This window comes from Coffea arabica, chromosome 1c, assembly GCF_036785885.1.
Source record: "Coffea arabica cultivar ET-39 chromosome 1c, Coffea Arabica ET-39 HiFi, whole genome shotgun sequence".
In the NCBI taxonomy this organism is placed as follows: Eukaryota; Viridiplantae; Streptophyta; class Magnoliopsida; order Gentianales; family Rubiaceae; genus Coffea; species Coffea arabica.
In genome coordinates, this window is record NC_092310.1 from 22,151,936 (window position 1) to 22,224,024 (window position 72,089).

Sequence of the window (72,089 nt, forward strand, 5' to 3'; positions counted from 1 at the left end):
TAAAGCGTGTTTCATACTCAGCTACGCTTAAAGTTCCTTGACGAAGCTTTATAAAATCATCTTCTCTCTTTTCTTGGACAAGTGGAGGAAGAAATTTCTCATTAAATTCACGCACGAAGTTTATCCAAATGCTCGGAGTTTGATCTCTTTCCCACTTGTTTCTTATAACATTCCACCATACTCGGGCTGCTCCTTCAAGTTGAAATACAGCAAATGTGACTTGTCTCTCCTCTGTGTAATCCAAGGCATCGAATATATTTCTTATATTTTCTAACCAATTCTCAGCCACCTCTGGATCAGGCCCTCCAGCAAACTTGGGCGGAGAGAATTTCTGAAACCGCTCTAAAGCTCGATCCTCCCCTATCTCTTGGTTTCCACGTTGGTTTCCTTGTCCAACACCTTGACCTTGTTGAGCTACCAAGAGCTCTAGGATATCCGTCATGCGAGTTAAAACTTGTCCTATCTGGTCATTTCCTCTCCCAGCACTTAGCTCAACGTTTTGATCAATATCGGACCCATTAGCTACTCTTTCATTTCGGGGTTGTCTAGGTTGACGTCCCTTTCGTTGTCCTCTAGTTTCCATGTCCACAACTAATCTATACGCACATGCATAACCCTCACACTTAGTTAAAATTGAACTACACTCATATACCAGTAGCAACATTTAAAGAGGATGAAGACACTTTCACAAATAACATTATCACTATGCAAGTAAACACAAACTAGAGTTCATTAAATCATAACACAAATTATGGCCAAGTAAAGTTCATGCCAAGTCAAAGTCAATAACAAAAATAAACCAGTGATTATCATAAGTACATTCATCTCCAAGGCACAAACTCTTAAGTTCTACTCCCATCGTCTCACTATGAAAGATCACCAGTAGAGATTCACTAGATTAATTGGAACTAGACGATTCTCGTTCCCTAACATGCTCGATTTCAATCCCAACACAAGGATCTTTTGGGTTACGATATTTTCCATCTTCCACTCTTAATTATTGTACCATCTTAACCAAACAATTATTGGTTTCCTGTAACCATTCACATGAAATATCGATTCATTCTTATTCCCCACAAATGGAGATATAAAGTCCCTATGGTTGCTTTCCACTCCCAAGTACTCGGGTTCAAGAATCCAAAATAGGATAATTCACATCTCGAGCCGGCCGGTCCCAAGAGTAAATCACCACATTCGAGATTCCTACCCAACATACATATCAAATTCCCTCCAATTATCAAGATAAAGGTTTTACAACCTATAACATTCATGATTCACAACTTACATTTCTAGAAGGGCACTTAAGTCTTTACTTAATCACATAGTAAGGACCAAACACCACTTGGCCCTATCTTGCTCCTTTGTAGAGACCACGTGAAGTGGCTCTAAATTTCATCACTACAAGCAATCATTTAACTTTCAGAATAGTCCCACAGTCCGGCATCCTAAACATTTAAGCCTAGGATACACTACAAAATCTGAAGCCTAAGCTCTGATACCAATTGTAACGCCCCCACTTCTCCCTAAGGCGAACCAAAGGGTATCCGCGGGACGCCTGCCCAGCTCTCGCCAGGACTCACTACAATCCATCATTCAAAAGCTCGAAATACTTTAAGTAACCTCAATACATAATTAAAGTACTTCAAATATCTCACACTTACAATTAATCAGCTCTCAAACTTAATACAACCCAACGGAAAAGGGTACAATAGCCATCCATTATAATATAACTTAAAATCTTCAAAAGAAAGCAATCTAGTACTACTCACGAGCACCCTTGGTCTCGAACCCTGTAAAAGAAAACCACAACGTGGGATGAGCTACACAGCCCAGTGAGGTTCCAAGACACTCTAACAGTTCAAATAAATCAAGTAAGTTGGGCATATCATATGCATGGTTCAATGTTACACAATGGCGTATTATCATGAGGTGATAATCATTGTACGAGTAATTTGAGACATTTATCATGGTATGAGACATTTATCATGAGACAGGTATCATGATATAAGTACATTGGTCAGGTAACAGGTATGGAGCATATCACAGGCATAGTTCAGGATTTCATGTTGACATTTTAGCATGAAACAATTATCATGATACAAGGTAAACATATACGGTAGGATACGGTGTTCCAGTGGAACTCTGTCGGTCATCTGCACCTTATGACTTCTGATCCCCACGGTACGGTCTGGCCATCGCCTTATCCCTCCAGTGGTAATACTCGAGTATACCGAAACGGTGGCCCAGGGTTCCAACCTACCCGACCGAGCCCAGTCCTGGCTCGAGTAGGTCAGTAACCAAGGGTAGGGCCCAAGTTCAGCTTAGAGCTTACAACATGCACAGGTAACCAAGTAATTCGACAAAAGGTAAAATTCATCATTTGAGTAGGTCGAGTGAGGTAAAGTACACACTCGCCTAATAATGATGGACAGCTTCATATAACATGTGATTCATGATAATCAAGTAATCAGGTGGTCAAGTAACCAAGTAAGTTGGTGATCACGTAAGCAGATAACCAAGTAAGCAAGTAACCAAATAGATTAGAAAACAGTAAGTAAACACGGTTAACGGTAAACGGTAAACGGTTAATGGTAGTAATTACAGTTAATTGGTAGACATATGTCATTTCAATAGGCCGCCATTGGCCGTTTTTCACTTTCACCACGTAAGAGTCGAGGAGATTCACCCCAACCGACTTATGCTTCCATAGCATAATTAATCATTTAAACACATCATGTAAATATGCTCTCCAAACATTTCATATCTAGTATTTCAAGTAATCACATAAGTATGCTCTTTAAGCATTTCATATCGAATAGTTCAAGTAGTCACGTAAATATGCTCTTCAAGGGTTTCATATCGAATAGTTCAAATATACATACTTCAGGTGTTTCATGTCGAGTAATTCAAGTATACACTATTCAAATATGCATGAGTGTGGTAAATACTTAACATATAGCACTTAACACCTAATAATCATGACATAAGCGTGTCCTAGACTTATTCGACTACGTATTCCTATATGGAACACTCACCTAGTCAAAACAAGCGAGTAGTTCTCAAACAAGCATTTTAGATGTCCGCTCCGAGATCCTCTTGAATGTCCCCTCGAGTGCCTGAGCAAACAATAATCAACTACCACTCAATATCATTCTAATTATCGAGGAAAATTGTACACTAGTACAATCTAAGAAATTAACGCGGAGACGAGTCTAAGAGTTCGTGTAACTCGAGGTTCAAAAGTGGGTTTTAAAACACAAGACAAATATGATTTCTATCTCTGGAATCAAATATAAAATGATCAAATGATATTGAAGGAAAAGGGAGAGTTCGAAACCCTTAGTTTCCTCTAAGTTAGAAAAATTCCCGATTTAACAAGCAATCTTTGAAAAATCATATCTCACTCTCTACAAGTCCAAAATTAGAAAAATTGATACTGTTGGAAACCCCTTTGTAAGTACTAAAAGTTCTTAGAAGACACTTTTCCACGAATGTAAGTGAAAGGCACTCAAATTTTGGCTCAAAGTTGGTAACTTGAATTACCAAGACAGATTTAAGTTGGTTTTTGGTGAACTTTAGAAATTCGGCAAAATTCACTTGTTTTGAACTAACCTTTGAAATTTGGAAATCAATTAGTGTTGCAATCCAAGAGTATAACAAAACAAGCGGAACGAGAAACGGAGTTTCGAGCACCAAGATATAGTACCTCCAAGTTGCTGAAAAAGTTAAGACTGTTGGGCTATTTTCCAGGTTTAAAAACTAGATTCGAAGTATCATTTGGTCATCAAGTTGGCATTAGAAATGCATCAAACTTGGTACACTAAATCTTCCATATGTAAACAACGTTTCTACCAAGTTTCATACGAAAACTCACACGGTAAGGTAGTCATTAAAACAACCAAAGTTTATGAAGAGTTTCAAGGTTAAACTACCTTCTCACTTTTCTTTTGTTTACAAACTTTTTGTACCATGAAATCAGTTTCAAATCTCTCCATTATTGAAACCAAGAGTTCATAAACATCCACTGAGCAATTTAAAGACCATTGACATCCAAATTTTCGAAATAAAACTCTCCAAATCAGATTTGGCCATTCGGCTAAGAGAAAACAAAAGTTTTCCAGATTCAATGAGCGAATTTTGTGACATCATTTGCATATCAAAATGGTCTTAGAATATTACCAAATTTTGTACAATTAAACCTCCATATGAGGATTACTCTTCTATCAAATTTCATTTGAAAATTCACACGGGAAGGTAGTTAACTAAACCATCAAAGTTCAGGAAATTTCCCAAGGTAAAACTGTCTTCTAGCTCTTCTTTCCTTTTTAAACATTTTGTCCAAAGCAACCAACCCAAATCTGGTTTATTTGTGAAACAAAGTCCAAGGAACATCTAATCTAAAGTTTGGTAGATGTCGGACATCAAAGTTTCCAAAACAACAAGTCCCAAATCATTGTTAGTTACAAATCTGCCCAAGTGGAAAATTCTATCACTGTAGCAGTTTCAAACTTTGGCCACAACTCACTCCATTCAACTTGGAATTGGGCGTGGTTGATGGCGTTGGAAATCTCTCTTCTAAAGCTGAATTTTCTCAGAAGAAACCATTCTCAAATTCCATTCACAAATAGCTCGTTTTTGAGCATCAAGAAGCAATTTCTGTCCTGTCTCCTGGAGAGCAACGAAACAGGACAGTGATATTCAATCGAATGGCGTGGCTCACTCAAGTGGAACCAGAATGTGAAATTGGTACCGATAGAAAGCTAGGAATGTCTAGTTTCCAATGCCGCAAACGGCACTTGATTTCGACATCGGAACAAAGAGTTATGGCCGTTACAAAATGACTGCCTGGGCAATACGGGATTCATTTTCCAGTTTTGCTAACTTTGGAAATCAACTCATTTGACCAACCAAATCATGTTATTTTTCAATGAAATTTTGTACACACTTACAATAATAGATAAACAACATAATCAATTCATTAGAATCTCAAAATCTGGCACGAAAATGGTCGGACAAGGCAGGGGTAAAACGGTCACTTTTGCTCCAAGCACCTCCTTTGATTTTCTACCAACAATACAACATTAATCTACTAATATAAGCACTAAACCACCATTAATTTCATCATCCAACATCAAATCAGTCCTTCCATCAAAAGTGGGAGTTCATAGAGCCCACACAACACAAATCCACCATAAACAAGACCACCCACATGCATGCAAGAGTTTATACGTGTAATAGAGCTTCCGTAAGCTAAGATTCAAGGAGTTGATCGTCCATTACCTCTCTTGATGAACTAGGACAGAATTTCGACCCCCTAGATGCTCAAGAAAACCGTGGATAGCAGCCCTCTTTCTTAGCTTGATGTAATCTCCAAGTAATTAGCTAAGAGTGGTTGAAATTTGAAGTGAAATGGAGAAGATTTGGTGAAGAAATTTGGATGGAATTTGAGTTGTTTTTCTCCTTTGTTAGCCGGCCAAATGAGGGAGCAAGAGAGAGAGTGTGGTCTGAAATGAGGCTTCCAAAGGAAGCTTAATGACTAAGGATTGGGTGCACAAAAGTCAACCGCAAAAAGTGCGCGCACGCGCGCGTTTTGTGCTCAATTCCTCTCGCGTTTGTTTCACTAGTGTACTAAACTTCTAATGCATTTATATTCATATAAATATTATTCACTCTTAATTGTCCCAAAATAAGGGTCTAAAGTTCCTCAATTTAAATTGCGCGTGTGAAAACGCGTATCTCCAATTTAAGCGCAATAACGCGAAACTTCCGAGAAATTCTTATAACGATAGTACTAATAACTATCACTTGAGTATTTAAACATTAAAATACCTAATTTAGATCTATTATGCAAATATCCAATATTCCAACTTTATCGTACTCTCAATCGGTCAAGATTTCCAAAGACGTAATCACTATTTTCACTAAACGAGCTTCCGAAAATTAATTTTTGAAACAAGTCATTTTAAAAATATAATGAAACTATATTTCCATGTAATTAGGTCTCAAGAGCTTAGAAAATAATATTCGGAAGATCAAATAAATAATTAAATAAGCTAGAAATAGGAGATTAAATAAGTAAATTTTGCGAGTCCTCACAGTTATCTCATCGAAATCTTGGGAACCCAAACCCCACTGGCTAGTTAATCGAGTCGAGCCGGCAAGGGATTGGTCGATTAGATAACGAACCATGGGTATCTAGTGTTGTCAAGTGGAGTGTTATCTCCTCGACTAATCGGTATACTCGAGTATTACCACCAGTGTTTATTGAGGATTTTGGGCCCAGTAGGGGGTTTGAATGGTGGACGGAGAGTAGTGTAAGTGGTGCGCTACTGGATTGGTTTCTTTACTTGAAAGTTGACGGAGTGTCAACTATTACGTGATCAAGCTCCTGATGATGCAATGGGAATTTGGCTCCTGAGAGCCATTTGTATCCTTATACTTTGATGGTTATTCGAAGTGTTATTGTTCTTTTGGAAAACAAACTCATTTTGACATTTGCTATTTGATATGTTATTGCTCACTTTCATAAACTTGGTATACTCGCTATTTCACTATCATGCTATTTTTATATTATTTAATGACCAAATTGCTATTTGGAACCTCACTGGACTTTTAGCTCATTCCACGCCATTTGTTTTCCTTACAGGGGGTACGAGCGAGGCTTGTGACTTGCACAGACTAGCGTAGTCTAATTGTTTTGAATTTTGTAATTGCACTCACGCTAGTACCCGACTAGGGTTGATTGTACTCGAAATGTAAACACTTTGAAGTTTTTTTTTTGTTGTGTAGAAACTTTGTGTCTGGATTTGAGCATCAATGTATATATTAAGTTGAAGTGGATGTGTTATTCATTTTCTATGGATGTACGTTATTTTGCTTGAGCTATGAGTGAGTGAGTGAGTGATTCCTGGCAAGAGTTGAGCAGGTGGTCCGCCGAACCCTTTGATTCGCCTTAGGGGAAGGTGGGGCTGTCACAACATATTAAATCAAGGTTTAAAAATAAAATTTTATATTATTGTTTAACGGTATTTTAATCAAGCCAAGTACTTGTACGTGTGTAAATTGCCTTCCCGTTATCTATATTCTTGAATGTATGACATTAATCTCCCAATCAATATATTTTGGGTTCTAACATTCTCACTATTGACAAGTCTTCCAACAATTTATGAGGAAAAGGAAATGAATTTCCTTAGAAGTAGTTTCAAAGAAATTCCAACCATCTTTTTACTCACATATATCATATTACAAAAAGTATTACTGTGTTATTTTAAATATTTTTTTCCAAATAATCTTCTATCCAAACATATCAAGTCCTCACCTATTTCTTTGTCTCTCTTGAATTGCAGAGATGTGAGTTCGGGGAAATTCTGTTTAGCCTCTTACAGTTTTAGCTGAAGTGCTCATATATGTTGACTCCAGAGGCCATTTTGACCATTCATCATTGTTCATCATAAGTCTTCCTTCAGATTATGATTTTTTTTTTTTGGATTGCATGCCAAGAAAAAAAAAAGGAGAAATAGCGCGTAAGATGCTATCGCAGCATGTAACTCTGCCATTTTCAAGAAGTGACATCTTATATGGACTATAGAGCAATACTGGCGAAGGATTTAATACTACAATTGAGGCCCTGTTTGATTCTTAGGATTCATTGAGAAAGATGAAAATGAATTCCCATAGAGAAATAGTTGAAAGAAACCCATTTCCTGGAATCAAACACGGGATGTGAGCAGTCTTCTTTTATTATTTCTGTCTCTTTTGGTCTATTTTGAGGGAATTGCAGGGTCGGGGAGCTCGGGTGCAATTCATTACTCTGGTTGTGCCTCATCTAGTTTCACTTCTCTTGTAACAAAAAACAAAAAAAAAATAAATAAATAAAGAAAAATGAATTCCTGGAGTGGTTAATGGGTTATGTGAATATTTAAACAAACAATACATATTGTGTTAGTCTAATTACCGAAAGCTATTACATTTTGAAATGACAAGATTAATCCCAAATAGAGGACTATAGAAGAGAATCTGTCAGGATATACTGAGATTATTGTTTTGGTCAAAATACACATTACGCCTTAGGTCCTGAGTGACCATATAGAGATTTCTGAAAGCTGCTCAATTCCACCAACACCACAAATTTTTTAAAATTTAGACTCATTCTCAAATTGGGAATATCATATACTTGTCAGAGGCCGCTATATGAAATTATAAACAAAAACTGAAGTTTGATCTTCTTTCATGCTAACTAAACATCTCTTATATTGCTTCTCAACAAAATAAAAAGGTTGAATGAAATGCAATCCAACTTCTCAACTGAATGAAAATGTTCGTTACTGGTACAGATCAAATTAGTATCCTTAGTTAATCAGCTTTTTAAGCTCTAATTCTCACCATACATTTTGTTGTTGGGATTTGTCCTTGTATATATTTCGGTCATCATAATTTTGAAACTATAGACATCAATTTTGTTGATAATAATTGATTACGGGGAGGGGACAGGCTCAATTGGGCCATCAGAAACCCGAAGGAAAATAATCACACACAAAATAATCTCATTTCAATAGCCGTTCAATAGGTTCAAAGTGGTACAAGTATAAATTCAAGCTAGGACAATGTCCGGAAATGAAGTTTATGCCCTAAAACCAAAAGACAGTTTTGACGTCATTTAGCGAAACGGACACAACTGGGGCTACACTTATCGGATTGAGGTGTAATTTATACTGTTGCGAAGATAAGATAGAGAGCTACAACTTTGATGAAGGCTACTCAGTCCAGTTTACAATGTATCTAGGTCAAATTCACCAAAACAACCCCAGATTTGCCAATTCGAAGTTTACTGTAGCAGTCCTGATTCATTCAGTCATATCTCAGCATATACAACTCCAATTCAAGTGATTCTAAAGCCATTTGAAATCTAAGATACAAGGCTATAAGTCTTAAGAAGACATCGACAACCAAATCAGTAGTATTCCTGGTCAAAACAACCAATTACCGAAGCTGACTAGCATGTTCGGATAGAAATAGGGCAGTACGTTGCTCCGATTGTGCTGAAATTTTGTAAGCTACTATAAAACATCATTATCTACAACTTTCATGTATTGTGATAAGGCCAATTTGGCCTCTAACTAGGTGAAACAGTACCGGGTAGAATTGGGGAAAAATGAAACCCTAATCTGGAATTTTCCACACGAAGTGGAAATTTTCCGCAATTAGCTACAATTTACGCACAATAGCTTCATTCTAAACTATCCCAAGTAATCATCCATGGCCACACAATATTAAACATATGAAATTTCTCCACTTCAACACTCAATCAATCACACACTTCACCTCCCTCAACCGAGCACCATCTTCTCTCCATTACCTCACTTCAACTTCGCACCACCATTTCACCACCCCACCTCACCTTGTGAGTATAGAGGAAAGAAAAGAAAGGAAGCTGCGTGAGAGCTGCAACATTTCAGCTCTGTCTGAGAAGGAGAAGCGAGAGGGAGAAAGAAAGAGAGGACTGTGCGTGAGTTTCATTCTGCACCCTTCACCTTCACCTCCACAAGTTGTGACCAGTCTAAACCGCCATCAGCTGCGATCATCCATCCACTTCAACACCCCCCAGCTGTAACATCAACCAGAACCAAACCTGTGCCCGAGCCGAGAGAAAATTTTGTAGCTTTCTTGTGCGTGAGCTAAGCTACAAGCCGAGGTACATCTTGGACTTAGACTGCTTAATTACAAGTAGGTGAATATGTTAAGGAGCTTGCATGTTGATCTTAACCGTTCGGATGATGATTTAGGAAAGAAAATCTGATGTGCGATAAAAAAAAAAAAAAAAAGGTTCGACCGAGAGCTGATTAAGAAATGCAGGATTTAATTTGCTTTATTGTGATAATCTGAACCTGCAATTGTGATTGGCTAACTAAAACTTGGATGATTAAGCTGGTTATGGCCGTGCATGTTGAGCTTATGCATTCGGATGATGAAATTGAAACAAGAGAAAATCTGATTTTGGGAAGAAATGGAATGTGCCGTGAGATGATCCAGAAACGTAGCTTCTAACTTGTTTAATTTCGATAATCTGAGCTTATAGTTGTGATTAACTAGTTAATAACTATGTGTTTAAGCTTTGCATGCAGCTAATCACCTCGGCTAAAGAAGAAAAAAAAATAAAACAGAAAACTGCTACATGCATGATCAACCGAGGCCAGCTGAAACCATTTCTGGAAATTGGATGACTTTTGTTGTTGATCGAACTTAATTTCTGAACTAGATATGTTAATTAACGAGTTAAGCACTTGCATGTTGGATTTGACCACTTAAAAACTCTGTTTTAGCCGAGGAAAAGTTGGATTAAGAACATCTAAGTGCTGGAAAATTTTTGATAGCCGAGAGGTGAGCAGGAATTGTTCAGTATTGTTTCTGGAATCTTGGAGATGACTATAACTGTTGTTTGAACTTAATTCTGAACTGGAAATTTCAATTGGTTTTTGGAAATTTTCCCTTGGAATATAATGGTTTAGAAATGCATGTAAAAGGTGTATCTTAAGTTGAGTAAGCTACACAGATGTGAGACTTTTGATACAACCAATAATGCAGTTGGAAATGGTAAAACGAAGTGCTGGGAAATTTTCAGTTTAATCAAGGGAGGAAGAAAGGAATTTTTTTTCCAAATTTCTTTTGGCGAATTTTAGTTCTAAAAAAAAAAAGGCTGTTCTGAGCTGTAAAATAATTCATGCTTATTGACCTCACTCTAGAGCATATTAAGAGGGCCGTGCATGTGAAGTTTGGGGTGACAATTTGATTTTATCATGGCTACAAGGATGAGATGAATTTATTCGCATTGGAAGGAATAATTTTGGAATATAATTATTGAGAAATGTCTAAATCTGCATTTGGTTAAGTGTAATGAGATTCTGGTTGAGATCGTGGACAAAATATGGTTGCAAATCTTGCCTTACGTTCATATACCTGTTAGTGATTCTAAAAGTTCGAAATTTTGGCTTTATTGCAATAATAAATAATTATTGGATGCTAAGGGCTAATGATTGATGAAGCCCTTGGCCATTTGAGTGATTTCCACAGGTGTTAAAGCTTTGATAACTAACTGCTGGTTATTACATCTATTTTGATTAAATCGTGGTTTGATGTGAGCGTGCCAAAACCAAGAGCTAATGAGTGACGAAACCTTGGTTATTTGTTTTACTTTCAATCAAAAATGAATCTGTTGAAACCTAGGGCTAAGGATTGACGAAGCCCTAGTGATTTGCTGTTCGAAATGTGATTTTGGCCATGACGGCAAAACCGAGTTATAATGCGCTTGTGATTTGGAATCGAGAAATGCGTTTCGACTCTGTGAACTTGAGTAACTTTTGATCAAGCTAAATAAAGATATTTTGGCCCTAGTATCGAACGATAAAATTTAGTATTGAGTATCTTCGCCTTAAACACTGCCAACTCGACATTTCTTCCTTTAGCTTAAACTAGCCTTAATATTTATAGAAAATGATTTCTCTAGTTTTTAAAACCCTAAATCTTGTCTTATTTCCTTTTCTTTCTTTAAGACTTGTTCTTGGCTAGTTGTCTATAGGAAAAGTTCCAAAATGCGAGTTTTTACTAACTTTAACTAAAAGCGTAGAAAACTTGTTCGGCAAGAAACCTTATTTCACGTAAAATAATTCTAGTAACATTTTTACAAGAAAAAGTAACTTTAAGGAAACTTTACAAAGTATTTTTCTAGTTCTAATATTAAATGGTTTGTCGACTTATTTCAAGAAAATAAATTAGTTATACATACGAGTAATTTTCCTACGTAACCCTAGAAATGGTATAGCCAACTTATAGTTTCAAAATTTGGAATTTTAGGGTTTAGCGGGGACGCGGATTTCGATTCCCAACTTGATCTGTAACTTCACTCTTGGTGAGTGTCCCTGCTTGTTCTGTGCTTACTTGATTAAAGCGCTTTCGTGATATGATATGTGATAATGGCAAAATGATTTCTGATCCATCGAAGTGAGCGGTGTGTACTTTATCGCATTAGCCTTTCGAGTGGTGACTTGTGTGAAATGTTTTCGTGATTATCTCAAGTGTTGTGACGTCGTTGGGTGAATCCCTCGACTAGTGAATCAGTGAGGTATACTCGAGTATTACCGAACTACAATTGTGGTGTGCGGGCCTTGTAGGGGGTTGATTGGTGGACAGAGATCGGCGAAAACGGTGTGCGGGCCCGGGACAGGGGTATGATTGGAGGGCAAGATTAAGAGGAAGAATGAAAAGATCTACATAGACTGTAGGTAGTGAGAGTTGACGGAGGGTCAATGTGAGAGCCCGTAAATTTTCTTATTTTCTAGGCGTTACTCTATTTAATTGCACGCCTTTTATGCATTTTCTTTATTAGAAAAATTTTCTAGATAATTTTTATGAGTAAATAGAGTTTTCAAGTTATTTTTCTAGTATAAATGAGTTCATGAGAATTTTGGAGCGTATACCGGACGTGGGACCCACTAGGGCGAAAAGTTCGGAAAAATTCGGCCAACTAGGTTAAGTTTTGGATACTGGATTTAATTTACCGGGTGTTAAGAGATAAGTAGAGGATGCTATTTGGATTGGTTTGAGAGGAAACAAAAAGGATAGAGATGCATTAATTAGGTGACAAGTGTCACTTGGCTATTGGATTGAACTTTTGACTACTATTCCATGTCTTACCATTTGACTTAATAAACTAAAACTTTACCAAAAATTACTCCATTTGCAAGCTCAAAGGGCCGGCTCTCTCAAGCAAGGAAAGAAAGAAAACCTCTTCAATTTCTTGATTCCCTCTTTCTCAAATCCAATCACTCAACCATCTACTCTTGTTTTTGTTCCATAGAAACCCTTAAGGGAGTGTTTGTGAGTTGTTTTGCGGAGTTATTTGGAAAGCTAAAGTGGTTAATTGCTCTCTCTCTTGTTTTACCAAGGTGAGTGGTGAAGGACTCCTTTCCTCCCTCTAATAATGTTTAATTCATGCTTGGTGATAGTATGAGATGCAAGTTTATGGATTAATCTTGATTTTTGGTTGAATTGGTAAAGTTTTATAATTATTGGTGATTTTTCTGATTTAATATGAATATGATTATGTGGGCATGTATGATAATTGGAATTGGTATGTAATGAAGCTAGGAGGTGGAAAAAGTGGTTAATTGCAAGAAATTTCTGTTTTGGAAGAAAATTGAAAAACTAGGGTTTCAAAGTTATACATTCTGCCCGGTTTTGTAGCTCATGGTTAGAGGCCGAATTGGCTTTGGATTAAAACATGAAAGTTGTAGGGAATGACATTTTATATGTGCCTACAAAATTTCAGGTCAATCAGAGTAGCGTATCTTGAGAAAAGTCGAAATTACCCTTGATGTCCTGGTTTTACCCGAAATTGGGAATTGCTTCTGTAATGGGTTATTTTGGTTGAGAATGCTTCTGAATTGGTTGTTGAGATCTTTTGATGAAATATATCCCTGTTTCTAAGATTTTGGATGGCTTTGGAATTACTGGATTTGGACTTAAGTAGGCTGATTTATGCTATTTACAGCAAAATGTGGTTTGTGAATCTGTTTTTACGGTTCTGGTGTAGTATATTGCAATTTTGACCTGATTGCACTGGAAACTGGTCTGAGTAGCCTTCTTCAACATTGTAGCCATATCTTTTAGCTTTGAAACGGTGGGTCTTGTACCTTCATCCAATAATCGTAGTGCCTTTGGTGCCATTACCGTAAAATGATGTCAAAAACTGTTTTTCTGGCTTTGAGCTTAACTTTCATTTCCGGACTTTTTCCTAGCTTGAATTGTACTTGTACTACTTGGAGTTTACTGAATGGCTATTTAATGAACTTATTTTGTGTGTGCCTTTGGGAGTGATTGAGGAAAACAAAAGAAGCCTTGATGGCTGGAAAAGTAAAGAGAGACAAGGGGAAGTGCTGTCCAAATGTTTGTAGGAGCTTCGGTGCAGTCTCGGGAGATTTGCTATATCTTGATGTAGAAATGTCGGAATTGAGTTCCGTTTGTTGTGTTTTAAACTAGATTCATAGGGCTATAAACTGTGTGAATTTCAGATCCTGTTTCTATTTTTCCAATTTATGGTGATTTTTCAAAGTTGACTGAAATCTTGTACCTGTTCTGTCCTCCACTGGATAAAGCAGCAACTTGCGACTTGAATTCGACTGACTTACGTTCTGAATCTTACAATAGTGTTTTCTGGAAAGTTATAGTCCTTTGAATGTATTTTCCAACGGTATAATTTTTATTAATTTTGGACTTACAAAACTTGAGATATGATTTTTCATATAAGGTCGCGCGGAACTGGAAAAATTCTGTTTTCCTAGTATTGCTCTTACTTTCTTTATCTACTTCAAATTTGGAGTTGGTCAGTCATTATAGGAAGGGCTTTGAGGTTGTTCATGCTTTTAAGAATAATTGTTACCTTTTCACTCCGAGGTCACCTCTTTGCTTTGCATTAATGGTTCTTTTGACTAGGCATACGGCTCGTAACCGAGTCTCACTTGCGAATTCCATACTCGGTCTTGGAGTCGAGTCTTAAGTGTTTGCCTTGATTGTTCTAGGAGGTAACGACGAGTAAAGCCACGCTTGGGAAGGAAACTTTTGAAATTATCCTTGTTTGATCAGGTGAGTGTACCACTCCCCTGAGTTATTGTTAAACTGGTTTTCTGTACTTGCAACTTGCTACTTGAATATCTTTCCTGACCGTTTATCTTGTATGAGACGAGGGTGTACATTATCACACTCGTTCTCTTGCCTGTACTGAACAAACTGGAATCTATTACTTGTACTTGTTATGTACTTGAACTTGTTACTTGCACTTGTATTCGATCGTTTGGAAGTGTGTCCACGATCGTCCTGTTAAACTTGATCGTCCTGTTAAACCTGAGCTCAACCTCATGGGGAGTTAATTAAATCGAGCCATGCAAGGGCTTGGTCGAGAAAATTGACAATCTGTGGGTGCCTGTTTTATGGAATCTTTAAATATTGAGACTCTTGATTCCGGTATACTCGAGTATTACCATTCCTGTTTCTATTTGGCGTTCGGGCCCGGTAAGGGGGTATGAATGGTGAACGGGATTCGGTGATAAAGCGGTGTTCTACTGGACTGATTTTCTTTAGTTGGAAGTTGACGGAGGGTCAACGTAGTTGGATCAAGTACTGCAACGGGAAACTGGCTCCTGAGAGCCATCTATATCCTTTCTATCTAAGTTGTTTACATATTTCCTTATTTGGTACACCTATGTGATTAATTAAGCATGAAGTTCCTTGGTCCTTGACTGTTATTATTTTTGGTACCTCATTGAGCTTATATTTCACCCCGTTTTGTTATCCTTGTTTTCCTTACAGGAAAATCTTTTGGGAACAATGATGTTTGGAAGCATGAGTTGAGCTAGATATATATTCTTTTGTATAGCTCCTCAATAGATAGAAACCTTGAATGTATTTCGATCCAACAACTCCCTTTTCATGTGTAAATTTGCAATCATGTATTTATATATATATATATATAAAAGTGTTAAATCAGGTACCTGTGTTACCCCGCTCGAACGTGTTCATTCTTTATGGCTACCTGGAGTTTAATGAAATTACTGAGGTTTCGGACGAGTGTAGTATCCAAGTGTGAAAAGGAAAAAAAATAAAAATAAAAATCTGGCAGGGATTTTTACAATATTATGGGTTGGTAAGTTACATTTAACTTGGAGGTTTCCCAATCGTTCGTTTTCTTTGGTTTCTTTCACGCGTGCTATAGAAGTGGGAGTGATTCGACCCCGTAGTCCAGGCGAGAGTTGGGCAGGCGGTCCGCCGAACCCTTTGGTTCGCTTTAGGGGGAGGTGGGGCTGTCACAGTCAACTACGATGAATTTTGGCCAAGCACGGAAAATGGCTCCTGAGAGCCCCTGTATCCTACCTTGTGCTGTTATCCGCTTTCCTAATTGTTGAATTTTAATACTCGTTACTTGTCTTATGTGATTGCATGTTTTGGGGCACCACTGAGCTTTAGCTCACCCCACATTTATTTGTTTTCCTTGACAGGTCGTGACGATTAAGAAATCTGAGCTACTTATATTTTCTTATGAATGTATTTGAACCTCGTGATTTCCGCTTTGCGGGTTGTAATGTGTTTTAGTCTTAAATAATGTACTTTTTGTTTTGGATTGCCACTTGAAGCTGGAAAAGTGTAAGCTCTGGAATTGTGATTTTTCGGGTATGAATTTATATATAGTTGGGTTTGTGCGACTTTAATACTTGGTTGTAAAGCGTGAGGGGTTTAAGAGCCGTCTATTGGCTATGTTAATTTTACTGTTATCTCTGAAGTTAATGTGGTTTAGTTATTGACCATTTTGGAGGGAAGCGATATTGTAATAGTTTAGGATATTCTTCGAAAGGAGTTGGGTTAGATTGCTTGCGTGAGTCCTGACGAGAGCTAGGCAGACGGCCCGCCAACCCTCTGGTTCGCCTTAGGGGGAAGTGAGGTCACCACAAATACAACTAAATAACTTTTAATTAACTCTTATCACCTAGTACATTAATTCCGGTATACGAAACTTAACCCAATTGGCCGAATTTTATCCAACTTACCGCACTAGTGGGTCCCACATCCGGTATATACTCTTAAAACCTCATGAACTAACTTATACTAGAAAAATACTTTTAAAATCCTATTTACTCATAAAATTATTTAGAAAATTTTTTCTAATAAAGAAAATGCATAAAAGGCATATAATTAAATAAAACAAAGCCTAGAAAATAAGGAAATTCACGGGTTCTAACACTGGAGAGTAAGGGGGGGAGACCGAGGGTACCAGGAAAGACTGAGGAAAAAAATAGCGGGAGAGTGAGAAAAAGAGAGAAGGATCTGGGGAAGGAAAAGAGAGAGGCTACGGATGAAAAATAGACACCAAAAGAGAGAAAGGGAGCAACAACCGAAGGAAAAGGAGGTGGAACTGCTGGAAATTTTCTTCATCGGCTGACTTTTTTTTCACAGACCGCATTAGCTTCTATCGCTCTTTTAAGGTATACTTGCAAGTTCCCCATCAAAGCTGTATTTTAGACCTTTACTTGAAGCTTATGGATGAAGTCTGGTTTGTTTTTCTTTTTCACAAATCTGTTGGGAGAGGGATGAACTGTGAATCTTGTGCCCTGTTCTGTTTTCTTTCTTTTTCTTGCTTTCGTTGTCAAGGATTTTGTGGGAAAGCTAGATCTTTTTCTGTTGATTAAAACTTTGTCAAGCTTTTCAATGAATCTGAAAAGTTCCAAGCTAATCCCACGTTGCAGATTTTCCATGCTTTAGTGTGCTCAATTTGGTGTCTTGTTGATTAAACGTAAGGAGTTTGGATAAAAATTTATGGCTGTTTTCTTATATGAGATTATGGTTAGCACTTGCCGTGTAAAGCTACTGAGTTTTGAAACATCAAAAGTTTCACTTTAACCCCTGTAATGGGCGAGTCTTTCAGGGTTTTAGAGGGAAAATGGTGCCTGCAAGAAACTTGAATCATTCGGCTTGTTGCAGCAGTTTTTTTTTCTCTCTTTTTGGTCTCTGAAGTTGGTAGTTTGTTTGGCATTCTCGTTGTTTGCTGTTTATTTGTGATTCCATGAACAATGTCTGTTACTAAAGCTTGTATTTAGAAAAGCCATTAGCTTTGAACTAAGGGCACACTGTTCTTTTTTCCCTGTCACTTGCTGTTATGCGAGCAAATTTCAGTAGCAATGGTTGTTTCAAGCTGTCTCTTGTGTGTTAACTTTACACCTTGATGATGAGTTCAGGGTTTGGTTTAGGATTGGGATGTTTTCTTGAATGTTGTAGCTTAACGTTTCAAGCAAAAATAATAAGGTTTCTTTGCTGCATCTTTTGTTGTTGTTCTTGCTTTCTTGGGCCTGGATCATCTCGGTTGGGATAGTTACGGGTAGGCAACCGTGCTTGAGCATTGACTAATTGATAAGTGAAGATGTGTGTGAGTTAGGTCGATAAAACAATGAGTTTTTGTACAATGTTTTGGCATTTCATCTACGTGAGTTTGAAGCTGCAAAATTTGCAACAGAGCAAAAAGCTGCTGCATTTTCTTTGCTGTTTTCCTCTCCACGACTGCTCACTGAGTTTTTGCACCTAAGTTGCTGTTTAATCTTGTGTGGGAAAGGGGAAGTGGATGCGCGTGGTGAGTTGTTTGAGTCTAAAAAACACTTAAATCATGTTCGAATACTTGCTGGAAAATGAACATCAGCTTGCCGAAAGTCTTTGTTTGGATGCATGCTGTGTTCAATAGTCTTGTTCTATCTTTCTTTTTTTCTTTTTGGTTCTAAGCTCTGGTACTTTCTGAATCAATCAGTTTTTTCTTCTTTGTTTGTTCGCATGAATGCATCTAAGTTGGATAACGAAATTGCATGAGAATAGTTGTGGAAGGAAAGAAATTTTCTGAAGTTGCGAAAGTTGTTATTGCAGAAGCTTTCTTCGTACTAGTTTGCATGGAATTTGCATGAAAAAGGTGTAGACACCAAAATTTTGGTTTTTGAATTTTATTTATTTAATTAGTTTAATTTGAGATTTATTTGTTTCAATTTTAGGTTTATTTTAGTTGATTCCTGTTTCGTGTTTCTTATTTTAATTAGTTTACGAACATTTATTTTATCTACTAATTCAAAAGAAAAAAAAAGAAAAGAAAAAAAAGAGGGAAAAGAGAAAAATCATGAAAAAAAAAGAAGCCAGGCATGTTAACAGAACGCAGAAACATAATTTGCAGCGGGCCATTTTCTTCCATTTTTTCCGTTGCATTTTCTTTTTCTCCAAGTACTCTCAGTACAAGGCCAATGCATCTGGGGTTAAATTCCAGAATCAATGCCCATCTAAGGGCCCAAAATTCTTACAAAAATGCGGCTCCAATCTCCTCCCTTTGTTCTAGGTTTTGGAGGTATCGGCAGCTATAAAAAGCTGAGAAAAGAAGAAACAGGAGTGGGGGCTTCATCTGAGAGTTTGACGGCTAAGGTTGGTAAGAAAACTAGAAACCAAGAGAGTGAAAAGAAGGGCCGAGAAATTGGGGAAGATAAAAAAAAAGAAAAATACAGCGAAGAAAAGAAACCGAGAGGGAGGATCTAGTGGGCGGCGAAAAGAAAGAAACCAAGCCAGAGAAAGAGAGCAAGAGGGGGCGGCTGCATCAGAGGGGGGAGACTGACGGCAAAGGAAAACAAAAGAGCGGCGGCTAAGATTGAAAAACAGAGAGAAACCAGATGAGAGTGAGGGATGAACTGAAAATTCTGAGAGAGAACATCTGGAAAGTGAGGGCTGCTACCAAGAGAGCAAAAGAGGTTTTGGAGGGCAAAAAGAATGAAACAAAACAGGACGGAAGGTTGACGGCTACGGAGGCAAGGAAGGAAAAGAACCAGCCGAAAATTAAGGGAAAGGCAGAGGGCTTCACAAGCAAAGGAGGCGGCGAAGGAAGGAAAGCTGCGGTGGCCATTGAAGTTGAGATTCACTACTGCCCCATTTCAGCCCTCCATCGCCACCAGCAGATCTTCACCGAAGGTGAGTCCATGAGAATAGCGAAAGAGAGATGGTTTATTTCTGCTATTCCCTTACGTTGCCGTGCATTTCATAGGATAAAGGTGTTCCCTTTTTGTAGTTTACTGGGTTACTTGTTGTATGACTTTGTTTGATGATCTTGTATCCTGGAATCAGATTATCTTAGGTTGAAGTTTGTGTATAGGAATCCGCTGCTGCAACAAGCTTGAGGTTCTCGGTTTATTGCAGCAGCATGGACAGTCTTGTCTTTCTTTGGTTGCTGGAATTCGTTAGTCGTTTGAAGTGTTGGGATTGCTGGTTATTTGACAGAGTACCATGTGCATGCTTGCCGTGAAGCCCTTGCTTTACATCTGTGTTGCATTTTCATATCTAGTAGCATGATTGAACCTATTAGGAATAGGTAGGTGCATCCTGTGTCTTGCCAACAATGCTGTGATGAAGTTTTAGCAAGTTTTGGTTAATAAGCTTGGGGTCAAAAGAAAAAAATGAATGAAAATCTGTTCTATGTTGGGTGTTTGTTGCTGTGAGAATGCAGGCTGAATGTTTGCATGGGTTTTGGTTTCAAAAGAAAATGTTTCAGTTGTTCTTTGTTTCATGGCATGATGATGGCAGTTCATGTATTCAGTTCCTCCCTGTTTTGTGCTAAGATAGTACTAGTCCAAACAGAAATTCTCTTGTGATAATCTTCTTTATGCACGAACAAAACTATCAGCTCACTTTCATTCATGAAACCAGAGCGAGGTGAGCGAAGTTGTTGCAAATCCTCACGTTGCTTTTCTGCATTTTATGCTCGGTGGTTTCGATTGTGTTTGGGGTGAGATTAACAACATGGGCTTGGGGTCATTGCATGGGAGTTTGTTTTGGGTTGAGTTGTTCCATGTCAATGCGTCTTGATTGGAATGAAAATTTGCAGCAAGCATTCCTTTCTGTTGCTTTCTTCGTAACATTTGCATGAAAGACTCCTCAGAATCGTCTTGTTTAAAGGATTGTGTTTCGGTAACTTCATTTTGCTATTTACTTGGATGTCAAAATGGTACATTTCGTTGCTTGGATTCTTGATGTATGAGCTGAGAAAATTGTACTGTGAGCTCATGAAGTTGCAGCAGTTTTTATTCTTCAAATGTTTGCATAGTTTTTCCAGAATCTTTGCATGAGATTTTCTAAGTTTTCTACCTGTTTGGATGATGACAATGATGTGGTTGCTGCCTAGTTTAAAGCTATGCATTTGGATTTGGAATCTGATTTTTTAAACAAAGCTGTGTGCTTGAATTCGATTTCGGTTGCTGAAGTTAGATGGGAAGTGTTGCAGAAAGCCTCCTACATGATTGTCTTGTTTTGCATGTAAAACAACTTTTGATAATTTCACTTTGACCCCTTGGCTTCTAACTAATGCTACTTTGACCCAACCAATTGAATAATGTCTTCAATTTGGTCCTTGGCAGCTTTAGTTTTTGCGATTTCATTGCTTGCTTTGCTTCAATTAACTACCATGCTTTGTTTGAATTGCACTTAGTTCATGATTTTAAGAGCTTTACGACCCAGTGAGTCTGTATTTGCATATTTTCTTTAATTTTCCCCAATAAATTGGTACCTTGACCATTTCTTTATTTTGGAGGGTAAATTAGCCATTTTCTTTCATTTGGACACCATTCCAAGGGAGGTATAACTTCTTTTATCCTTTTTGTCTCTCCTATGTGATCCAACGTGCTAGGTGAGAATTGAATGTCTAATTTGCTTTCCTTGCCTTTCTTTAGTTCCTTTATTTCATTTACTCTTGCTTTTTGTTAAGTTATTCTTTTTATGGGGTATGTGTACACCTCTTGGCTTGTAATAGATAGGGCTTGGCGAGCATTCTTGTCCATTCTTCCCCTTCCCCCTTTTGTTTTAGTTAGCAAATGTAATAGGTTCATTAGCTTGGTTGTTTGCCTTTGTTGCTATGTGTTAATATGCTTTATTAGGTTCTTGCATCTAGTCGAGCATGCTAAGTGTTATGTGCTATGTGTTTATAGGTGATTGACATGTCTATTCGCTTTCTATAGTCGTAGATGAATGTGATGGATGAATGTACGTCACCACACTAGTCCAATGCTAGTTGTGGCTCATTATTCCGTTAAGAATTCATAGGAAGGGCTAGTCCAATGCTAGACCCAATAGGCCGTCCCCCTTTTGTTAGTGCATACTTGCATGTTCACTACATTTCATGCATTTTTTTTAGTTTTTATCATTTGGCATGCTCCTCCAACCCTTTTCCCCTCATTTTAGGCTTTTTGCATCCTCATGCTAGTTATAGGGTACATCTGCTTGAGAGTCCCCTTTCGATAAGGGAAACGAGCGAGTTTGGCTACAAAATAGCCTTAGCACGCTAGTTCTTCCTTCTAATCCAAGGGAAAATCAAAGTCGTAAAGTTAGGAGTCCTTCCCGTACCCGACCTGATGCATTCCCTTAGGGTCATACACTTGCATTCTTTTTATATCACATCCACACTTTTTTAGCCACATTTTCTCACTACTTAGACTTTTTTCTCAATCTACACTTTCTCACCTTTTTTCCTATCACTCACTTATTTTCTATCTCACAAATGGCACCCAATCGCACTTATATGTATCTACTATCCTATTTTCATTCATTTGCACACACAAACACCTTTATTTTCTCACACTTGAGTCCTCACTTGCATTAATCACGACTTCCATGAGAGCTTTTCTTATTGGCCACCACAATTCATGTGGTTGGGACCTAAAAGCCTCATGAGAAACATTTTAGGTTTAGGATTGCATTTTTCTTTCCTTTTCGCATGCATTAGTCATATCCAACATGCGATACACACCTTGGGTAGAATAATTAGGAAAAGTGGGGCTAAGTCACGCAACTAGCTTTGGCTAGGGTAAGGGAGTGCCTTAGGCTTTGCCTTTGCCTTCTCCCTTATCAAATGTGACCCCCGATCCCTTTCTTTGGTTACGTAGACCTAAAAAGGTTCTTTAAAAAGGGTTTAATTTTCAAAAATCACTTTTTTGGGTGACTTGGTACACCCTAACTCTATACCAAGTGGCGACTCCATTTTTCATTCAAAAAACCCTTTTTGAACTTTATTTGGCCAAACCGTCGCATTTCACAATCCCACGGCCTTTACTTTCACTTTCACACACCATTTCAAAAAGTGGGGCGTGACAATTTGGCGACTCCACTGGGGACTTCCTAAGTGGGTCCAAGCATTTGATTTAGTCATTTTTTTCCTTTTTCTACCCCTTTTATGCATTGCATTTTGGATATTATGGTTGCATTTTCCTTTATAGGACCCTTTGCCTCCCTCGCTCACGAATGTATGATTGGTTAATTGGATGTATGTTTACTTGTTTATCTCGCGCTTGCATTGCATTTGGGTGGGGGACATCACCTTAGCGCCTCGCGTTGGTTCTCGATCCCTCCCCTCCAAACGAGCACTAGCATACGTGCATTCGCTTTATTATTTATCCCTCCTTTATTTTTCTTTTAGTGGCTATCACGCCACTCCACCCTATTAGGATTAGGCGACCCACTTGGACGTGTGATCACGACATGATGTGTGTGTAGCATGATCCGATGGGTCACTCAATCTTCCGCTTTAAGCTTTGGGTTGATAGCCTTTAGCTTTTAGTCGAAGGTTGAGGATTTTTGATAGATTCACTCAAACACGTAGCCGTGACACGATGTGTGCGTAGCGGTATTTGGGGAATCGCTCGAGCCACCGACAAAGAATCTTGGGATTGATGACCCTTGGTTTCCAAGTCTGAAGGCTCGGGGACCTATGACCTATCGAGTCTAAATGCATTAGCGAACCCCAGCCTCATGCATCCATATTAGAATTGCCTAGGGTAGAGTCGACCTTACCCTATTAGGGACGCCATTCACGAGGGGAGGGATCCCACCCCCTTTCCTTGTATATCATTGTTGCTTTTATCTAAATTGTCCAACGTGTTATGTGATTATGTGTTGAACTAACTTTCCTTGTCTCTTGTCTTTTGCATTCACAAACGTTAGGAAATAAGAGGTCTGGCACGATCCTCTTTTAGGACCTACCCTTATAGATAGGTTATTGCACGTTCAGAAATTTTGATATATTTCATTCATAAAATAATAATGCCATGCCATTTCCGGCTTACCCTGGCAAATAAAGGGTCCCTTAGGTCATGTTTCATTTCAAATTGCATATTTTACTGCTTTAATAAATGGCATCATGCATAACCCTAGAAAGGGAATGCCATTTAGGGGATCCCGTGTCAGGAATAAACCACCTTGTGTCTCGGATACTTAATCCAAAGAACCTTGCACGTTTACATTTTGTACCATCCAAAGGGGTAGTGCACAAGGTAAGGTAGGATCCGATCGTCTTCATAAGAGCGATTTTTGGAATATGAGCGTCTAATAATCACTTTTTGGCCATTTTATCAAAATTGGTAAAATTCCCTTGCGTAAAAGGACATTAATTTGAAGAAAATTCACAAATAATTCCTCCTATTGAGACGATAAATAAATTGGGGCCAAAATTTGATTTTTAGAAGGCTCATAGGCTAAATGCATTGTAATAAAATTTTTGAAACTACCAGTGGATAGCTTGATTTTTTAATAAGCCCCCAATTCCATTCAATCCATTGGACCATTTCATTTATCAATTTCATCCAGTCCATTTTATCAATTTGTTCATTTTTAGGGCAATTTTGTCGATTTTCGATAAATCATCAATTTCGTCCGATTCATTTGACCAATTTACCCTTTTAGGGCGATCTGGTCAATTTTGAATAAATTCTTGATTTCATTCAATTCATTTGATCAATTTCAATTTTTTAGGATGATCCGGTCCATTTTGAATAAAATTTTCAATTTCATTTGACCAATTTCTTTTTAGGATGATTCGGTCAATTTTGAGTAAATTTTAAATTCCACTCAATTCATTTGACTAGTTTCCCTTTTTTAAGGTAATCTGGTCGATTTTAAATAAATAGCCAATTTCATTCAACCCATTTGACCAATCAGGGTTTCAATGTCAATTTCAAATTGGGAAACTTAGTCGATTTTTGAGAAAACCATCCATTGCATCCAGCCATTTGATCAGTCGGGGTTTTGACCCGTGCTTCACTGAAAAAATTTGGTCAACGAATTCCAATCTCTTCGATAGGAAGTTCGTCAAGGTCAAACCCGTGCATTTTTGCAAATTCTTGTATCGATCAAAAGTGATCAATCCATTCGGACGTTGACCTCATTTTGACAAAGTGTCTCTCGTCACTCCAATTGACCAAATTTTTCAAAATTATTTTTCACTCAATGAGTTGATCAGATCCGTCAGGTATGGTATAGTGCCTACCCTAGAGGATTGCATTTTCATGCTAGACCTACCCTTGGCATAAAAGGGTTCCCCCATAGGACATGCATACCGATTTTATAATCTTGCTTGCTAATTCAGGGTATTTTTCTTTTGTTTTCCCCCTTCCCTGCATTCATAAAAATACTTCAATAAAGGAAAAATATTTTTCTATATCTGATGGCACTTCTGATCTAATAAAGTGTCAAAATTGCAAGCATTGTGTGATTTTTGGGCAGATCCTACAATGAAAACATAAATGATCTATCTGGAAGCTCTACGCTAAAGCCTCTGAAAGATGTTGTAATTGTTTTTCAAAGGAAAATTTTGTATATTTGATTTGTTAATACATTTTGTTCCAAAAGAAAAGGAGACAAAAAGTGTATATGTGGAGCTCTTTACAAGTTTCTCTCTTCTCATTTGTATCGTAATTGAACAGGAATTTTTGTTTCAAACTTTTTCAGCAATAAAATTTTTGGACAATTATTGTCTTGTGTATATGTACATTTCATTCTTTATTCTTACTCATTAGAGATTTCATGATGAATTTTGAGAAATAAGACCAAATTGAGATTTTTTCAACCTATAGCCTGAATTTCGCAAGTGTATACTCTCTAAAATCCTCATGTACACTAGGTTGGTGATCCGAGCTATACAATAAGAGTGCTCAGAAAAGGGTGAACGGTCACTCAAAAGGCCCAATGAGATACCTTTTCTCTTTCACTTAACCCCAGAATAAAATCAGTCACATTGATTGATAAATTGCAAATTGGAGCGAACTTTGCTTAGAAAAATGCCCATTGGTTTAACCAGATTCAATTCACATCTAAGTGAAAGCAAAAATGTGCATTATTCTTGTTTGTTTTGAAAATTTAGAATGATACTTTGAGCATTCGTTTATCTACCTATACACATTTTATCATTTGCTCTCCCATTTGAGCCTTTGAAAGAATAATTTCGTTTCAAATAAGAGTCCTAATGATCACTACCCTATATTGGAAAATTTTCAAATATCAAAAAGGGGAATGATTTTCAATGACCATGTCTCTACTTTGGTTGTCATGAGGTGTAAGAATGATACTTTGGCCGTCGTTTCTACAACCTAAACACTATTCATCCCTTGCATCCTCATTTGAGCTAAAATTGGAGGTTCTTTTCGAGTGCACATATGATCGTACCCCACATTGGGGAAGGAGATTGGGGAATTTGGAAAAAGGAAAAAGAAAAAGGGGAAAGGGAGCCACAAATTGGAAAAATTTGATTCCACTTGGGTTCCAATTTTGAAAAAAAGAAAAGGAAGAGATTTGTCCGCACGGACCGCCTATGTTTCACAAATATGGATGAGCAAGTTGTCCAGAATCTTCCTCAGTCAATTAATTCAGACACATGCAAGAAATTTCGTATTAATGAAAGCTTCCTTTCAGAGTTATTGTAAGGAACATAATAAAAGCCAGGCCCTCTTCTTTTCCGATCAAGCATTCTATCCCTAGTTATCCCTTTTGAGCTTTCAGAATAAAATATTTCATTTGGCAACCCCTGAGAATCGCAAATCCCACACTGGGGCAAGTTTGAGTTGGAAAAGAAAAAGTTTCAAGAAGTGAAAAGTGATAATGCAACAAAATCAAAAGCAAAAGAAGAAAAGAGAACCTCGGTTAAAAATAAACTGGGGCAAATTTTGTGAAAGTTCAAAAAAAAAAAATGGCAGAAGGCCGAAAAATCGAAAGAAAATGAAAGAGAAAAAGCCTCAATTGAGCACCAGCTCTGGCAAATTTTGATTTAACCCTAAAATAGGGTTGGCACAACAATGCGATCTTAGATTACTTAAACCACTCTTGAAATCTGCCTTCAAGCCTTAACTTTTCTAAACACCCCACCAGACCCCATTACAAAAGTCGAAAGTCCTGACTTCTGTTCTTTGCAATGGCCCTGTCAAGAAAATTTCTGATGCCGGAAAATTTTAGCTGTATTTCTGAATTGCTTGAGTATGAGGTTGACGCTACTCACCATGTGAAAACCCATCAGCTCGAGGGAAAAGAAAAGAAGTGAAAGAAAAGCAAGAAAAGAAAATGCAGAAAAATTCGACGCTGAAGTCCCTGGTGAATGATAAGAAAAATGCAATCAAAGTCTGAGATCTTTGAGTTCCAACGTAGGGGCAATTTTGAGAAAAATGCGATCTTCGGTGCAATGTCCTTAAAATCTTATTTCTTTAACTATCGTTGTCAAGCTACATTATAAGCTAACGAAGTCCATCGTTGACTTATTCCTTCATGACAATCCAAAGTGAGGATTATGCTCATAAGAAATCCATCAATCATTTGTGATCATGGGGGTATAACCAGTTTTCACAGGTTTAGCTATCGTTATCCATATTGTTGCAAGTCTATAAAGCTCATATGTGGACTACGTTTTCTTAAGAAATAAGGGTGACAAACTATTTGCTTTCACTAAGATGTGGTATTGAAGGGATTACATACAATTTTGGGCACAAAAAATAAGACAAATTCTGACCTCCCATTTCCTTAGCCATTTCAAAAATAAAGTCACTTGATTGGTTCTGAAAGATGAGCCAACCAGAAGTGGACACCCGTTACCCTAAGCACCAATGCTAAAAGTGAGGAAGAAATCTTCTTGAATTTGGTGTTATTTCGAGGAATTCATCATGAAATTTCTGCATGAGTTCAAACTTGACGTTTAAAGTTTCTTCACATTGTTGTATATGTGCATTCTTTTCTAAATTTTAGAAAGTGCGGTTTTTCTTTGTTCAAATAAATGGAAAATCATCTGAACAAATTTTTGCAATCAAAGGAGCCCACACTGGGGCAAAAATTTTATTTGTGAGATTTCATGAAATAAGCTCATACTGGGGCAAATTTTTTGTAATACATTTGAGATTTTTGTCCAAAAATCAAATAATAACATTTTTCGAATCAATCCCGCTGCTCCTTTCATGGAATTTAAGTGCATGTCATGCTTTGTTAAGCCCCCCTGTGCAGGTATTCATGGTTCAAAATGAAGAAAAGCATCCAGTGAGGCGGAAGGCCGATACTGCAAAGAGAAGCAAGAAGAAGGAGGGAAAAATGGACCCGACATTGGGGTAAATTATTTTGAAAAAATTCTCTCGGAAAAATCAGAAAGGAAGGAAAAAATCAAAAGAAAAAAATCAGAAAAAGAAAGAAAAATCAAAAAATCAAAAAATCATCAAAAAATCATCATCAGAAAGGTCAAAAATAAAAAAACTCAAGTTTAATTTCTTGTTTCTTGACAAATCAAATTCAATTTCTTGTTCACAAGATCACATTGGGATCGGGTTTCATCCCACCAACCACGTCAGGATAGGGTTTTATCCCGCTGACCGCTTACTTCGTTGGGACAGGGTTTCATCCCACCAACCACGGCAGGACCGGGTATAATCCCGCTGACCGCTTTTATCAAATTGGGACCGGATTTCATCCCGCCAATCTCGGCAGGACCGGGTATAATCCCGCTGACCGCTTTTATCAAATTGCGACCGGGTTTCATCCCGCCAATCTCGGCAGGACCGGGTTTTATCCCGCTAACCGTTCATATCATGTTGGGACCGGGTTTCATCCCGCCAATCTCGGTAGGATCGGGTTTTATCCCGCTGACCGTTTACTTCGTTGGGATTGGGTTTCATCCCACCAACCTCGGCAGGACCGGGTTTTATCCCGCTGACCGCTTACTTCGTTGGGATTGGGTTTCATCCCACCAACCTCGGCAGGATCGGGTATTATCCCACTGACCGATTATCATGGCAGGCTTGGGTTTAATCCCACTGACCAATTCATCACACTAGGGCAAGTTTTTGGATAATTTTCCAAACAAGTCTTATACAGCTTTTCATTTTACATTTTATTTTGTATCGCCACTAGCCGTGGGTCAGTCCCACTAGTGCGCATTTTATTTTGCACAGCCACTAGCCGTGGGTCAGTCCCACTAGTGAGCATTTCATTTTCGTTAGCCACTAGCCGTGGGTCAGTCCCACTAGTGAGCATTTCCTTTTGTATCGCCACTGGAGCGTGAGGTTAGTCCCGCCAGTGTGCATTTCATTTTCATAGCCACTAGCCGTGGGTTAGCCCCACTAGTGCGCATTTCGTTTGCTTAGCCACTAGCCGTGGGTCAGTCCCACTAGTGCGCATTTCGTTTGCATCGCCACTAGCCGTGGGTTAGTCCCACTAGTGAGCATTTCCTTTATTCCGCCACTAGCCGTGGGTCAGTCCCACTAGTGAGCATTTCCTTTTATCCCGCCATTAGCCGTGGGTCAGTCCCACTAGTGCGCATTTTATTTTGTATCGCCACTAGCCGTGGGTCAGTCCCGCTAGTGCGCGTTTTATTTTGCACAGCCACTAGCCGTGGGTCAGTCCCACTAGTGAGCATTTCCTTTTTGCACCGCCACTAGCCGTGGGTCAGTCCCTCTAGTGAGCACTCCATGATTTTATATTTATTCGGGTCAGTCCCATGAGTTTAAGTTTTATTCGGGTCAGTCCCATGATTCTAAGTTTTATTCGGGCCAGTCCCATGATTTAAGTTTTATTCGGGTCAGTCCCATGATTTTATGTTTATTCGGGTCAGTCCCATGATTCTAAGTTTTATTCGGGTCAGTCCCATGATTTAAGTTTTATTCGGGTCAGTCCCATGATTTTATGTTTATTCGGGTCAGTCCCATGAGTTTAAGTTTTATTCGGGTCAATCCCATGATTTTAAATTTTGTTCGGGTTAGTCCCATGATTTTAAATTTTGTTCGGGCCAGTCCCATGATTTTAAGTTTTATCCGGGTCAGTCCCATGATTTTAAATTTCCAGTTTCGGGTCAGTCCCGATTTTAAATTTCTCATTTGAGTCAGTCTCATTTTACAATTTTGATTAAAAGGGGTCAGTCCCCATCGTTCGAGTCATTCATAGCCAAATAACACAAGTAAGTATTTGGTGTCTACTTCTTTGTCTCAAGTTTTTTCAAAACTCAGACAAAGAGGGGCAAACTGTAGACACCAAAATTTTGGTTTTTGAATTTTATTTATTTAATTAGTTTAATTTGAGATTTATTTGTTTCAATTTTAGGTTTATTTTAGTTGAATCCTGTTTCGTGTTTCTTATTTTAATTAGTTTACGAACATTTATTTTATCTACTAATTCAAAAGAAAAAAAAAGAAAAGAAAAAAAAGAGGGAAAAGAGAAAAATGATGAAAAAAAAAGAAGCCAGGCATGTTAATAGAACGCAGAAACATAATTTGCAGCGGGCCATTTTCTTCCATTTTTTCCGTTGCATTTTCTTTTTCTTCAAGTACTCTCAGTACAAGGCCAATGCATCTGGGGTTAAATTCCAGAATCAATGCCCATCTAAAGGCCCAAAATTCTTACAAAAATGCGGCTCCAATCTCCTCCCTTTGTTCTAGGTTTTGGAGGTATCAGCAGCTATAAAAAGCTGAGAAAAGAAGAAACAGGAGTGGGGGCTTCATCTGAGAGTTTGACGGCTAAGGTTGGTAAGAAAACTAGAAACCAAGAGAGTGAAAAGAAGGGCCGAGAAATTGGGGAAGATCAAAAAAAAGAAAAATACAGCGAAGAAAAGAAACCGAGAGGGAGGATCTAGTGGGCGGCGAAAAGAAAGAAACCAAGCCAGAGAAAGAGAGCAAGAGGGGGCGGCTGCATCAGAGGGGGGAGACTGACGGCAAAGGAAAACAAAAGAGCGACGGCTAAGATGGAAAAACAGAGAGAAACTAGATGAGAGTGAGGGCTGAACTGAAAATTCTGAGAGAGAACATCTGGAAAGTGAGGGCTGCTACCAAGAGAGCAAAAGAGGTTTTGGAGGGCAAAAAGAAAGAAACAAAACAGGACAGAAGGTTGACGGCTACGGAGGCAAGGAAGGAAAAGAACCAGCCGAAAATTAAGGGAAAGGCAGAGGGCTTCACAAGCAAAGGAGGCGGCGAAGGAAGGAAAGCTGCGGTGGCCATTGAAGTCGAGATTCACTACTGCCCCATTTCAGCCCTCCATCGCCACCAGCAGATCTTCACCGAAGGTGAGTCCATGAGAATAGCCAAAGAGAGATGGTTTATTTCTGCTATTCCCTTACGTTGCCGTGCATTTCATAGGATAAAGGTGTTCCCTTTTTGTAGTTTACTGGGTTACTTGTTGTATGACTTTGTTTGATGATCTTGTATCCTGGAATCAGATTATCTTAGGTTGAAGTTTGTGTATAGGAATCCGCTGCTGCAACAAGCTTGAGGTTCTCGGTTTATTGCAGCAGCATGGACAGTCTTGTCTTTCTTTGGTTGCTGGAATTCGTTAGTCGTTTGAAGTGTTGGGATTGCTGGTTATTTGACAGAGTACCATGTGCATGCTTGCCGTGAAGCCCTTGCTTTACATCTGTGTTGCATTTTCATATCTAGTAGCATGATTGAACCTATTAGGAATAGGTAGGTGCATCCTGTGTTTTGCCAACAATGCTGTGATGAAGTTTTAGCAGGTTTTGGTTAATAAGCTTGGGGTCAAAAGAAAAAAATGAATGAAAATCTGTTCTATGTTGGGTGTTTGTTGCTGTGAGAATGCAGGCTGAATGTTTGCATGGGTTTTGGTTTCAAAAGAAAATGTTTCAGTTGTTCTTTGTTTCATGGCATGATGATGGCAGTTCATGTATTCAGTTCCTCCCTGTTTTGTGCTAAGATAGTACTAGTCCAAACAGAAATTCTCTTGTGATAATCTTCTTTATGCACGAACAAAACTATCAGCTCACTTTCATTCATGAAACCAGAGCGAGGTGAGCGAAGTTGTTGCAAATCCTCACGTTGCTTTTCTGCATTTTATGCTCGGTGGTTTCGATTGTGTTTGGGGTGAGATTAACAACATGGGCTTGGGGTCATTGCATGGGAGTTTGTTTTGGGTTGAGTTGTTCCATGTTAATGCGTCTTGATTGGAATGAAAATTTGCAGCAAGCATTCCTTTCTGTTGCTTTCTTCGTAACATTTGCATGAAAGACTCCTCAGAATTGTCTTGTTTAAAGGATTGTGTTTCGGTAACTTCATTTTGCTATTTACTTGGATGTCAAAATGGTACATTTCGTTGCTTGGATTCTTGATGTATGAGCTGAGAAAATTGTACTGTGAGCTCATGAAGTTGCAGCAGCTTTTATTCTTCAAATGTTTGCATAGTTTTTCCAGAATCTTTGCATGAGATTTTCTAAGTTTTCTACCTGTTTGGATGATGACAATGATGTGGTTGCTGCCTAGTTTAAAGCTATGCATTTGGATTTGGAATCTGATTTTTTAAACAAAGCTGTGTGCTTGAATTCGATTTCGGTTGCTGAAGTTAGATGGGAAGTGTTGCAGAAAGCCTCCTATGTGATTGTCTTGTTTTGCATGTAAAACAACTTTTGATAATTTCACTTTGACCCCTTGGCTTCTAACTAATGCTACTTTGACCCAACCAATTGAATAATGTCTTCAATTTGGTCCTTGGCAGCTTTAGTTTTTGCGATTTCATTGCTTGCTTTGCTTCAATTAACTACCATGCTTTGTTTGAATTGCACTTAGTTCATGATTTTAAGAGCTTTACGACCCAGTGAGTCTGTATTTGCATATTTTCTTTAATTTTTCCCAATAAATTGGTACCTTGACCATTTCTTTATTTTGGAGGGTAAATTAGCCATTTTCTTTCATTTGGACACCATTCTAATGGAGGTATAACTTCTTTTATCCTTTTTGTCTCTCCTATGTGATCCAACGTGCTAAGTGAGAATTGAATGTCTAATTTGCTTTCCTTGCCTTTCTTTAGTTCCTTTATTTCATTTACTCTTGCTTTTTGTTAAGTTATTCTTTTATGGGGTATGTGTACACCTCTTGACTTGTAATAGATAGGGCTTGGCGAGCATTCTTGTCCATTCTTCCCCTTCTCCCTTTTGTTTTAGTTAGCAAATGTAATAGGTTCATTAGCTTGGTTGTTTGCCTTTGTTGCTATGTGTTAATTTGCTTTATTAGGTTCTTGCATCTAGTTGAGCATGCAAGTGTTATGTGCTATGTGTTTATTGGTGATTGACATGTCTATTCGCTTTCTATAGTCGTAGATGAATGTGATGGATGAATGTACGTCACCACGCTAGTCCAATGCTAGTTGTGGCTCATTATTCCATTAGGAATCCATAGAAAGGGCTAGTCCAACGCTAGACCCAATAGGCCGTCCCCTCTTATTGGTACATACTTGCATGTTTCACTACATTTCATGCATTTCTCTTAGTTTTTAGCATTTGGCATGCTCCTCCAACCCCTTTCCCCTTCATTTTAGGTTTTTGCATCTTCATGCTAGTTATAGGGTACATTTTCTTGAGAGTCCCCTTTCGATAAGGGAAACGAGCGAGTGTGGCTACAAAATAGCCTTAGCACGCTAGTTCTTCCTTCTAATCCAAGGGAAAATCAAAGTCGTAAAGTTAGGAGTCCTTCCCGTGCCCGACCTGATGCATTCCCTTAGGGTCATACACTTGCATTCTTTTTATATCACATCCACACTCTTTTAGCCACATTTTCTCACTATTTAGACTTTTTTCTCAATCTACACTTTCTCACCTTTTTTCCTATCACTCACTTATTTTCTATCTCACAAATGGCACCCAATCGCACTTATATGTATCTACTATCCTATTTTCATTCATTTGCACACACAAACACCTTTATTTTCTCACACTTGCACACTTACACTTGAGTCCTCACTTGCATTAATCACGACTTCCATGAGAGCTTTCCTTATTGGCCACCACAATTCATGTGGTTGGGACCTAAAAGCCTCATGAGAAACATTTTAGGTTTAGGATTGCATTTTTCTTTCCTTTTCGCATCCATTAGTCATATCCAACATGCGATACACACCTTGGGTAGAATAATTAGAAAAAGTGGGGCTAAGTCACGCAACTAGCTTTGGCTAGGGTAAGGGAGTGCCTTAGGCTTTGCCTTTGTCTTCTCCCTTATCAAATGTGACCCCCAATCCCTTTCTTTGGTTACGTAGACCTAAAAAGGTTCTTTAAAAAGGGTTTAATTTTCAAAAAATCACTTTTTTGGGTGACTTGGTACACGCTAATTCTATACCAAGTGGCGACTCCATTTTTCATTCAAAAAACCCTTTTTGAACTTTATTTGGCCAAACCGTCGCATTTCACAATCCCACGGCCTTTACTTTCACTTTCACACACCATTTCAAAAAGTGGGGCGCGACAAAAGGTTTCAAGAATTGCATTTCAACCCTTTGTTTTCTGGTTAATGCAACTTTAGCCCATATAATTAAATAATTTGATCGATTGTGTCCCCCTAACATGTCATTCTTCTTTGATATGATTTAATGTGATTTTTGGGTAGAATTTGTAATGAGTTTTAGGATGATTTTGAAGGGTTTTAATAACTTTTCTAGATTTATAGTTTTAATTTGGATTTTAGTAAAATTTTGGGAGTTTTGTGGCTTAATGATAGCAAATAGGTTTTCATTCATTTTTCGTGAATTTTATCATTTTTGTTTTGATTTGGGCTGGGTTTCACTTTAAGTCCTTAATTTATTTCCTTTTAGACCCCTAAACCTTGTAATTATTTCAATTAGGCCCTTGTTCGTCTTAGGGTTGTTTATTTTTATGTAAATATTTTAGTTGATTCAATTTTGTGTTTATTTTATTTCTTGTGATTATTTGTTAATTAAAGTGATGCCTTGACCTTTTCTTTGTTTTTGGAGGGTAAATAAGTAAATTTGTTTCATTAGGGCCCCAACTCTAGGGAAGTACACTCTATCCCTTATTTTTTTATTTATTTGACCCTATGTGTACTTATGTGTGTAATTGCATGATTTTGAATGTTTTATTTCATTTCATTCATTCATTTCTTTAGTTATTTAATTTTACTTTAATTTTATACGTTCATTCTAATGTAATTATTTGAAAGGCATTTAAATGCCAAAGTTGTAATAGTTAGGGGGTTGAAGACCTGTATTTAGATAGGATATGTAATAGTTAGGGATTTAATTATTTTATTTCTTCCCCCCTCTTAGATTGTAGTTAGGGCCCCCTAATGTAATAATTAGGGCTTTATTTGCTTTATATGCCTTGTGTGTCTTTGCATGCCTGTGTGCTATGTGTTACCGCTTTCTTAGGGCCTTGCATCTAGATATCATGCTTATGTGTTATATGTTTATGTGATATTATGTGTTACATACTTTTATTAAGTTTTACATGATAAATTAGTTATAATTAGTGTATGACTGTGATACCCCAACTTTTAGGATACTAATGTTGTTTAGTCTCCAAGAGGATATTACGATTTCTTTATTTAAGACATTATTTTGCTTTAAAAATGAGAAACCCTAAATTCTAAACAAAAACCCTAGTTTACTTGTGACTAACCGTCTTCTTAAATCTCTCATTTTGAATCGAAACCCTAGTTGTAATCATTGGAATTGTAAAATCCCTCATATTTTCTTAAAATTCCTTTTTATTTGGCATTTATTCCCTTATAATAGTTATACTACTCATTTACATCCCCAATGTTTAGAATAAATAATAGAATTAAGAGTTTTCCCTTTTGCATTCATCGTTAGGGTAAACTAAGATTTTTACGACTATCCGTAGTATGACTATCTGGTACGGAGAGTGGATCAAATTTGGTAATTAAGAGTGAGTTTTAGATGGTATTAAGTGTGTGATTAGAAATGATAATAATAAGTTAGTGAATTCTAAGTGAAAACCCTAGTATACGCGATTTAAGGAAAAACGGTTCGGACCAACAGGTGTCGCGCGTTACCGATTGAGTGCACCACTTGACCACCATTTTCTTACCATAAAATAACCTTGATATTAGTGCAAAATATCAGTCCTTAATCCAGCTTAAGATGGCTGAAAATATTGACCAAGAAAAGGGAAAAAAAAAGGAAAAATTGAGGTTGAATCTTGTGGTGACACTTGGTGGTCATCCACCTAACTTTGATCCAAACCAATTACCATCTTATAAACTTTCTTGAAGCTTCATTTTCTCCTCCATTGCAGCCTCTTGGTCGTGAGTTTGAGAGAAAAAAAAGAGAGGAAGACAAGCTAGCAACTTCATCTTGAATCCAACTTAGTTGAGTGAAAATCCAAAATCCAAATCGATTAAACTTTCATGTATGGTAAAAGTTTGAGAAGAAAGTGTTTGGTTTCTCACCTACAATGAGCTTTTGGAAGGTACCATGGCTTTCTATCCCTTTACTCTTCATTAATCTTATTTAAGTTTGAATAGAAACTCATATTCTTGGTTTATGACGGTAAATTTGCTAGTTGGGAATGATATGTGGAATATGGAGCTAGGGTTTACATTTTCAGCCTTGCTTATAGTTATTCATCTAGTAATGGATGTTATAGTGTTAGTAATTGTTGGCTTTGATGCTTGAATGCTTACTAGATATGAAATTCTAGAGGAAAAGCTCAAATTCCTGGTTTAAGTTTTCATATTCCCCTGTTCTGCCCGGTTCTAGTTCACCATGTTAGAGGCCGAATTAGGCTTAGCCTAAAACATGAAAGTTGTATATAATGATGTTTTATAGTTTCCTACAAAATTTCAGCCCAATCCGAGCACTGGATCTCATGAAAGGACAAAAATACCCCTGAGACTGCCCTAGGTAGAGTCCAGCAAACAGTTTTGACATTGCCTCGCGTTGGCTGCATTTTTCCACCTTGATCCATATCAAATCAGTCTTTGGCCAAAACATGAAACTTTTATCCCTATGTCTTAGCTTTCCAACGCCCCTAAGAATGCCTTAATCGGACTTCGGTAGCCTGAGTTAGTGTCATTTACACATAGTACAGTTAACTAGCCTGAATGTGAGATTTTGGTTCTGTAATTTGAAATTTTGACCTAGATACACTAGGAACTGGACTAAGTGGTATTCATCAAAGTTGTAGGTATTTGTCTTAGCTTTGAAACATACCTCGTACACCTTAAACTGATGGTCACAGCTTCTGTTATAATTAAAACCGTAAAAGGTGTCAAAACTGTTAAATGTCCGTTTGCACCTTTGGGTGCGGACGCACGACCATTTTCATTTCCGCGCACGCGTACGTGCATTTCTCAACTATTTTTGCCATTTTGGACCGTTTATGACTGCTTTTATTATTTTGTTACCATTCCGGCCGGTTCGGCCAATTTCAACAATCTTGTGGCCTTAGTGTCGTTTTGACCGTTTTTGATTAATTTTGACCGGTTTCGATTGTTTAAGTTATAAGCTGCTATTGTTTGGCCGTTTCACTTATGTGTGTATATAATCTGTCAATACAGACTGTGAGGCTTTTGACGGTGACGGTCAAACTCAGTGAATTGTATCATTTTTCGTGCCAAGCTTTATCAAGTGAAAGTGAGTAATGGGGTTGTTTATTGATGTGAAATTTTTAAAGTGCTTTGTATATGTTAAATGGATACTTAGGCGAGGGTGTACTTTATCTCACTCGACCTAAGCCCATCCTTTGTTTTAATTTAAAATGTGAGAATATATGCTTTGTGCTGAGTAACACCCTTTTGCTGTGTGCTGTTTGGGGTATGTACTTTGTTGTGTACTTTATTGAGAGATACCATCTATTGAGAGATCGGATATCTCAGGGCTTGGTTACAACCCGGTTCCAAGGGTAGACGAACTATTCGAGCCTGCCGGGGCTTGGTCGAAGTTAGTTCCATGCTAACCTTGGGATTTAGTTATTTGTTAAAGCTTTGATGAAAGCTAAGTTTTGTTTCGCTCGAGCTGCTGTGTGCTGTTGACTGGCCAGCGGGGGTTGATAAGGTGAACAGGAAAAGTTAAGTGGAGTCTACGGACCATGAGTACTTTGGTTGACGGAGTGTCAACAGGCGTTCAAGCTCGGGGAATTGAACTGGCTTTGGAGCCATCCGTATCCTACCATTGTGATGTTACATTTCTGTATTGATGTGAAATATTTGGATTTATATGTTTATTTGAATGTGCTTTTATATTTAACTCCAATTATTCACTAAGCATATAGCTTATCCCATTCCATTTATTTTCCTTAGCAAAGGGCCGACGCGGGGATCGCTTGGGAAGGTGTTGAGACCTTTGGGCTATAGAATAGTTGAATTACACTTGTTATAAGTTGACTAGTAAGATGTATATAGTTGTCGTGGTGGTTATAGTTATCAACTTTTCTAGGATTTACTTTCTGGTACTCATGGTATGTATGACTTGATGTACTAGTTTATGCAACTTTTGAACTTGTAATCGAGTAAATAGAACTTTCTTTTAGCGTGAACATCTATTTTCTCATTTTAAGTATTAAGTCCTGGCGCGAGCTAGGCAGGCGTCCCGCCGATACCCTAGGGTTCGCCCTTGGGAGAAGTGGGGGCGTCACAATGACGTGATATCACACTAGTCCCGTGCTAGTTGTGATTCATTTCCCGATACCACACTAATCCAATGCTAGTTGTGGCCCTTTTCCCAATTTTCCCACTAGTCCAATGCTAGTGAGGATTCATAGATGTGAGTTAGTCCAATGCTAGACCCTTAGGAGCCCTTCGAGCGTTAGATCATGATTGTGTGATAAAAACACTTCATTTCATGCATTTTTTAAGGTCTTTTATCATGTTTGCATGTTCCTCTTATACACACATCCCTTATCCCACATGCCGCCTTATATATATCCCCTATCCCATATTCCCTCTTATATCCATATCACCTATTTTTATTTTTCCTTTATATAATCCTATGCATGAGACATGACATTAGATTTCATGTAGGGAAAATTAGAGATAGGTTACTACATTTGCTTGATTAGATTAGGGAAAACCCCTTGAGTATGGAATATGGACAAGTTTGGCTTTCTAGCCTTAGCACGCTCGTATTCCTTCTATTAAAGGGAAAATTGAGTCACGAACATTAGTCTTCCGTACCCGACATGATGCATTCCTTTAGGTCATGTATATTCGTATTTATATAATTATTTTTATTTTCATTTTCTTTTTCATAGAGTCTCATATTTCTTGCATTATTCGTGACCTCTTCAAAGAGTTCTTATTGGACATTACAATTAATGTGATTGGTGTCAATACAGCTTTGAAAAGAAATTTCGACCCCCCAATATCCTTCTAAGTCTAGGGTTTGTATTCATATAGTACATCCAAAATGTGATAAATCTTTAGGTTAAAATAAAAAAATCTTTGACTAAATCGTGCAACTAGCCTTAGCTAGGTTGAGAAGGTGCCTTGGACTTCGTCCTTGCCTTCCCTCTCATCAAATGTGACTCCCGAACACTATTTTTGATTTTCGTAGACTTAGGAGTCGTTTAAAAAGGGTTTTCCATAATTTTATCTAAAAATTTATTTTTAGGTGACTTGGTACACCTTAACTCAATACCAAGTGGCGATTCCAATTTTTATTCAAAACCCTTCTTAAACTATTATTTTGGGTCAAATCGTTACATTTTCAAGTCCCATTTAGACCCATGTTCTTTATTTTCTAAAAAAAATCAAAAACTCATTTTTTACTCAAAAGTAATCCAAAAACTAATTTTTCTTAACAAATTTATTTTTCTTTATTATAAAAAATGGGGTGCGACAATAATATGTGTCACATGGTATATATTCTTGGCAACAAAAAACATCAAAATCACAAATATCTAACTTGAACTTAGGCTATGCACTTCATGAACCAAATCTGAAAAATTCTCAACAAAACTTGAAAAAAATGCAAGCCTCCATAAAATCCTTCCTTTTCATCAAAATTGCATATATATAAAGCAAAAAATTAAACTAACTAGATTATGCACCAAAGCTGAAATTTTGCAACATAATTTGAAAACTATAAAAGCCTTCATATAAGTCCTTCCTTTAGCTTCTATTACCTCATACATCAACTAAATTCAAAAATCAAGGAAGAAACTAGAAGTTCTAGCAAAGTTCACCGCTTTACCTCCAAATCCAAAGATGGCAAGCAAATCAAGAAGGTTGCAAGGCTTTCTTCCACCAAAAACTTCGCTAAGAGCTTCCCTCCAAGCTGGATTCAAGGTTTATCGGAGTAGATTTGGATTTTCTCTTGTTTTTTTTTCACTATATAGGCAAGAATCAATGCTTGAAGTTTGTTTCTTTTCTCTCCCTTTCTCTCTCTCTGAACTCAGCCAAGACAAGAAAGAAAAAGAAGAAAAAAATGGTGAAGAACCAAAGTTTTAGTTGGATAAGAGTAAGGCTTAGTCTTGGTTAAGAAATTGTAGTGGTTTGACAAGTGGCAAGATGATAATAAGTCTTGATGGTCAAGATGCTATAGTGGTTTGAGAAGTGGAAAGATGAGAATTAGTCTTGGTGGTCAAGATGTTGTAGTGGTGTGACAAATGGCAAGATAAGGATTAGTCTTGGTCAAAGATCTTGGTCAAGGTTTCATGGATAAGTGACAAGTAGCAAGGTAAGATTTCATTCCTATCTCTTTGTCTCTCTTGTGTTTCTTATAGCCAATCTATCTTGTGTTCCTCTAATACACTCTTAACACTTTTAATCACATAATTCCTCTAGCACCACAATTGTTCTCGTTCACCAAACATAATGCACACATCTCACTAGTCGGTCATACGAATATAATACACTATGAAACTCGACATGCCCCAATTTAAATAAGAAAATAGGTGAAAAACCATGATTTAACCAGTAAAGCAACCAAGAATTCAAAGCAAGTAAGTTCAAATAAAAGCTATAAAGACAAGTAGAATTTCGGGATCTCACACTCTCTCCCCCTTAAAATAATTTCGTCCTCGAAATTCCTACCTTTGCTCCCACAAGTTCGGAGTGTCACTTGAGAGTGATCATAACCTATCTCACACTAAGTGTCGGGTATACATATCGCAATAATATGATCCCTTTCAGTAGAACTATCAAGTCCATCCTTATTTACGAGTCACAAAGTGGAACTCCTCACTCAACCACAAGAATAGCCATACGCAACACACATAATCAGATCCTTACAAGGATTAAACTTGAAACGGGGACAACCATCAAATTTTCAAGTCAGCCATCCGCTATAGAAACCCAAGCCAAACGTGTATGGAACTAGTCCATGACAACACTCATTAAGCCAATCCCCTCAATCAACCCAATCTCAGGTAAAATACTAGGATCTTCCTAGACGTTCTTGGTAGCTAAGGACGCGATGAGACCGCTCATGGTTCTTATTTCCACTGTTTCCGTCCATTCCTACATTACAATCAAGCATCAAGACAATAAGAAACTTAAGAAAATGAAACAGGATTCACCACCTAACACTTCAGGGTTTCACACTTAAATACTCGCACTTAAACCACCACAACTACACTCACTCATTCCGCCCAAGCCAATTCAAACCTAGCCTCTGATACCACTAGTGACGACTCCACCTCCATGTCCTAAAATCACATTTATAAAGTGCCATGAGATCCACTATGCCAAGTCACATTATTCCAAAAGAAAAATCAAGTTCAAAATGGTTCAACAACTCCAACTTGAAGTTGGAAGTGAAAATAAGGACAGTTTTAAGAAAACAGAATTTTTCCCAGTTTTGCACGACGCTATTTGAAAATTCATATTTTAAGCTTATTAAGTTCAAAATTTATAAACTTTATACCGTTGGAAAATAGACTCAAAGGAATACAATTTCTCAAAAGATACCTTGGCAAGATTCTATCAACAAGTCAGTCAAAATCCAATCTTAGGCGGCTGCTTTATCCAGTTGAAAGACAGAATAGGACTGGAAATTTAGTCAAATTTGGAAAATCACAAATATTCATAGGAATTGAGAAAAATTCTGATATTTTCACGGTTAAAAGGACTATGAGGTTAGTTTCAAACGCAACAAACGGAACTCAATTTCGACTTTCCTATACAAAATTATAGCCAATTTCCCAAATCTGCGCAGAGCTCCCTGCGAAAATTTTCAGCAAGCAAACAGTTTGGAAAAATAGGTTTTCCCAACTTAAACCTCTTTGTTTTGACTCAAAAGCAACACATATGTGAAGATCAAAGTTTTAGCAAGCACCTTAAGCATAATATGCCAAAACTATCCCAAAATTCCAACTCAAACAAGAATTTTCAGCAACTTGTCCGTAAATTCCTTTCCTCTAAGCTCAAAGTTTCAACCTTATCTTCAGGGCAAAATCACAATAATTCATGGCAAGCATATCATGTGTCATATGGTATATATTCTTGGCAAGAAAAAACATCAAAATCACAAATATCTAACTTGAACCTAGGCTATGCACTTCATGAACCAAATCTGAAAAATTCTCAACAAAACTTGAAAAAAATGCAAGCCTCCATAAAATCCTTCATTTTCATCAAAATTGCATATATATATACATAAAGCTCAAAACTAAACTAACTAGATTATGCACTAAAGCTGAAATTTTGCAACGTAATTTGAAAACCATAAAAGCCTTCATATAAGTCCTTCATTTAGCTTCTATTACCTCATACATCAACTGAATTCAAAAATCAAGGAAGAAACTAGAAGTTCTGGCAAAGTTCACCTCTTTACCTCCAAACCCAAAGATGGCAAGCAAATCAAGAAGGCTGTAAGGCTTTCTTCCTCCAAAAACTTCCCCAAGAGCTTCTCTCCAAGATGGATTCAAGGTTTGCCGGAGTAGATTTGGATTTTCTCTTGTTTTTTTTTCACTAAATAGGCAAGAATCAATGCTTGAAGTTTGTTTCTTTTCTCTCCCTTTCACATATCTCACTAGTCGGTCATACTAATATAAATACACTATGAAACTCGACATGCATCAAGTTAAATAAGAAAATAGGTGAAAAACCATGATTAAACCACTAAAGCAACCAAGAATTCAAAGCAAGTAAGTTCAAATAAGAGCTATAAAGACAAGTGGAATTTCGGGGCCTCACATTTCTAGAGTTGAAAAAGTGTTTGACCGAGACACCTGTGTTAGCATTGTCGAGTGGAGGAGTTGATTTTGTGGTTTATACAGATGCTTCAAAGGATGGTTTAGGGTGTGTATTAATGCAAAGTGGAAAAGTGATTGTGTATACCTCTCGTAAGTTGAAACCTCATGAACAGAATTATCCGACCCATGACTTGGAGTTAGCGACAGTAGTGTTTGTCTTGAAAAAGTGGAGACATTATTTATATAGAGTGACTTTCAAAGTTTTTACTGATCACAGGAGTCTTAAGTATTTATTTTCCCAAAAAGAGTTAAATTTGAGGCAATGTAGATGGGTGGAATTTTTGAAGGATTATGACTGTTCCCTTAACTACCACCCTAGAAAAGCTAATGTAATGGCGGGTGCCTAAGTCGCAAGGTACAAGTGGCCAGTAATGGTGAGAAAATGACACATGCTAGAAGAAGTTAGTGTTTGGAATCCGTGTCTTGAGCAATAGAGGGTAATTTTTGGGAATATTACTGTGAAATCTACCGTGATAGAGCGAATCAAAGAAGTTCAAAAAGGAGACCCTAAAGTACAAAAATGGGTTGAAAAAGTACAAAAAAGGGAAAAGTATGACTTCAATTTGGGGACCGATGGAGTGTTAAAGTTTAGAAATCGCCTAGTGGTACCAAGAGATAAAAGTCTAAAGAAAGAAATTTTGGACGAAACTCACTGTTCTAAGTATACGGTGCACCTTGGAGGTAATAAGATATATCAAGACTTGAAAAACCTTTATTGGTGGGAGAATATGAAGAGAGAAATTGCTCAACTTGTTCGAGCTCGTCTCACTTGCCAGCAAGTTAAGGCCGAGCATCAGAAACTGTCTGGATTATTACAGCTGTTGGAGATAACTGAGTGGAAGTGAAAAAATATCACAATGGATTTCGTATCAGGGCTATTAAGGACTTAGAGAGGGCACGACGCTATTTGGATAATAGTGGATCGATTGACCAAATTTGATCACTTTTTGCCGATTAGTATGAAGTACTCCTTGAAAAAGTCGGCTAAGTTATATTTGGATGAAATTATAAGATTGAATGGGATACCGGTGAGTATAGTCTCAGATCAGGACCCTAGGTTTGTGTCTCGATTTTAGCAAAAGATGCAAGAGAGCCTAGGAACTAAGCTGAACTTTAGTACCCTCTACCACCTGCAGACCGATGGGTAATCGGAAAGGACAAACCAAACTCTAGAGGATATATTGAGGTCGTGTATTGTGAACTTTGGAGAAAATTGGAGTCAGTACCTTACGCTAGTGGAATTTGCTTATAATAAGAATTTTCATTCTTCAATACAAATGGCTCCTTACGAAGATCTTTATGGTCGAAAGTGTCGATCTCCGATTCATTGGGACGAAATTGGAGAAAAGAACATTTTGGACCCGACTACTGTACCTTGGGTTGAGGAAACTGATACGTCAGAGGATTCAAACAGCTCAAAACTGCCAAAAGAGTTATGTGGATAATCGAAAAAAAGATTTGAAATTTGAGGTTGGAGATAAAGTATTTCTAAAAATTACACCCTTGAAAGCAAGTCTAATGGCTGGAAAAAGGAAGAAGTTGCAACCAAAATTTGTGGGACCCTATAAGGTTATCAAGCGCGTAGGAAATGTAGCTTACAAGTTGGAATTACCTATGAATTTATCCAGGATTCATGATGTCTTCCATGTTTCCATACTTACGAAATATTACCCCGATCCATCCCATGTGTTACGACTGGAAGAAATAGAGATTGATGAGAATTTGTCATATAAAGAAAGGCCGGTAAGACTTTTAAATCAAAAGTGTAGAAGTTAAAATGCAAGCAAATCCCTCTAGTGAAGGTTTTATGGAGAAATCATGGAATGAAGGAAGTGACTTGGGAAGTAGAAGAAGAGATCCGCAAGATGTATCCAAAGTTGTTTCTGCATCAAGGTATGCATTTCGAAAACGAAATTCTTTTAAGGGGGGAAGGATGTGAGGACCCAAAATTTTATTTCACTTACTTTTATTTTATTTTACTGGCTTAATTAATCATTTATTTATTCATTTACTCTGATTAATTTATTTTATTCATTTTAATTCCATTTGCATGGATCAATGTTTCATTTTACATTTTAAAACATTTCACTCGTAAAATTAATTTTTCTGAGGTTCGTTTTGTAAGAAATAGCGATTACACACTTTTTTGAGGTAAAATTTGATCCGAGAGTGCATTGATCTTGGGGAATTAAGGATGATCTATAGTGGATTAAGAAAAGTTAATTGAGGGATTAGGTGTGAGTGAGTTAAATTAAACTCAATTAGGAGCACTAATGGCCTCCTATTCATTTGTTGACTTTTGGGTACCAAAGCACCTTTATGTCATTTCTTTCTTTTCATTCCATCACATCACACAAAAGCCACCAAACTCTTTTCTTCCTCTCCTTCTTGGCCGACTCTTCGTCCACCATTTCTCAACAAAATTTCAGCTAGCTTTCTTCCATTTTTGCTCCAAGAAGACACTCCAAACTTGCTTTTTCTTGGTTCATTACACAAACTTGAAGGGTGACTTGAAGGAGGATGGAACTTTGGTGGTTTAAGAGCTTACACACTAGTGGTTGGTCTTCATCTCTTGGAAGCAAGGTAACCCTCCAAACTCTCATCTTTTCCTCTCAACTTATAGTAGTTAGATAGTTATATCTAGTTAATCTTTGGGTTGTTGATGGGTTCACAAGAACCTTGACACTAGGTAAAGGACTTGAGGTGGCTTCATAGGTAGAGGCTTTGAGGATTATTGTGTGTTTACTTGTTTGTTTTGTACTTGTTTTGAGGAATTATGGCTTAATTTTGGTTGGAAAGTTGAAAAGAAAACTTGAAGAATGATAGAGGCTTACCATCCGAAATTTGGCTGGATGAATCCCTCATATTAATTTTGAATTTTATTGTTGTTTTGGTGCTATAATGTTTGTTATATGATGGTGTTTATGTGTGTTAAATATCTCTGTGAGGGCTCGAAATTTCAATTTTTTTCTTTTCTTCTTACTCTCATTTCATTTTACTGGCTTATTTAAATATTTATTCACTTGTTTACTCCAAAATTTTATTTCACTCATTTTAAATCCATTTGTATGTAACAATGTCTCTTTTATATTTTTAAAATGTTTTGTTAGTGAATTTCATTTTTCTACAGTTTGTCTAGCGAGAAATAGTGCATGCACGTTTTTCGAGGTAACTTCGGTCCGAGAGTACGATAATCTTGGAGAATTAAGAATGATTAATAGTAGACTAAGAAAAGTTAACTGAGGAATTAAAGTGAGTGAGTCAAGTTAAACTCAATTAGGAGCACAAATTGCACTCTAACCGATCGTTGACTTTTGGGGCACAAGAGCACTTTATGTCCCATCTTCTTACACAACATCACATCACCACCTACCAACCAAAACCCCTTCCTTCTTCCCTACTCTTGGCCAAGCTTCCCCTTCCACATTTCCCCTCAAAATTTTCAACTTTTAGTCTTCCATTTTTGCTCCACAAAGCTCTCCAAAAATTGTTTCTTGTCTTGGGTCTTCTTGCAAGCTTGGACGAGGACTTAATCAAGGAACGAACTTGGTGATTTAAGGGCCCAATAACCTAGTATTTACTCTTCTTTTGGCAGCAAGGTAACCACCCCAAGAACCCTTCAACTTTTCCCCTTCAATTCATAGTAGTAAGTTAGTAGTTAGTTAGTGATGGTAAGATAGTTGTTGGGTTGTTGATGGGTTCACAAGAACCTTGACATTAGGTAGTGGATTTGAGGAGGTCTAATAGGTAGCTGCCTTGAGGATTATTGTGTGTTTAATTGCTTGTTTATTGCTCGCTTTGATGAGATATGGTATAGTTTGAGTTGAAAAGTTGAAAAAGAAAGCTAGAGGAAGATGCATGCAAACTGGCCGAAAATTCTGTCCATGTTGTTCAGTTGTTATTTCAAAATTCTGATACTTGGTCGGCTGTGAAATTGATGGATATATGTTGTATATTTTGTGTACAAAATGCCTTTCAAAAATCGTTTCATTTGGTTGCATAAAACTTGAGTTTTGGCAAGAATCAAATCTGGAAATTGTATAGCAGGGCTACTCGGACAGTGCTTCTTTATCCGAACATAAATTGAGTGCTGTTACGGCATTCAAAACTAGACATTCATATCTTTCTAACGGTATAAAAATCACCTGCTAGTTCGAAGTGAGTGAACCGTAGTGATTCAGCAAATTTGACTGTCTTGTTGTGACTGTCTGTCCGAGAGGAATGGAGAAGCTGCATCTTGTGGCTCGATTTTCTCTCACTTGTGAACTGATTTTAGAAACTACTCTTTCTGGTGAAATGTAGCATTTTGAACCTAGTTTCCAACACCACCAACTATTCCCAATTTGAACTTGTATTGAGTGAGATGTGGTCTGATTTCGAAAGTGCAACAAAGCTGGGAAATTGAACAGTTTTTCCCTTCTTGCTAGCCGAATGGTCAAGGTTATTTTGGGATGTTTTGTTTCAAAAATTTTGATGTCAATTTTTTATCAATTTCTCATTAGATGTTTCTAGAATTGTAGTTTCAAAAATGGAGTGAATTGGGATTAATTTCATTGGACAAAAATCTTTGGAAAGAAAGAAAGAGGTGGTTTGCAGATTTGCTTTGAAAATTTCATGAATTTTAGTCATTTTGTTAACTACATTCCCACATGATTTTTTGCCTATAATTTAATAGAAAAGTAGTACCCATATGGAAGTTTAAGTGTACCAAATTTGGTATAATTCCAATATGTGAGAACCCGTAAAAAAAAAAAAAAAAAAAAACCCTAATCATTTTCCTAGGGTTTTATTTCCTTTAATTGCATGTTTTCTGCATTTTCTAGCTTGGAAATATTTTTCTTAGTGGATTTTATGAGCAATTATAGTTTTAAGATGATTTTTCTAGCATTGGTGAATTTTTAGAAAATTAAGAGTAAATAGTGGACGTGGGACCCACTAGTGCGAAAAGTTCGGAAAAATTCGGCCAATAAGGTTAAGTTTCGGATACTGTGTAAAATTTATCGGGTGTTAAGTGATAAGTGGAGTGTGTGAAGTGATTGATGTGAGAGAGAAAAGAAAGATAGGAAGGCATTTAATGAGATGCCACATGTCACCTTCTCATTGGTTATGACTTAAGAAATACTATTCACCTTTTGACAAATTTTTGACTTTGGACCCAATTAGTTAATATCTCCAAAAATTCACAAAAAATTCCTCATTTTTCTTTCTCTTTGGCCGGCCATCCCAAGCTCCACAAGGAAGAAAGTTCATCCAATTTCAAGCTTCCATCTCACTCAATCTTCCATAAACAAAAGCTTAGACTAGATTTCACTCCATAAAATCCTATCTTCTAGTGCTAGTAAGGGTTGTAGTGAAGTTGTTTTGAAGAGCAAAGGTGTCTACAATCTCTCTTTCCCTTGTTTCTTGGTAAGTGATGCTACAACCTCTCCCCTATACCTAATGATGGTTATATTATGCTTAATGGCGGCATGAGTGAAGGAATATATGATTTGTTTCTTGATTTGGCTTGTTTTGGTGAAGTTTTTATTTTATTGGAAATTTTTCTGGTTTAATATGATCTTGATATTGGGGGCTTGTATGATGAATGATAATGGTTGACAATGACTCTATGAGGTGTATTGGATAGGAAAATGCAATCAATTTTGGATTTGGTGTGAAAATTGAAAAGTTAGGGTTCTTAAAATCCCAATTCTGTCCGGTTTTAGATTACTGGGTTAAAGGCCGAATTAGACTTTGCTCAAAACATGAAAGTTGTAGGTATTGATGTGTTTGAGGTGCCTGTAAAATTTCAGGTCATTTGGATTAATGCAGAATGAGTTATGACGAAATTACTGTAGCTGTTCTGCTTTGGACAGAATGCGAAAACTGCGATAGTAATTGGCTATTTTGACTGGAATTGGTTTGGATTTTGGAGTTGGTGTCTTCTGATGAAATGTATCTGGATGACTTAGCTAACTTATGCCTTTGGAATTTCGGCATTTGGACTTGTATGGACTGAGATATACCGATTACAGTTTTCTGTGTTTTGCAAACCTGTTTTGGTAATTCTGGTATAGTATTTGGCATTTTCGACCTAGTTAAGCTAGGAACTGGATTGAGTGACCTTCTACATTGTTGTAGCCCTGTTTCATAGCTTCGAAACGGTGGGTCTTACACCCCCATCCGATAACCGTAAAGAATTTTACATCATTACCGCATAATAAGGGCAAAACAGTTTTCTATTTGGGGGCCAAGACTAAGGCCATTTTCTAATTTCTGGTTTGCTATTATGCACATTTATGCATATGAAACCCTATTGGGGTTGTGATTGGCATTGTTTTGTGACTCGCTATCGAGTCTCATTGCATTTGTTTACGTGTTCTAGGGCGTGACGGTGGTTCACGACATTCTCCTGACGGAAGTGCATGAAATAGCACTTAATTGATTGGTGAGTGTACTACTCACTTGTGTGCTATTATATGGCTTTGATATTTGAACTTGAGATGTTGAATGTTAATGGATTGATGTGAGAGTGTACTTTATCACTCTCACTTATTGTTTCACATGTTATTGAAAAGTTATTGGAAAGTTATATGAACTGTTATATGAAATGAAATACATGGCTTGGTATCGATTGGACAAGTATCCAACGACTACAAATGTTATCATTGAGCTCAACCCCATTGGTAGTTGATTGAATCGAGCCGACAAGGGTTTGGTCGTGACAATTAATGAGCCTTGGGTAAAGTTATAAGGAATCTTGTAGTATGAGAGACTCTTGATTCCGGTATACTCGAGTAATACCACAGTGCAAGTGTTTGGAGTGCGGGCCCGGTAGGGGGATGTTTGGTGGAAGGAATGGGAGAGAAGAGGAGTCTACGGTTGGTTACTCTTCAACATTGACGGAGGGTCAATGAGGTTGGATCAAGAATGGAAGCGTGGAAATGGGCTCTTGAGAGCCACCCGTATCCTTTTATCCTCATTATTAATGTGTGGCTTTATTTATTTTGGGTAAATTGGACTGTTAAACTTGATGTATCCATGAACTTGGTTGCTTGAGTTGTATTCTCACTGGGCAATTAGCTCACCCCGTTCCTTTTGTTTTCCTTACAGGAATATGACTTTTTTGGAATGAATTTTGATAAATGGTTGCCGAATGAACTAGATGAATGACTCTTTTGTATTGTATATAAAATGGGACCCTAAATGTATCATTAGGGCCGTTTTCACTTTTGTTTTGGCAAACCATATATGTAGTGACTTTTGTATCACTTTTAAATGACATTTTGGTTTGTAAAGGCTAAATGTTATGTGGTATATGTAATTCGATGTTTGGTTGGGTACGGACGAGTCGGTTACTATTCATGGCCGACTCCGGATTTCATTTTCTTTTATTTTGGGTTATTTTGCCCTTTTGCCTTATTTGCGCGCGTTATAAGTTCCGGAACGTGGAAGATCGCTCTATACTGTACCGTTAGTCCTGGCGAGAGCTGGGCAGGCAGTCCGCTAACCCCTTTGGTTCGCCTTAGGGGAAGGTGGGGCTGTCACAGGTGGTATCAGAGCCACGTCGCGTGGTCTCTGCGCGAAGTGAGACTGGGTCAAGTGGTGTTGTGGTCCTAATTTCATGAATATGTTTAAGTGCTCGTTTGAGCATAAGCTATGAACCTTGAAGTGTTATAGGTCTTTAATCTTTCTCATGGTATTTAAGGACCCTAGATAAGTATGTCGGACAGGAATTTTGATTTGTAGATGGTTTACTCTTGGGACTGGCCAGCTCGAGATGTGAACTATCTTATTTCGGATTCTCGTGCCCGAGTACCCCAGAATTGAGGTGATGCAAGCTACTAGGTATTTGAGCCCTGTGTTTTGGAAACGAGCCTTGTATTTTGGAAACGTGAACAGGCTTTGTCTGACTAAAATGAGCATAAGAGATCAATGGACATCTAGTTTGGATAGTAAGTGACGTGAGAGACCAGACGGGCTGGTACTGGGATGACTTTTCGACCGTATATTACTAAGTCTATATTTGCTTACTTGCTTATCCGTCTTTTAATATAGCGTGTTATATGCAATATGTTATTGGTATGATAGATTTTGTTATGTTAGTAAATTTATTGCATTCATGCATGGAAGTACCCTTTTGGAAAGAAAAGAAAAAAGAAAAAAAAAAAAAAAACCCCCGCGGACATGGTCATAGCAGTGACACAAAACGAGACCAAGAGTCAAAGAGAAGAAAGGGAGGAAACAACACTTGAACCGAACATGGACCAAGAGTGCTACTTGTATTCAAGACTTTCTTATGACCCATTGTTTTGCCAACAGGCTACCATCTGAGGTCCAGCAACTCTGTAAAATGGCACGTAGGGTTGAGATGTATAATGAAATCGGGGGTCTTCGAGACGAAATAGAAGTCCAAAAGAACCTAGTCGCATACTGGGAAGGGCGCTGGAAGCACGAGTATACAGAGAAAATTGAGCTCCTGCACAAAAACTTAGAGCTAAAAAGGAAATATGAAGGGATTTCCGAGGAGGCCCTGGAAAAGGCTCAACGCATCAAGAATGCAAAGGTGCAAGTGAAAGCTTCCCAAATACGGAAAAGGGGTGCAGTGGGTAGCGTGAGTGAGGAACCTAGCGAAGCAATGACACCTTCTAAAGTACAGAAAGTGAACCAGTTATTCGGGCCGCCATGGACAATGGGGGCGGTAGATAAAAGATTTGTCAATGAAAGCCAAACCAGACAGGGGGAGATTTCTCCGAAAAGCAAAAAGATGACTTTCCACTTGACTTGTGACTATTGCAGAAAGGCCAATCACACTGAGAATGATTGTTGGAGAAAGGGGAGGAGATGTCTGCGCTGTGGGAGCATCGAGCATCGAATTGCATATTGCCCGATTAAAGTGCGGAAAAAGAAAAGAACTCAACAACCAACCCAGACCGACCCTGCACCATCAAGTGGAGAAGGGACTGGAATGAAGAACCTCGTTTCTTCTGACTCTGAAGACGGAGAAGGTACAGGCCATTGGTTACTTTAAATTTGAAGGAAAATTTCGAGGGCGAAATTTCTTTAAGGAGGAGAGAGTGTGAGAACCCGTAAAAAAAAAAAAAAAAAAAACCATAATCATTTTCCTAGGGTTTTATTTCCTTTAATTGCATGTTTTCTGCATTTTCTAGCTTGGAAATATTTTTCTTAGTGGATTTTATGAGCAATTATAGTTTTAAGATGATTTTTCTAGCATTGGTGAATTTTTAGAAAATTAAGAGTAAATAGTGGACGTGGGACCCACTAGTGCGAAAAGTTCGGCCAATAAGGTTAAGTTTCGGATACTGTGTAAAATTTATCGGGTGTTAAGTGATAAGTGGAGTGTGTGAAGTGATTGATGTGAGAGAGAAAAGAAAGATAGGAAGGCATTTAATGAGATGCCACATGTCACCTTCTCATTGGTTATGACTTAAGAAATACTATTCACCTTTTGACAAATTTTTGACTTTTGACCCAATTAGTTAATATCTCCAAAAATTCACAAAAAATTCCTCATTTTTCTTTCTCTTTGGCCGGCCATCCCAAGCTCCACAAGGAAGAAAGTTCATCCAATTTCAAGCTTCCATCTCACTCAATCTTCCATAAACAAAAGCTTAGACTAGATTTCACTCCATAAAATCCTATCTTCTAGTGCTAGTAAGGGTTGTAGTGAAGTTGTTTTGAAGAGCAAAGGTGTCTACAATCTCTCTTTCCCTTGTTTCTTGGTAAGTGATGCTACAACCTCTCCCCTATACCTAATGATGGTTATATTATGCTTAATGGTGGCATGAGTGAAGGAATATATGATTTGTTTCTTGATTTGGCTTGTTTTGGTGAAGTTTTTATTTTATTGGAAATTTTTCTGGTTTAATATGATCTTGATATTGGGGGCTTGTATGATGAATGATAATGGTTGATAATGACTCTATGAGGTGTATTGGATAGGAAAATGCAATCAATTTTGGATTTGGTGTGAAAATTGAAAAGTTAGGGTTCTTAAAATCCCAATTCTGTCCGGTTTTAGATCACTGGGTTAAAGGCCGAATTAGACTTTGCTCAAAACATGAAAGTTGTAGGTATTGATGTGTTTGAGGTGCCTGTAAAATTTCAGGACATTTGGATTAATGCAGAATGAGTTATGACGAAATTACTGTAGCTGTTCTGCTTTGGACAGAATGCGAAAACTGCGATAGTAATTGGCTATTTTGACTGGAATTGGTTTGGATTTTGGAGTTGGTGTCTTCTGATGAAATGTATCTGGATGACTTAGCTAACTTATGCCTTTGGAATTTCGGCATTTGGACTTGTATGGACTGAGATATACCGATTACAGTTTTCTGTGTTTTGCAAACCTGTTTTGGTAATTCTGGTATAGTATTTGGCATTTTCGACCTAGTTAAGATAGGAACTGGATTGAGTGACCTTCTACATTGTTGTAGCCCTGTTTCATAGCTTCGAAACGGTGGGTCTTACACCCCCTTCCGATAACCGTAGAGAATTTTACATCATTACCGCATAATAAGGGCAAAACAGTTTTCTATTTGGGGGCCAAGACTAAGGCCATTTTCTAATTTCTGGTTTGCTATTATGCACATTTATGCATATGAAACCCTATTGGGGTTGTGATTGGCATTGTTTTGTGACTCGCTATCGAGTCTCATTGCATTTGTTTACGTGTTCTAGGGCGTGACGGTGGTTCACGACATTCTCCTGACGGAAGTGCATGAAATAGCACTTAATTGATTGGTGAGTGTACTACTCACTTGTGTGCTATTATATGGCTTTGATATTTGAACTTGAGATGTTGAATGTTAATGGATTGATGTGAGAGTGTACTTTATCACTCTCACTTATTGTTTCACATGTTATTGAAAAGTTATTGGAAAGTTATATGAACTGTTATATGAAATGAAATACATGGCTTGGTATCGATTGGACAAGTATCCAACGACTACAAATGTTATCATTGAGCTCAACCCCATTGGTAGTTGATTGAATCGAGCCGACAAGGGTTTGGTCGTGACAATTAATGAGCCTTGGGTAAAGTTATAAGGAATCTTGTAGTATGAGAGACTCTTGATTCCGGTATACTCGAGTAATACCACAGTGCAAGTGTTTGGAGTGCGGGCCCGGTAGGGGGATGTTTGGTGGAAGGAATGGGAGAGAAGAGGAGTCTACGGTTGGTTACTCTTCAACATTGACGGAGGGTCAATGAGGTTGGATCAAGAATGGAAGCGTGGAAATGGGCTCTTGAGAGCCACCCGTATCCTTTTATCCTCATTATTAATGTGTGGCTTTATTTATTTTGGGTAAATTGGACTGTTAAGCTTGATGTATCCATGAACTTGGTTGCTTGAGTTGTATTCTCACTGGGCAATTAGCTCACCCCGTTCCTTTTGTTTTCCTTACAGGAATATGACTCTTTTGGAATGAATTTTGATAAATGGTTGCCGAATGAACTAGATGAATGACTCTTTTGTATTGTATATAAAATGGGACCCTAAATGTATCATTAGGGCTGTTTTCACTTTTGTTTTGGCAAACCATATATGTAGTGACTTTTGTATCACTTTTAAATGACATTTTGGTTTGTAAAGGCTAAATGTTATGTGGTATATGTAATTCGATGTTTGGTTGGGTACGGACGAGTCGGTTACTATTCATGGCCGACTCCGGATTTCATTTTCTTTTATTTTGGGTTATTTTGCCCTTTTGCCTTATTTGCGCGCGTTATATGTTCCGGAACGTGGAAGATCGCTCTATACTGTACCGTTAGTCCTGGCGAGAGCTGGGCAGGCAGTCCGCTAACCCCTTTGGTTCGCCTTAGGGGAAGGTGGGGCTGTCACACAATATCATTTCGATATCCAAATAATACTCCAAAATGACTCTTCAAATCTGGAAATTTCTGATCAGTGTACAAATTCAGCCGACTTTAAGCTACTATATCTTGACTCTCAAAACTCTGAATTTAGTTACGTTTGTCATGTTTGAAACCTTGTTTAGAACTCTTGTTGTGTTATGAATCTCAAGGGCTGATTGACTTTCTGTGAATTATGCCGAATTTCCAATGATTGCTGGAAAACCAAGACTGATTCTGTCTTGCTTCCTTGAATCAGCAACTTTGAGCTAAAAAATGAATGCTTTCTGTTTCGAATCATGGAAAAGTGTCTTCTAAAAAGTTTTAGTGCTTTGAGTCTAGTTTCCAACGGCATAAAGTTTTTAATTTTTGAACTTAAGAAACTCAAGACACGATTTTTCCAAGTAGTGTCACTTTAAACTGGAAATTTTCGGTTTTCAACCAAATTGCTCTTTTACGAACTTTACACCTTCCTTTGTAATTGTTGGACTGTTTTAGGTGTAATTTCATGGTTGAATACATGGTTCCTCTGGAACTTTAAACTTTCATTTCAAATCTTGGTTTCCGAAAGTTAAACCTCTCTTAACGCATTTTCTTGGTTGTGCTGCTTTCTTGGTTAATGAGACCTTATTTTATACTTGAAAAATGAACTTCAAACCCTAGATTTTTATCTCAATTTCCGTGAGTTTAAACTGCAAAAGGGAGCTTTTGACTAGAATAATTCTTGGTGAATTTCACTAGTTTCAAACTTGAATCTTGGAACTTTAACTTTGATATTTTTCTATGAAAATGAGTGGAGTTTAAACGAGTTTTAATTCCATTAGTTTGGATGATGTGCATGCTCCTTGCCTTTTAAGGTTTGGACATGACACTTAAAGTTTTGGAAAATGAAAACCATTTACCCTTTTCCTTGATTTTCATGCTAAAAGTGGAAATGGCACTTTCTCTTGGATATGAGATTACTTACCACGACTTGAATCAAAACAACCTTCGAGCTCTCTTGAGCATTATTTTCATGATTTAGCAAAAAGAGCTTCTTTAATTTAGCTCGAACTCGTGACCTTGAGAGTGAGTAGTGAGAAAATGTCTTTCTTTTAACCTTGGTCAAGCACCTAGGTAACTATGATTATATATGTCTCAGGTGGTCACGAGTACTTCGAAGAGCTCGTTTGACTTCTCGCTTCACTCTTATTTTGCCCTTGGCTAGTGGTTAGTATTAAGTGCATGTTAAATGCTTATGTGATTGAAATGTTAATTGTACAAGTGTTATACATGATACATAAACTTGCCGAGACGAAGGTGTACTTTATCACCCTCGTTCTCTCTCTCTTTTAATTATGTGATACTTGTTATATGAATACATATGATTAGTAATTGTACATGAATATGTTTAACTCGTGAGCTCTGAGCGGATGCATGTACCATACCAATTCGGGTGGGAGGTACCTCTAATACCGTTTCAGTGCTATAATTGGTTCTCTAAAAGATAGCATCTACCACACCAATTCGGGCGGGAGGTACCTCTCATGTCGACTCAGAACCATAAACAATTATAAGTCGATTGGAGCGATGTCTTGTCGACCCAATTCTCTAAGCGATAGCATGTATCACACCAATTCAGGTGGGAGGTAGCTCTCATGTCGACTCAGAACCATAAACAATTATAAGTCAATTGGGGCGATGCTTCATCGACCATTTATACTTCTGGGGGGCACCCTAACCCATTGGCCAACCTTGTAACTCAAGCCGGCAAGGATTTGGTCAAGAAGCTTGGTGAACCATGGGAAAATTAAAAGCTTGATCTTTTGAGATCTCGCCTGGCATACTCGAGTAGTATCGCCTTTCGAAATGATGAGCGGGCTCAGAACAGGGGGTGTAATGGTGAACGGAATTGAGAAATAAGTGGAGTTCTACGGACTTAATACCTACTCGGTTGACGGAGTGTCGTTTCGTGGAGGTATTGGATCAAGCCTTGGCAAAGCAAGTGGAAATCTGCTCCTGAGAGCTTCCGTATCCTTAATGAGTGTGTTTTATGTTAAATTGTGAATTATCTGAATGTTATAGTTTTATTTCTCGTATAAGTGCTATTGCTACTTGAACTATGTATTTGCATGCTTTTTTTGGCCTCACTGAGCATTAGCTCTTTCCATTCCATTTGTTATTCCTTAATAGGGGAGTGACGTGAAGGAAGTGATTGGAAGATACCAGTGAAGGCTAGTCTTTTGTATAATTTGGTATTTTGTAGCTGACCTTTGGGAAAATTGTAAGATTTGGAACTCGATGTAGTTGACTTGAGATTTGTATCCTTGGATGTACTTGTGCAAATGAAAAAAATTATAATCGTGTTATTATTTTGGCATATTTAGATGTAATCATTTGGAATTGGTCTGTTTTTCATTTGAGGATTGTAGTGAGTCCCGACAAGACCTGGGCTGGCAATCCACCAAACCCTTTGGTTGGCCTTAGAGGGGGGTGAGGTCGTCACAATCTCCCAAAAAGCTTTCACTTGGTTGAGTTAAAGTAGGGGAAAGTGAGGTTGCAAATCTGAAAAATTTTCTGATCAGGAAACCCGATCAGTGTTCACGTTTTGGGCCATAACTTTTTTTTTGGGAATTGAAATCAAGTGCCATTTGTGGTATCTCAAACTAGACTTTGAGAGCTTTCCAACAGTATAAAATGTAACCCCTAATTTGTTTTCTATGAGCTGTAGTGAACCGGCAAAAATGACTGATTTTCCTCACTTCTTTCATCCGAGAAACAAGCATAGCTACAGTTTGTAGCTCAATTTCACCTATCTTGCAAAATGAATTTCATAACAATTCCTTCTAATGATTTATAGAATTTTGAATCTAGTTTTCAACGCCACAAATCACACTAAATTTTGAGTTGTGTAACTTTAGTTATGACCAAAATTTGAAACTCTGTCAAGTACTTAAGAACTGAAAATTTCGAGAATTAGGTTCCAAAAATCAGTTTTCTTAAAGCTGTTGTATCTTGGTATAGAAAAGTCCAAATTGAGTTCTGTTTATTGCATTTGAAACTATATTTGGAGTTCTTTGTGTTATAAATTTCAAGGGCTGATTCAATTTTTATGAATTTTTCTAAATTTCCAAAGTTTACTGAAATTGCAAGCCTATTTTGCTCTGTCCTATCTGGAACTGTAACTTTGAGCTAAAATTTGAATGATTTACAATTGGAGTCTAAGAAAAGTGCCTTCTAGAGAGTTTTAGTTCATTGATAGTTTGCAACAGTATAAAGTTTTAAATTTTTGGACTTACTGAACGTGAGATATGATTTTCCCAAGAAGTGTCGCACCAAGCTAACAATTTTCTGGTTTCAAACAAAGTACTCTTTTAAGCACTTTCAACTTTCCTTTGACATTGTTGGACCATTTTAAGTTTAGCTTCATGGTTGGATACAAGGTCTCTTTGAATTTTAAACCTTCACCATGAATCATAGTTTCCAAAGGATTAATCCTCTTTTGATGATTCTTCTTGGTTGCCTAACTTCCTTGGTTAATGGCACCTCTTTTCATACTTGAGAAATGGACTTCAACCCCTAGTCTTATGCCCTCGATTCCCATTAGTTTGAACTTTAAAAATGGAGCGTTTTGACTAGAGTAATTCTTGGAGAATTTCACTAGTTTTATACTCGAAACTTGGAACCTTTAGCTTTGACATTTATTATGAAATGAGTGGAGTTTTGGTTGAGTTTTGATTCCATTAGTTTGGAAAATGTGAATACTCTTTATATTCTAAAGTTTGGACATGAGAATAGAAGTTTTGAGAGATGAAAACCATCTAACTTTTTTCTCAATTTTCATGCTAAAAGTGAATGTAGTACTTTCTTTTGGAATTGAGATTACTTTCCATAACTTGAATAAAAAACGACCTTTGAGTTTTCTTTGAGCATTATTTCAATGATTTAGTGAGAAAAACTCCCTTAACTTTACTTGAACTTGTGACCTTGAGAGTGGGTAGCGAGAAAATGATTTTCTTATTAACCTTGGTCGAGTACCTAGGTAATCGTGATTATGCATATCTCAAGTGGTCACGAGGACGTGGAATAGCTTGTCTGACTTCTCGCTTTACTCTTGTTTTGCCCTTGATTTTTGGTGAGTGTCAAGTGTATGTTCAATGCTAATGTGATTGAAATGATATTTGTACAAGTGCTATATGATACGTGAACTTGCTGAGGCGAGGGTGTACTCTATCACCCTCGTCCTCTCTCTTTTATGACTGAATGATACTTGTTAAATGAATGTATATAACTTGCACTTATACTTGAAATGTTTTAACTCGTGAGCACTGAGCAGCAGAATGTATCACGCTCTATTTAGGTGGGAGGTACCGCTCATCTCGATTCTGTACTATGAACGATTTTAAGTCGATTGGAGCGTTGTCTCATCGACTAATCATGCTTGTAGGGACGCCCCAACCCATTGGCTAACTTTGTAAATCGAGCCGACAAGGGTTTGGTCGAGAAGTTTGGTAAATCTTGGGAAATGATATAGTTTGATCTTTTAAAATCTTGTTTGGCATACTCGAATAGTATCGCCACTACATGAATGTTTGGTTACGGATCCGAATGGGTGCTATGTTGGATGGACGTAGTAAGTGGAGCGCTACGGTCCTATTACTACTTGAGTTGACGGAGAGTCAACCCCAAATGGCTTGAATCGGTCGAGACGTGGAAATAGTTCCTGAGAGCTCCCGTATCCTTCCATGTGTGTTATTTCCTACTTGTGTACGTAAATGAAACTTCATATTTAAAGATGTTTTCAAGTATGTTATTTGATTGATTGGTGCTGCTTGCTTGCTTGTTTAAGTTTTCTTGGCCTCACTGAACGTTCGCTCATCCCTTTAAGTTTGTTTTCCTTAACAGGCTTTGGAGGTGGATTGGAGGTTTTAGACTAGCGACTGGGTGAAATCTAGTATATCTTTTGTATGAATTTGGTGACTCTTAAAATGTAAATTCTGTTATTGTTAGTTGGTGGATTGTAATTATAATTGCTAGCCTTAGAAGTTGTGGCTTGTATATTCTAAGTACTTCTTAATTAAGTCGATGGTTGTTTTGTGGCTCTATATTAAGCTTGAACGAGTGCGTGAGTCCTGACAAGAATTGGGCGGGTGCTTTGCTGATACCTTAGGGTTTGCCCTAGGGAGAGGTGGGGGCGTCACAGTTGGTATCACAGGGCTAAGTTTGAAATACCTGAAATAGGGTTAGGAGTTCTTAGTCGTGAACTTTTGGCCATAAAAATCCATGATAGACCTTAAGTGAAATTTTTAATTGGTATCAGTGACTATAAGGGTTTGACCTTTAGTTTTGTGATTTATTTGTAGGATACGGACAACAGCAATAATGATGATAGGATTGAGGGATCTCTCCCCGTGATCCCGTATTGCATGGTTGGAGGCAGATCCCTCCAGCGGTACTCACCTGCTAGGCTGGGTAGGGCGTGCCCATGCCAAGGGAGATTCTCCTACCCTAATCGCTTGGAGTTAGGGGTAGTCGAGGAGCGGAGGCAGTTGATCCCTGACCTCAGGATAGTACGAGCTGAGAGAGAGGAGATGGAGGCCACTATGGAGGCCTAGGCTACCCGGATCCAGGAGCTAGAGGCTAGAGTACTTGAGGAGAGTCAAAGGGTTGATGCCTCCCATGCTCGGCTTCAGGAGACTGAGGGGCACCTTATCCGGATTGTCCAGGAGACGGAGAACCGCGTGGATGGCATTATGGCTGAGTATGTGACTATGGCCGACCGTCTAGAGGAGGCTTTGCTTGGGGATATATCTGGGGAAGTTGCACCTGTTGTGGAGATGGAGATGGAGCCAATGAAGGAGGATCCCGATGAGGACTTTGATAAGGACCCTTCTGAGGCTATAGGGCCTTCTAGTTCGGTTCACTTGTATTAGTGATTTCCCGACCTTTTAACTTTTGACTTTTGTTCAGGACTTAAAAGGAGTGAATCTCGCCGTGAACCCTTTTGTATTTTGTTGCATGTACTCCTATATTTTGAGGCACTTGGATGCCTATGTCATGTATTTGATATTATTGACTCATTGTATGCACTCTTGACATGTGACATGACTTCTAACCTATGTAAAGATCTATGTTTTGATGTTAAAGTGTTCTTGCAACTTGTACATGTTTTTAAATTTCTACGCTTATTTTTCCTCTTTTAATTATGCGTTTAGAATATTGCTATATGGATCGACGAGGATATGGAAGGGGCGTGGACGTGGGTTTCGGCAACCCCACACTCCCGAGAGAGGTGAGGGATTTGCGACTAGTGCAAACCAAAACCCTAAGAACGAAGAGGGCAACCAAGCAGCTACGGCCCTTAACCGCATAACCGATGTTCTCAAAGCCTTGAACCAAGAGAAGGGTGAAGATAGAGTTTTAGAGCGCTTCTTGAAGTTCGTCCCATCCAGGTTTTATGGAGGGTCTGATCCCGAAGTAGTGAAAAATTGGTTTGAAAGGATGGTGGAGATTTTTGCTACTTTAGATTATGCCGAGAGAAGACAAGTGAATTTTGCCATTTTTTAGTTTGAGGGAATAGCCCGCTCGTGGTGGAATGTTGTTAGGGCGAAGTGGGAAAGAGAACAAACTCCCTGGATTTGGCCAAATTTTGAGAGGGAGTTCAATGCCAAATTCCTTCCATCTATGATACAAGATAAGAGGGAGGATAACTTTATTAAATTGAAACAAAGGTTACTAAGTATGGCCAAATATGACGAGCGGTTCACTAAACTTTTCAAATTTGCCCCTGAGCTTGGGATCACGGATCGTAAAAGGATAAGAAGATTTATTCAGGGGTTAAATATCGAAATCCAAGAATCTCTAGCCCCCGCCCAGATCACAACTTTCACGGATGCCTTGGAGAAGGCACATAGGGTAGCGAATGCTAAGTTCCAATCTAAAACTTTTCACGCTAGAAAGAGGGGTAACCCAAGTAACACCCCTGGATCATTCGAGAAATCTACCTAACCTCTTAAGATGGGAAAAGGGGCTGGAGGAGTGAGAACGCCCGGAAAATCTGGAGGAGCTCCATCAAGGGGAGCCCCGCCAAAAGGAGATCAGGGTAGACGAAATCAGCAAAAAGGGAGTTTTCAATCTAGTCAGACCATGACTCCTCGTGTGATTTGTGGATATTGTAACTGTGAGTATATGAAAATTTTCTTATTTTTGTCAAATATTATTGATTTATTTAAATAGTTATTCACTCTTTTTCTCCGAATAATTTAATTCGACTACTTCAAATCCATTTATACGGAAAAACACCACTCTTATGTTTTTAAAACGTTTTGTTAGAAAATTTACTTTTCGAAAACTCGTTTAGTTTGGAACAACGAGTACACGTTTTTCGAGACTATATTTGAATCGAGAGTGTATTTAATTTTGGAGAAGTAAGAATGATCAATAGTAGATTAAGAAAAAATAATTGGAGATTTGAGGAATTAAAACTCGACTTATGTGAGGACTCGCAAAATTTCCTAATTTAAGCCCCTATTACTAGCTTATTTCAATATTTAATTGCCCGTTTCTCTCGAATATTTTATTTCAACCTATTTATACTCAATTACATGGAACTATGACTTACTTATATTTTTAAAATGACTCGTTTCAAAATTTAATTTTTGAAAGCTCGTTAAGTGAGAATAGTGAATACGCGATTGGAAATAATAATCAATTCGAGGATACAATAAGTTTGAAAAATTGGAGACTTGTACATTAGTCTTGAAATAGGTATTTTTATGTTTAAGTGTCCAATTATTAGTTAGTGATACTATCGTTATAAGGATTTATTGAAATTTTCACTTTATCGTGCACAAATCGGAAGTACGCGTTTTTACGCGCGCGATTAATTGAGGGAGTTAAAACCATTATTTTTAGACCATTAAGAGTGAATAATAATAGTATGAATACAAGTGCATTAGAGGTTTAGAGTACAAGGGAAACAAACTCGAGAGGAATCGAGCACGAAACGCCCGCATACGCACACTATCCTTAGTTGACTTTTGGAGCAATTTTGGCTACACATTCTTAAGCTTCTCATGGAAACATCACACCAGATCAAAACCCTTCTTTTCTCACCTCAAGTGTACGGCTGAAACTCTCATTTTCTCACCTCAAGATCCGGCCAAAACAAGAAAGAAAAGAAAGGAAAGAAAACTCTTCATTTCTACCTCAAATCTTACACCAAATCACCTCAAAATTTAACAATACTTTGCTAAGTACTTGGTAATCATCTTAAGCTACCAAAGGAACTTCAAATCCATGATTTTTCTTGGGCTAAGGAGGACCAAAATTTATGTCTTGAATCATCTAAGGAAGTAGGTAACGATCAACCTCTCAAATCTTGATTTATGGAAGATCTATTGCACATATAAGCTCATGCATGCATGTGGGTAGCCTTATTTATGTTGGAAAATGTTGTGTGGGTCCTATGAACTCCCACTATGGTTGGATGGACTGATTTGTTATGTTTTGATGATATTAATGTTGGTTTAATGCTTCAATTAGTGGAAATGAGTGATATTATGGATGAAAGTTCAAAGGGGAGTGAAGGTGAAAATTTTCCATTTCTGCCCCTGTATTGTCCGTGACCTTTAAAGTGTTTTTTCGTAGTTATAATGACTTGGTTATGATGTATATATGTTGTGTGGGTTGTGTGGAAAGTTTCATCAAAAAATAATGTGATTTGGTTAGCCAAATGATGTGTTTTCGGAACCCAGCAAAACTGGAAATTTTTCCCGCAACTGCTCTGGCAGTGTTATTGTTTTGGCTATAACTCTTTGCTCCGATGTTGAAATTGAGTGCTGTTTGTGGCACTGGAAACTAGACATTCCCAGATTTCGAACAGTATAAAATACACATTCTGATTCCACCTGAGCAGTCTGTATCAATCGTTTAAACATGACTGTTCTGTTTCACGTCTACACTGGGAGCTCTGTTTTGAGCAGTGAATTGATGCTCAAATGTGAGCTAGTTGTGGACAGATTTTGAAAATGATTTCTTCTAAGAAATTGTAGCCTTATGAATCTATTTACCAATTCCACTAACAACGCTCAATTCTGAGTTGAATTGAGTGAGTTGTGGCCGAAATTCCAAACTGACTCGGTGAATTCAGACCCCCTTTTGGCTAGTTCAAAGCTTTAATCTTTATTGGGAGTTGTTGTTTCAAAATTCTTGGTGTTAATCACCTGCCAAACACATCTTGGATGTTTATTAGACCTTTTCTATACCAATGAACCATGTTTGAGGAAATTTCCTTGGCCAAATGCTTGAAAACGGGAAAATGGAAGTCCAAGGCAGATTTGCCTTGGAACTTCTTGGGACTTTAGTAATTTTGTTAACTGACTTTCCGTGCGTATTTTTCTATGAAATTTTATAGAGAAATATCCCTTATATGGTAGTGTAATACTGGTAATTTTGGTGCCATTCCGAGTCCATTTCAATACTCAAACAAAGTCTCAAAGTTTGTAATTTGAACCTAGAAATTTGCCTAATCGTCTCAAATTTTTAGCAATTTTGAACTACTATATCTTGGTGCTCAAAACTCAGATTCTTGTTCCACTTATTGTGTTTTAAACTTTAATTATAACTCTAATGGAGTTTCAAATTTGAGAGGCCAGTACAAATTCTGTGAATTTTTCCGAATTTCCAAAATTGGCCAAAAACCAACCCCGAAACTGCCTTGATAGCCTAAAACAGTAACTTTGAGCCAAATTTTGAATGTCTTCCATTTGGAATCATGGAAAAGTGTCTTCTAGGAACTTTTAATACTTTGGAAGAGGTTTCCAACGGTACTAAATTTTCAAATTTTGGACTTATAGAGAATGAGATACGATTTTTCAAAGTATGGGTAACAAATCTGAAATTTCCGAACTTAAAGGAAATTGAGGGTTGCGAACTCTCTATTTTCCTTTGATATTGCTAAACCGTTTTACACTTGATTTCAAAGATGAAAATCAGATTTTACTTGTGTTTTAAAACCCCATTTTTGAGCCACGATTTACCAGTAATTAAGGCTCATTTTCGTGAAATTTTCTTAGATTGTACAAGTGTGCAATCTTCCTCGATAATTAGAGGTTTGAAGCGATAGTGTGTAATAGACAAATACTATTTGCTCAGGTGCTCAAGGAGACCTTCAAGAGGATCTTGAGGGGAACACGTAAAGGCTCGTTTACGCACTTACTCCCTTGTTTCGATTGGTGAGTGTCGAGTGCATGAATTTGTTGCTAAGTGGTTAATTGTTTCTTTTCCGTTATGTAAATTTGAAATTTTGTGACGAGTGTGTACTTTACCGCACTTGTTCTCTTTCAAATGATATCATATTTTTATTTTGCTATGTGAATGCATATCCGACTTGTACATAGTAATGTGGAATTGATTCGTATTTGTGATTCCTTTTTGGAATCGTTGATTTGAGTGTTGCTCATCGACTTATATTCATATTCGTATTTATATTCGTATTCAGGGGACGCCCAACTTGTTGGTCAACTTTGCAAATCGAGCCAGCATGGGATTGGTCGATAAGCTTAGCAAACCATGATATATTTGCAGAGCATGATCTATTGGATAGATCTTGCTCGGCATTACTCGCGCAGCATTGCCATGATATACTCGAATACTATCAAAATTTTGATGAACGGGCCTGGTAAGGGGGTGTAACGGTGACGGGATTCGAAGAAAAGTGGTGTACCTACGGACTTACTACTTATGTGGTTGATGGAGTGTCAACATGAGATGTGATCAAGACTTGGATTCGACTACGTGGAATTTAGCTCCTGAGAGTTACAGTATCCTTGAACTGTTTCTGTTTATTTTCCTATTCGAAGTGTGAATTATTCGAAATTGATAACTTTACTTACAATGTAATTGTTAATGCTACTTGGATTATGTGTTTGCATATGTGTTTCTTGGTCTCACCGAGTATTGGCTCATCCTATTAGTTTATTTTTCTTAACAGGAACCGGATTGGAAGGAGTTAAGTAAATGCCGACTTGAGGCACTTTTGTATTAGTGTTTTAATTATAACCGACTAGACACTTTTGGATGTTGTATATTTTGGGTAAGTGATTGTAAATTTGAATTTGTGATGTAAGACTGGATATTTATGTATGGAAATGATTTCGTACCTTTATTTCGACTTACATTGTTAGTATTAGACTAGGTTTGAATTGGTTTTGCCTCGAGTCCTGGCGAGAGCTGGGCAGGCGTCCCGCGGATACCCTTGGGTTCGCCCTCGGGAGAAGTGGGGGCGTCATAGTTGGTATCAGAGTTTAGGCTTCAGATCATTATAGTGTATCCTAGGCTTGAAGTTTAGGATGCCGGACTGTGGGACTGGTTTAAAAGTTAAGTGACCACTTATAGGGATAAAAAAAAAAATCAGAGCCGCTTCGCATGGTATCTGCACGGGGTGAGGTTAGGCCAAATGGTGTTATAGTCCTTATCATATGAATGAGTAAAGGCTTAAGTACTTTTTTCGAGTGTAAGCTGTGAATTATGAATGTGATTGGTATAAATATTTTATCATAATACTTGGGGAAGACTAGGTATGTATGTTGGGTAGGAATCTCAAATATGGTAATTACTCTTGGGACTGGCCAACTCGAGATGTGAATTATCTTATTTCGGATTCTTGTACTCGAATGCTTAAGAGTTGAGGGCAACAATAAGGACTTGAGATATCCATTTGTGGGGAAAAGAACGAATCGATATTTCACGTGAAGAGTTACAGCAAATCCATAGTCGTTTGGCTAAGATGGCACAATAATTAAGAAAGAGGGGTAGAGAAAGATTGATGGATGGTCCTATGTAACTTAATAAGACCGTAATGCTTGATATGAGTCAGAAATGAATGAGAAGATCAGACCTACCAGTGTTATGAAGGATTGACTTAGTTGGGGGTGATGCTAGTGCCAAGGCCATGGCATTTTTGTTTAACTGTGTGGTCTACTTTTGAGGCGCTTGACTTTACTTTAGTCGTGCATGACTAAAAGTCCTTTCGTGGCACTTGAATGCTATATTTTTGTAATACCCCCCCGACTTGCTAATTGTATGACATTTAAAGTGTAAATACATGTTAATTATTGTTATCTCTGATGTTTTCAAGATCGGCTCTTGTTTTAAGAAATTTCTCACATGATCACTTTCACTTCTTGCATTAGGCACCACTAGAATTATGGACGGATGAGGGAGTGAACGAGGTCGTGGGCGAGGGTCTAGGCAAGCCCAACCTCAAGGGAATGATCAGGGATCGGCAATTAGGCCGACTCAGGGACAAGAAAATTTAGAGGGGGTAACCAAGTGGCTACTGCCATTAATAGGATGACTGATATCCTTGAGCGGTTAGCCAAGAGACAGGGTCCAGAATCACTTAACCAGCCCGGAGGCCAGGATAGAGGAGAAGATAGTGTTTTGGAGAGGTTCCTGAAGTTTAACCTACCTAAATTCACTGGAGAGCCCGATCCCGAGGCAACTGAGAACTGGTTAAAAAGAATGACTAATATATTCGCTGCTTTAGACTGTACCGAAGATAGGTGAGTAAATTTGGTTACTTTCCAATTTGAGGGAGTGGCGCGTGTGACGGCCCCACCTCCCCCTAAGGCGAACCAGAGGGTTCGGCGGGCCGCCTGCCCAGCTCTCGCCGGGACTCAGTCGATCACTACAATCCTCAAATGAATTACAATCTAAATCTCAAATATACATCACATGGTCCACAAACATACATCCAAGTCTCCAATAATTACATGTCACAAATGCAGCGGAAACTGATTCCAATCGTGGAATGTATACTTACATCCATATCAATTTCAAATATTTATACAAGACCAACTCGTACATAAAATAGATCCAAACTTAAACTGTACACGATATAAGCCATCCAGTCACGTGAATAAGCAATCCAAGCTTTTCTTCACATTGAGTCCTGTGGGGGGGGAAATAAAATATTTTTGGGGTGAGCTAAAAGCCCAGTGAGTAACCAGTAAAATCAGTAATCAAATAGTTTTCACAAAAATTCATTTCATTGATGTCATGGTTCAGAAATCAGATGTACGTATTTTTGCTCTCGTGAGCCAGTGAAATCATTGTAATGTTTTAGAAGTTCAATAAGTAACCGGGGGTAAAAATGTAATTTTGTTACAGGTCAACATTTGCACAGTGAGAGTAAAACAAAAGCAGAAAATGACACCACATGGTAATTCCACAAAGCTCAATGAGCTAAAATCTCAATAAGGTTCCGAACATGGAATTTCATAACAAAGCCAACACATTAACCATCAATAATCAATAATTCAAGAAACATTTACAATGGAAAGCGATAGTAACATATTCATTAAAAGGATACCGCTCACATGGAGCTATTCATTTGTTCGTTCCCCTGACATTTCCCCTTATTCCTCCAATTATTTGAAAATTTCATTTTTATAAATAAACCCTCGTTCATCTTTTTATTCGTTCATCCCCTTTTCCGGACGTTGACCGGACTCCACCCATCCGGACGTTGGCCGGACTCCACCCATCCGGACGTAGCCGGACTACAAGGTAATACTCGAGTATACCAAACGTTCACCCAAGTTCCTAATCGCCTGACCGAGTCCGCTTCTGGCGCAAGACGACCGGTAACAAGGGGCAATGGCCAGTTCAGCCCAAAAGGCTTACATCATGCGCAACTAGCATTTCAATAATTAAATCCTTGAAAATTGCACAGCTATTTAGGTCGAGTGCGATAAAGTACACACTCGCCTCGAAAACTCGTTTTGGAAATCATTATAAGCGCTTAACACGTTATCAACCAAAATACAAGTCATGAAGTCAAGAAACATAGCAAACAAGGCACACTCAAATGCCAGCACACATGATATGCAAGAAAACATTTCAAAAGTAACTTTGGAAACAGTTCAAAAGTAAATAATGTAAGAAACGGTTCATAAATAACTTTAGAAGTAGTTTGAGGTCACTCACCTCAATGGCTCAGAAATCATCCATCATGTATCATTGCCTTGCTCAAACCCAAGTCTTAGATCACAAACTCAATGCAAACAAATCCTTTAAAAGTTTGGAAAGAACTTCCCCTACATTTGCTAACTTTTCCAGCCATCATGGCTTCATTATTTCCTCAGCCAGTCCCAAAGGTACACACACAACAACAAGTTCATCCATAGTCATTCAGCAAGCTCCAAGTAGTACTAGTGCAAGTCAAGCTAGGGGGAAAAAATCCGGAAATGAAACTTAAGCTCAAAACCAGAAAAACAGTTTTGACGTCATTTTGCGGTATTGGTACCAAAGGCGCTATGATTGTCGGATGAAGGTACAAGACCCACCATTTCGAAGCTAAGAGATAGGGTTACAATATTGTAGAAGGTCACTCAACCCAGTTTCGAGTGTAACCAGGTCAAAAATGCAAGATACCACACCAGAATCACAAAAATAGGTTTACAAAACGCATTCCGGCATAAACATCATAACTCAGCCTACACAAGTCCAAATCCAGAAATTCCAAAGCCACCCGAAAGCTTAGAAACAGGGTTATATTTCATCAGAAGACCTAAACAACTAATTCGGAAGCATTCCAGACCAAATTCACCAATTACAGTCGCAATTCTCCAATTCTGGGTAAACCAGGACAGCAAGGGTAATTCCGTCTTTTCACAAGATACACTGCTCCGATTGACCTGCAATTTTACAGGAACCTCTAAAATGTCATTCCCTACAACTTTCATGTTTTAAGCCAAGGCCAATTCGGCCTCTAACATGGTGCAACAAAAACGGGCAGAATAGGATGAAAATTTCCAGAAATCTGAAATCTTTTGGTTTCAATTGAACTTTCTTCAATTCCTTGTTCCAATCACTACCAAAGCCCCTTGTATAATCTTATATTCAACATATAGTAACCATATAGCAAGTTTGGGCAGAAATCAGCAAACCCTAGTTCATAATACCACAAGGAAAAAAACCCCCAAAACATGATTGCATCCATGATTCACCACCAAATTTGAGTTGCCAAGCTAATTTACACAAGATTCACAAGATCAAAGACCATGATCAGATTTCATACCTCAAAGACAAAGCTTGGAAGAGTGATACTTCACCTCCTTTGGAAATTTTTAGTTCCCCTAGCTTCCCAAGATCACAACTCACTCTTTAATCGGTTTAGAATTTGATTTCCTCACTTGGTTGGTGCAAACTCAAGATGAAATGGTTGTTTTTCTTGCTCTCCCTTTCTCTCTCTCTTGAGCTCGACCAAAACAGAAAGAAATGAAGAAAAATGAGCTAAAATGAAGGATAAAAGAACAAGGAAAAAAAATTAATCAAAGAGCCATAGGGTGGTGACACTTGTCACCACCAAAACCATACAAATTTTTCTCTCTCTCCCTTACATTTTTGGCCACAAATTTCAGCCATGTGGATAAGTATGAGGGGGGGATATTTTGCTCCATTAGTGATAAACTTGTATGGCAAGAAAGTGGTGATCAAGTAGTGCGTTCAACCGGTAGTGCGCGGGACCCGCCGGTTCGCGCCGTTTTTCTTAAAACTAACCGATACCAGAAAAATCATTTTAAAACTATCTTTGCTCATAAACTTTATTTGGGAAATTTTTCTAATAAAGAAAATGTAGAAAAGGCGGGCGTTAAAAAAATAAACCCTAGAAAATTAGAAAATTTCCGGGTTCTCAAACTCATTTTTTTCGGGGCGTCACAATCTCCCCTCCTTAAAAGAATGTCGTCCTCGACATTCCACTTGTACTAATCAAGTCGAGACATCCCGCAAGAATCACTAATATTTCAAACCAAACCCACAGTCCGGCATCCTAAACTTCAAGCCTAGGATACACTATCGAGATCTGAAGCCTAAGCTCTGATACCAACTGTGACGGCCCCACCTCCCCCTAAGGCGAACCAGAGGGTTCGGCGGGCCGCCTGCCCAGCTCTCGCCGGGACTCAGTCGATCACTACAATCCTCAAATGAATTACAATCTAAATCTCAAATATACATCACATGGTCCACAAACATACATCCAAGTCTCCAATAATTACATGTCACAAATGCAGCGGAAACTGATTCCAATCGTGGAATGTATACTTACATCCATATCAATTTCAAATATTTATACAAGACCAACTCGTACATAAAATAGATCCAAACTTAAACTGTACACGATATAAGCCATCCAGTCACGTGAATAAGCAATCCAAGCTTTTCTTCACATTGAGTCCTGTGGGGGGGGGAAATAAAATATTTTTGGGGTGAGCTAAAAGCCCAGTGAGTAACCAGTAAAATCAGTAATCAAATAGTTTTCACAAAAATTCATTTCATTGATGTCATGGTTCAGAAATCAGATGTACGTATTTTTGCTCTCGTGAGCCAGTGAAATCATTGTAATGTTTTAGAAGTTCAATAAGTAACCGGGGGTAAAAATGTAATTTTGTTACAGGTCAACATTTGCACAGTGAGAGTAAAACAAAAGCAGAAAATGACACCACATGGTAATTCCACAAAGCTCAATGAGCTAAAATCTCAATAAGGTTCCGAACATGGAATTTCATAACAAAGCCAACACATTAACCATCAATAATCAATAATTCAAGAAACATTTACAATGGAAAGCGATAGTAACATATTCATTAAAAGGATACCGCTCACATGGAGCTATTCATTTGTTCGTTCCCCTGACATTTCCCCTTATTCCTCCAATTATTTGAAAATTTCATTTTTATAAATAAACCCTCGTTCATCTTTTTATTCGTTCATCCCCTTTTCCGGACGTTGACCGGACTCCACCCATCCGGACGTTGGCCGGACTCCACCCATCCGGACGTAGCCGGACTACAAGGTAATACTCGAGTATACCAAACGTTCACCCAAGTTCCTAATCGCCTGACCGAGTCCGCTTCTGGCGCAAGACGACCGGTAACAAGGGGCAATGGCCAGTTCAGCCCAAAAGGCTTACATCATGCGCAACTAGCATTTCAATAATTAAATCCTTGAAAATTGCACAGCTATTTAGGTCGAGTGCGATAAAGTACACACTCGCCTCGAAAACTCGTTTTGGAAATCATTATAAGCGCTTAACACGTTATCAACCAAAATACAAGTCATGAAGTCAAGAAACATAGCAAACAAGGCACACTCAAATGCCAGCACACATGATATGCAAGAAAACATTTCAAAAGTAACTTTGGAAACAGTTCAAAAGTAAATAATGTAAGAAACGGTTCATAAATAACTTTAGAAGTAGTTTGAGGTCACTCACCTCAATGGCTCAGAAATCATCCATCATGTATCATTGCCTTGCTCAAACCCAAGTCTTAGATCACAAACTCAATGCAAACAAATCCTTTAAAAGTTCGGACAGCACTTCCCCTACATTTGCTAACTTTTCCAGCCATCATGGCTTCATTATTTCCTCAGCCAGTCCCAAAGGTACACACACAACAACAAGTTCATCCATAGTCA